The sequence below is a fragment of the Neltuma alba genome, unplaced genomic scaffold, assembly GCF_004799145.2.
Source record: "Neltuma alba isolate B1F8T4 unplaced genomic scaffold, ASM479914v2 tig00010294_pilon, whole genome shotgun sequence".
Lineage (NCBI taxonomy): Eukaryota > Viridiplantae > Streptophyta > Magnoliopsida > Fabales > Fabaceae > Neltuma > Neltuma alba.
In genome coordinates, this window is record NW_021635212.1 from 291,475 (window position 1) to 363,563 (window position 72,089).

General features: G+C 30.7%; 2 protein-coding genes and 2 pseudogenes across 2 annotated transcripts; 3 read left to right on the forward strand and 1 right to left on the reverse strand.

Moving 5' to 3' along the window:
- Positions 1 to 16,218: 16,218 nt before the first annotated feature.
- On the forward strand, positions 16,219 to 19,307 carry LOC114755563 (receptor-like protein 9DC3; annotated as a pseudogene).
- Positions 19,308 to 37,831: 18,524 nt separating this feature from the next.
- Positions 37,832 to 39,160, forward strand: LOC114755564 (receptor-like protein 9DC3). Its single transcript, XM_028944455.1, has one exon. The coding sequence runs from the start codon at positions 37,862 to 37,864 to the stop codon at positions 39,158 to 39,160; it is 1,299 nt and encodes a 432-aa protein (XP_028800288.1). The 5' UTR covers positions 37,832 to 37,861.
- A 3,753-nt stretch (positions 39,161 to 42,913) lies between these two features.
- On the reverse strand, positions 42,914 to 43,496 carry LOC114755565 (putative ripening-related protein 1; annotated as a pseudogene).
- Positions 43,497 to 53,823: 10,327 nt separating this feature from the next.
- LOC114755566 (putative receptor like protein 25) lies at positions 53,824 to 55,990 on the forward strand. The gene is made up of 3 exons (XM_028944456.1): positions 53,824 to 54,184; positions 54,276 to 54,433; positions 55,892 to 55,990. The coding sequence occupies exons 1-3, from the start codon at positions 53,824 to 53,826 to the stop codon at positions 55,988 to 55,990; spliced, it is 618 nt and encodes a 205-aa protein (XP_028800289.1).
- Positions 55,991 to 72,089: the final 16,099 nt, after the last annotated feature.

Consider the following 72,089-nt stretch of genomic DNA (forward strand, 5'->3'; position numbering starts at 1 on the left):
CCCAACTGCGGCGTGCCAGTGTGCCGCACCCTCCATTTGGCTTTAGAAATTTGTCTCCCCACCTCATTTGCGAGAGAGGGGGAGGGGGCGGGGAGAGAGAGAGAGAGAGAACAGAGCGACGGCGAAGAGAGTGAGCTCGCCAAAAGTGGTGATCGGAGGAGCTATACTTGTATGCAATCGTGATTTCCAGCTAAGGTGAGCCTCATGAGTCCCTTTCTGTCTTCGTTTTCTTGGATTGATGCTTGGTTCCGGCGTGTTTGAGGAGAGGGGGAGAGATGGGATAGTGAGAGAAAGTGACAGGAAGAGTAAAATAGGTGATGGAATCGTGTCTTGGCTCACGATGGGAGTGTGTTGTGTTGTTTTTGATCCACGCATGTTGAAGTTCAGCTATGTGCAGAGGTTGGCCAAACAGTGGCCATGATTCTGCAAGTTTGAGCTTCAAATTCTTTGCTCTGTTTTGTTGTTGGCCAAACAGGGGAATGAGTTGCTGGTTTAAGATGAGAATGGGTTGTGTTAATGGAGTGTGTTCAATGGATTGCACGTAGTTCTTCTTACCCTGTTATGATTACCAAAAATGGGGACCATAGTTGCTGTTAGCTGTCAAATTTATGATATCAGAACAAAAGGATCTGGCAAGAGGCTAGAACGATTTGCTCGTGGGAGATACATAATTTAGTTATAGCTTTGTAGTTATATGTTAAGATATGGATATTTATGTACATAGGCACTATGAATTAAAGATAAGGAATGGTCCTAAATGCCGTAAGTTGCTAGGTTATGATCTTGAGTTTTGAAGGTCGGCTTGAAATGTTATGCCCATATATAGAAAGTCAGGTGGAGTTATTTAATTTATAAATTATAATTATAATTAGACCAAGTGTTGATCTATCCTTATAAATATGTCAAGTTTTAATATCTGCTCAAACCCTTCAAAGAAGTAAAAGAAGAAGAAATTTGTAAGATTTGATTTGGAGGGAAGCAAACTAGGTAATAATCCTTTCTCACCTTACACTTATGTATGATGGACGTATGTCTGTTTTTGTCATGTTGTTATTTTAAGGCATGGGAATATATAATCCTTAATTCCTTATATGGATTATTTAACCGCGATCACATATAGCTGATAGGCATGGGCCAGTATCTGCCAGTTATTTACGCATTATTTATTGAGTTTGTCTATCTGTCATTGAGTATAAACACTTAATTGCATTAGCTTGCAAGGTCATGTTCCATCTTAGCTTGGTTTACATGCTTTATATGATCTGCAATTTTGTTTGAGGGAAATTATTACTATCGGGATTCTTTAGAATCTTACCCTTTTTTCTATAATGTACAACGAAGGCAAGTAACTCCAAAGAGAAAAAGGTGTTGAGAGGTGAATGTGGGCTGGACCAAAGAGCAGGAATACCGGTTTAGTATTGTACTTTTATAGTAGAATATTTCGATATTTATTTACCTATATTTCTATATAAATCATGTGAGCAAGTCCTTATTACCTACTCTATATAAATATAATTTTTGTGTCCTTTATGCGTAGGGGAGCTCTGCCAAGCACAGGTAAGAGCCATCAACTAGGATGGCTGATACAATGTAACATAATATAATATTATAGAATTACATGGTTTGGAATCCTTATAGATGAAAAGAATATAGGTCAGGATAGAGTCTGATGTGAATCACTTGTTAGTTATTTTGGAAGTTTAAATTATTTAGACAATGAATTCTAATGTTATTTTCAGGCTCAATTCTTGTATTGGAATTCTGTCTTCAAATGGTTCATGTTTTAAATATAAAAAAATTTTACCCCATTTTGCTTAGATAAGAAACCTGCCGTTAGTTATTCGCAGATATTAAAATGACTTTATTAGTACATAGAAGGTAAGATATTATGCATGATTTCTCAAAACAATAGTACAAATAGGAATTTAAAATAAGCTATATAATTTCATTACAAATTTTAAAGCATTTTGGCCCATCATCAATTTATGTGACACTCTTTTTCTCTAAATAAATAAATAAATTCTTTTTTAAGACTGGTTTTTTCCTTGACAGTTTTATTTGACATCATTAAAATGCCATAAAAATTAAGGGTCAATGAAATATTGCAAATGTGAAGAAGGAAAAAGGGAAAAAAAGTCAAATTAGTACTTCAATCTACCAATTTTTCCAAAAATAAAATAATTTTCAAGTATTTATTTATATCTTAGTTTATTTATATTTGGAAAAATGACACAAAAATGATATTTGAATTTGAAAATATCAAAATAGTCACTTGAATTTGTAAAATCCTAATTTAGTCACAAGTGACCAATTTGTCATTTATAAATTTGCTGAAATGATCATATTGCCTTTTATTTTATTTATTGTTTTTTAAAAACCAAAGCCCCTACTGGCCGACCAGTCATCGGAGCTTCGACACCAGCACTGGCGGCCGTCACCAGAGCTCTAGTGATTGACTGACAATTGGTCGCCGAAGCTTTAGCGGCCAAAAACAATTTTTTTGAAAACTTTTATAATTTCAGTATAATGGTTAACAACTTTTGTAATGCTATTAACAATTTCAGTATAGCAATTAAAACCAGATTTTTCAGAAAATTTTCTGGCGGTTAGAAACCATTTTTTTGAAAATTTTTACAATTTCAGTATAACGGTTAACAACTTTTGTAACGCTATTAACAACTTCAGTATAGTAGTTAACAACAAATTTTTCAGAAAATTCTCCGGCTGTCGGAAACAATGTTTTTGAAAATTTTTATAATTTCAGTATAATAGTTAACAACTTTTGTAACGCTATTAACAAGTTCAGTATAACAGTTAACAAATGATTTTCCGAAAAATTTAAAAAGTAGTATTCTTACAACTTCAGTAATGCCATTAACAAATTCAAAATTATGTTGTTAATTGCTATATTGAAATTGTTAATAACATTACAAAAGTTGTAACTGTTATATTAAAGTTATAAAAATTTTCCAAAAAAAAAGTAGTTGCTAAAGTTGTAAAAATGTCATTTTTTTTTAATTTTTAAGAAAACTTGTTACTAAATGTTATATGGAAGTTGTTAATAGAGTTACAGACTTGTTAACGGTATTACTGAAGTTATAAAAATACTGCTTTTTGAATTTTTTTTTGAAAAACTTGTTATTAACTACTATATTGAAATTGTTATAGCATTATAAAAGTTGTTAACCGTTATACTGAAGTTGTTAATAACATTACAAAAGTTGTTAACCGTTATACTAAAATTGTAAAAATTTTCAAAAAAAAAAGTAGTTCCTAAAGTTGTAAAAATACCATTTTTTTTAATTTTTAAGAAAACCTGTTGTTAATTTTTAAGAAAACCTATTGTTAAATGTTACATTGAAGTTATTAATAGAGTTATAGAATTTATTAACAGCATTACTGAAATTATAAACATGCTACTTTTTGAATTTTCTGGAAAACTTATTGTTAATTGCTATACTGAAATTATTCATATCGTTATAAAAATTGTTAATTGTTATACTGAAGTTATAAAATTTTTCAAAAAAATTGTTTCCGGCCACCGGAGAATTTTTTTAGAAAACCTGTTGTCAACTGCTATAGTGAAGTTATTAATAGCATTACAAAAATTGTTAACTATTATACTGAAGTTGTAAAAATTTTCAAAAATAGTTTCCGGTTGTCTGAGAATTTTATGAAAAATCTGTTGTTAGCTGCTATACTGAAATTGTTAATAGCGTTGCAAAAGTTGTTAACCATTATACTGAAGTTGTAAAAATTTTCAAAAAAATTGTCTCCGGCCGCTAGAAAATTTTCTGAAAAACCTATTGTTAAATACTGTACTGAAATTGTTAATAGTGTTACAAAATTGCTAACTATTATCTGAAGTTATAAAAGTTTTCAAAAAAATTATTTTCAGCTTAAAAACAATAAATAAAATGAAGGACAATATGATCATTTTAACAAATTTATAACTAACAAATTGGTTACTTATAACTAAATTAGAATTTTACAAATCCAAGTAACTATTTTGACATTTTCAAGTTCTAGCGTCATTTTTATGTCATTTTTCTTTCATATTTTTCTCACTTTCCTCCTCGTTGTTGAGTCCTTGAAAAGGGGGTTACCTCGTTATTGATAATAACACATGATGACCCTAATAAACAAGTATCCCAAAGATCCTTAATATCAATGTCAATATTTAATACATATAAATCCATACTCGGTTATACTGCTGACAAGTTGTCAATTAAGCACATATTAGATATAAAACAATTGAAAAATTGAAATAGATATAAAATATGAAAATAGTAAATCTTAAACTATATATTATGAATATTATATGAGCTAATATCCATAACCCCTAAATCTTAGGATTCCTCATTTTTAAGTGTTATAAAGATATAAGCTAAATAACATTTACAATGAATGACTTCAGAGGAGTTTCTTATTATCAATATCATTATGATTTTTTATTTCTTTATACCCTAGTATAGGACTTTAATATTCATAAGCCTATAAATAGAAGTAAGGGAAAATGATACTAAAATACCACTTGAATTCCAAAAAGACAGATAAGGGACCTGAATAAGCAAAATGACAAAGAAGGTATCAGGTACCAATCTGGAATTTTTATTTTTGGCCTAAAGACTGAATTGCCCTTTTTGTGTTCACCTCCTCCCAGCGAAAGCAATTCCCCCCACTCGGCGAAAGAGAAACTGCCCCCACTTGGCGAAACCAATCCATCTACTCGGTGAAAACTAATCCCTCCCTTCAGTGAAACCGAATCCCTCTACTCGATGAAACCAATCCCTCCACTCCACGAAACCGAACCCCCTCCAGTTGACGAAACTAAATCCTTCGCATCACCATTCTGTAGAGATTGTTGATTTGGTGGGTTTTGGTTGTGGGAAAGAGGATTTGTAGTGAGAGAGGGAGTGAACCTGTGGGAAAGACGAAGCGGAAATCAGAAAACAATGGCAAGCAATTACGTAACGTAACTGCTGTCATATGCCTGCTGGTTTTTGGTAAATCCCATTACGTGAATGGTAAATTTTACTATACATGTAGTTAATTATGAATTTTACAAAATACATATTGTGATTTACAACTTTTGTAGTGAAAGTAACTACTTTGTTAATGGGTTTTGCAACCTGTTTTCAGGAGATAAACAACTTGTTTGTAAAAACTAATAAAATTTGACGCTGAATTTTACAAAACACACAGTGATATTTACAACTTTTATAGTGAAAATGACCACTTCTTAAATGAGTTTTGCAACCTCTTTTCAAGGGATTGACAACTTGTTTCTAAAAACCAATAAAATTCCATGCTGAATTTTACAAAACATAGAGTGATATTTACAACTTTTGTAGTGAAAATTACCACTTCTTAAATGAGTTTTGCAACCTCTTTTCAAGGAATTGGCAACTTGTTTCTAAAAACCAATAAAATTCCATGCTGAATTTTACAAAACGTAGAGTGATATTTACAACTTTTATAGTGAAAATTACCACTTCTTAAATGAGTTTTGCAACCTCTTTTAAGGGATTGGCAACTTGTTTCTAAAAATCAATAAAATTCCATGCTGAATTTTACAAAACACACAGTGATATTTACAACTTTTGTAGTGAAAATTACCACTTCTTAAATGAGTTTTGCAACCTCTTTTCAGGGGATAAGCAACTTGTTTCTAAAAATCAATAAAATTTGACGCTGAATTTTACAAAACACACAGTGATATTTACAACTTTTATAGTGAAAATGACCACTTCTTAATGAGTTTTGCAACCTCTTTTCAAGGGATTGACAACTTGTTTCTAAAAACCATAAAATTCCATGCTGAATTTTACAAAACATAGAGTGATATTTACAACTTTTGTAGTGAAAATTACCACTTTTTAAATGAGTTTTGCAACCTCTTTTCAGGAAATGAGCAACTTGTTTCTAAAAATCAATAAAATTTGACGCTGAATTTTATAAAACACACAGTGATATTTACAACTTTTATAGTGAAAATGACCACTTCTTAAATGGCTTTTGCAACTAGTTAATTCAACGTGACTACAAAAGTTGTCACTTTTATTAGTTTTTACAAACAAGTTGTTTATTTCCTGAAAACAGGTTGTAAAACCCATTAACAAAGTAGTCACTTTCACTACAAAAGTTGTAAATCACAATATGTATTTTGTAAAATTCATAATTAACTACATGTATAGTGAAATTTACCATTCACGTAATGGGATTTACCAAAAACCAGCAGGCATATGACAGCAGTTACGTTACGTAATTGCTTGCCAGTTTTCTGATTTCCGCTTCATCTTTCCGCTTCGGTTCACTCCCTCTCTCACTACAAATCCTCTTTCCCACAACCAAAATCAACAATCTCTACAGAATGGTGATGCGAAGGAGTAAGATAATAGCATTTCCAACATTCTTCTTTCCTTCTTCCCGCATTTCATCAGCGTCGGTCTTCCTCTCTCCTTTCTCTCACTGCGTCGGTCTTCCTCTCTCCTTTCTCTCACTTTTAGCTTTCGGTCTTCCCGCATTTCATCAAGGCATTTGGGTCTTTTGGCCGAAAATATAAATTCCAGATTGGTACCTAGTGCCCTATTTGTCATTTTGCTTATTCAGGTTCCTTATCTGTCTTTTTGGAATTCAAGTGGTATTTTATTATCATTTTCCCTAGAAGTAATGTATAAGGTATTTGTATTATGAAATAAAATGAATTAAAAAAAAGACTATTTTCTCTCTCATGTTATAACAATATACTCCTCTGATTCTTAATATAAGACCCATTTAACTAATTTGATTAGATTAATAAAGTTAAATAAGTTAGTTAATTATAATAAATGTGACACGTTTTTTCTAAAATACCATAATCATCTTTCTTAATACCCTTTCTTCCTCTTTTACTTGATTATGGTTGAGATAGTATCTATAAGAGTAATTTAGAGAAAACTGATAAATATGAGAAATGATTTTTATATTTAGAATTAATTCTAACTTGATAATTAGGTTTTATATTAAGAAGCGGAGGAATATAAATTATTAGATTTGAACGGATAAAAGAAAGCATTGTGTGCCCCACTTCACCAAACCTTGGTCTTCTCATGAGCGTAAAAAAGTGATATATAACGCCATCATAATTTTGACTAAAAAAGTGTTTGGCAAGATAAAGAAATATTTTTTAAAAATATTTTTTAAAAACACGTTTTAATAAAACAAAATTTTTTTTTTTACATATTTATTTCATATGCCGTAAAAATATTTTTAAAATCTTAATTTAACACTTTTTTTTTAACTCAAACAAACAATAGTGTCAGCTCAAATGAGTAAACAAGATAATTTAATATTTTTTATTTGTTAACAATTTACTTGGCTAAGCTTTCTCTGATTTATTTTCGTTTCAATCGCGTCACAAAAGCCCAGTCTTCTAGACTTCTGCCCTGTTTCGTACGCTCATGGAAATACAATCCGTCATTGAAAACTCTATGAAAAAATTACACTAAAATCCCATTTTAAAAAATTAAATATGAAAAAATATCTTAAAATCATGTACTTGTTCTCCATTAATTTTAAGATTTTTTTAATATTTAATTCTCTTAGATAAGAACCTTAATGCATGTTCTCAAATTTTTTGGCATACATTTATGATATATACTCCCATAATCATTCTTCCCTATTTTTTATTTTTGAAAATGCCTTTTTCTAGATAGGGGCGTAAACATTGAATTGTAAACAACTATGATCACTAATTTTCAGAAAAAGTTGAATCAACATTCCATCAGGCTTAAATGCGGCGATGTACTAATTTTCAGAAAAAGTTGAATCAACATTCATTTCATTTCTTCAATTAATCACAAGTCAAGTCTTCTGCCCTTTTGTTACGCAAATGGAAAAACAATCTTACAATTGAAAACTTTTGTAGGGCATTAATTATACTGATATAACCATTGTTCCTACGCTCTTATTGTTCAAATGTTTTATATTAAAAATGATGCAAAAAAATTCAATTTTATCAAATAAAATTAATTTTTTCCCCTTTCAACCTCAATTTAAAACGAGTACTCTTATGAACTGTGTAATGTATACAGTTTCATGCATAGGTTTTATATTTGTATGATTTATTGCATATAATACTCATCTAATCCTATTTATAAGGTATAAAAAATGCTTTTTAATTTGATCTTATTTATAAAATGTATTATTAAATTTTTTATACGATGTACAATTTTTTTTATACAGACAATTTTATTTTATTCATCATTTATTATTGTTTAATTTTATTCTCATATGGTATAATGTATATAAAATAGGAAGAAAATAAAAATTTATCAAATTTTAAGATAAAGTTAATACCATTTTAAGATAACTATTTGTGAATATTAAAAAATTAGACAAGTTAGTTATTTGTAATAATATATTGTTGTGTTTAAAATACTCTAGTTAATTATATGTATTGGAATCACTTTATCATGAAACCTTTAACAGCATAAAGGCTACTTTGAGAAAAACAAATAAATATGAAAAACAAAAAAAATTATGGTTTTTATTTATGATCAAATTAATCTATATAATTAGCTTTTATATTAAAAACTGAAGATGGTAACATTTAAGGTTTTTCATAGTCTCAATAAAATATGTTAAATATGACTTATAAATAAAATCTGAGAGAATATATATCAGAATGTACTTCAAAATAAATTTTTTTTTTTCGTCCCAAATTTTGACCTCTTAATAAAAATATTTTGAAATTTTAATATCTCTGCCGTTACATTAACTTTCAATGGTCGGAATTCAAAACTATATAAAAATATTATTATAATATTAAATAAAAAAAAAATTTACAATTGCCAACTATTCACGTCAAATTTTAATACTATAAATTTATCTATCTATTTTATTATTTAATATTTAATATTATAATAATATTTTTGCTGAATAAATCTCACCTGTTGGAAGAAGAGGGAAGATGTTCCGCTTCCAAACCCACATGACATGGGCTCGAGGGCTCGACCCAACATATTAAATAGAAGAATTTGGGTCATTAGGAGTCAACCCAAATGGGTTAAGAAGATAGTTTAATATTTTATTTTCTAAGAATTTATTTGGCTCTAAATTTATTTTCTTTGTTTCGTTTTCATTTCAATCCCAATTAATTGGCAAAGGCAAGTCTTCTGTCCCGTTTGGTACGCTAATGAAAAACTAATCTGTAAATGAGAACTTCATAGGTTTTTTTTTTTTTGGGTGAGACATAGGGGGTTTATTATAGTGACATAATCTTTATTCCCCGTTTCTCATTGTTTCAAATATTTTTTTTAATAAATAGGGGCATAAACATTAAATCTTATCAAGTAAAATTATTATTTTTTAATTTCCCCCTTTCATTTCTAATATCAAATGCATCTATACTTTCTTTGTAAAATTGGGTCAAAGTCTCCCATTGAAAATTTTACTACTGAAAAAGACTTAAATGAAAGTACCAAAACTTCACTTGTATAAAATTTGCAAATTAAAGTATTAGTACCTTCTGTATATAAAAAATTTATTATGTTGTTCACACAAATAAATTTTTTAATGAAAGACGCTTTCCTAATTTTCTCATACTTTTCTGGGTAGCTAGCCATGCGGATTTCATTTTGAGGATTGCTGTCACCACATGGATAACTAACCAATAACAAGAAACTCATAGCGTGTTTGAGGATTTGAGGGGCGTTGAAGTTAGAAACATTCAAAATCAAAATTTTGATGCAAAAATGAATTTGAGCCCCTTTCACAGTGAAGGACCATTTTCAATTTTCTCATTTCCAAACCTTTTAGCGTGCTGTTCAAATAATACCCAAAAAATTTGTCGATAGCAAGGTAATTTCTCATGTATCCCTCCCACAGTCCTTAAATTCAAACAATGTTGAAATGTAATTATTTTTTTCCAAGGAGTATGTCATAAAAGATACCACCTCCAGTTTTTAATATACAAGCTAATTTAATTTTTTATTTAATTCTAAATATAAGATCCTAATCTATTTTTTTTTTTATTTATCTATTTTTTTAAGTATTCTGTGCAATAGTTGTCTATGCTAAAGATTTCATTAAATAGCAGTTTTAGCTAATATACATGATTAGTAAGAATACTTTAGAAAAATTAACATATATTTATTACAAATAACTACTTTAACAAACTCTTTTAATCTACTTAAATTAGTCAACTAGCTCTTGTATTAAAGACTAAAGGTAGTATCTCATATTACTTTATTTTAAGTTCTTAACGGAAATTGTTATTGATTAAGCATAATATAATTGTCAAATTAATCTGCCTCACAAAATTTCATATTTCTTAATTATTTTTGTAATTACTAAATTGTACATGAACACTAATGTTTGGAAATTTTGACGTCAAATTTTCAGAAAATTAGTTGAATCAATGTTCACATCAGGTTTTATCACCGGAAAAAAAAAAAAAAAAAGGTTCCATCCCGTTTTGGATATGGCCTTGTGCCTGTTCTTTACGCCTTTTCCAGTCACGCACGCCCCTTGGTCTTGTCATGACCATTGATTAAGCAATTTCTATGTAGGTCTTCGCATAAAAACTTAAGTGAGTGTTTAAATTAATTATTTTCAATGATTTTGCATTATACTCCTTTGATGCTATTTATAAGGCAGAGAGAAAGGACATTTTTTGGTCCTATTTATAGGGTTGAGATAAATTTTTTGTATGGATGTACGACACCCCTCATTCATTATTATGTTAATTTTGTTTATACGAGGAATAATGTATATTAAATAGAGATAAAGTTGAAAAGTTATTAAATTTTAAATGAGAGTTAATAAAATTTAAAATTTTTCTTGGTTTATGTGAAACATGCTGCAAGTGCCTTATAAATAGGATCAGAAGAGTGTAATAGAAGAATTTTGTTTTTCAAACGGTAAAATAATTTTATTTCAATTGACTTTCTTGTCTTCTAAACCCTTCAGCTCGCCATTCAAACAATACTATAATACCCAAAAAAATTGCTGATAATATGGTAATCTCTTGATATCTCTCCCACACTCCTTATATTCAAATAATATTGAAATTTAATTATTTTTTCTAAAGAGTATGTTATAAAAGATCTCTCATACTTCACCTTGTTTTTAGTTCTTAATTGAAATTTGTATTGATTTAGCATAAAGTAAAATTATCAAATTGATCTGCCTCACAAAATTCCATATTTCTTGACCATATTAGTAATTATGTTAGATTATATATGAACACTAATTTTCACAAATTTTCAGAAAACATTCCATCAAGCTTAAATGTAGCCATATACTTGTTCTTTATGTTGGGAGAATTACAACCAAATCTCATGGAAGGAAAAAAAATTACAAAACAAGTTTTAGAGGTTGTCATTTTTCACTGTAAGACTTGTCATTACAGGCTGCTCAGGTTGTTATTAAAACTTTTTAGTAATTATTTCTTTTTTATGAGACTTGATTGTAATTCTCCCTTCTTCTTTTTTTTTTATTAATTTTCATTTCATCAATCAATCCCAAAGTCAAGTTTTCTCCCCCGTCTGTTGCGCTAATGGAAAAACAATCCTATAATTGAAAACTTTTGTAGGGCATTGTTTATACTGATATAACCACTATTCCTCCGTTGTCATTGTTTCAAATGTTTTATAATAAAAATGAAGGCACAATAATTCAATTTTATCAAATAAAATTATTTTTTCCCCTTTCATCCCTAGTTTAAACGAGTACTCTCATGAACGGTATAATGTATACAGTTCCATGCATAGCTTATATATTTATATGATTTATTGCATATAATACTCCTCTAGTTCTATTTATAAGGTAGAGAGAAAATACTTGTTTGATCTTATTTATAAGATGTATTATTAAATTTTCATATGAATGTACTTTTTTTTTTGTTTCAAACAATTTTATTTTATTAATAATTTATTATTGTGTGTTATTTAATTCTCATATAGTATAATGTATATAAAATAAGAACAAAATTAAAATTTTATTAAATTTTAAGATAAAGTTAATACTACTTCTAGTTTTTAATAGAAGAGGTAGATAACTAATTTATGAATATTAAAAAAATTAGTCAAGTTAGCTATTTGTAGTAATGTATTTCTTGCCTTAAATACCCTAGTTAATTATGTGCATTGGAATTGCTCTATCATGAAACTTTTAATATATGCAGTTAGCATAAAGGCTACTTTGGAAAAAAATAAATAAATATGATAAACAAAAAAAAAGGTTTTATATTTATGATCAAATTAAATCTACAATTAGCTATAAAAAACTGAAAGTGATAACATTTAAGGTTTTCTTTGGCTCAATAAAACATGTGGAATATGACTTATAAATAAGGTCTGAGAGTGTATTTGCCGGAATGAACTTCATGATAAATTGAGTTTTTTTTTTCCCCAAAATTTTGATCTCTTAATAAAAATATTTCGAATTTAAGGTTTAATAGGAAATTAAGTACATGATTCATGTAATGTAACGCGTTTATACTTACACGCGCAAATATCAGTTTATGAATTTTGAGACCATTCCAACCCGGTGATGTTAAAATCAGTTTGATTGTTAAATTTTAGTTTTGGATTTGTGAAGTCTTCAAATTTTGTCGGCTTCGACAGTTTCCAATGGAATCTTAGAAATTCACCACTTGATAAGCATATAATGACATGGACCCGTAAACTTTGGTGGACATAAGTCTTATTTGAAAAAACTTGTTTCTCGATAATTTCTTTAAATTTATGTTTTCGCCTCCCTTTATTTCTCTAAACAGAATTTGGGTCCTTCGTACCACAATACAATACATTGCTATATGTAAATAACTAAAATGTAACAGTATAGTTATTGAAATTTTTTTAGAACTTTAGGGTTAAAATTGATGTGAGGATTTTCAGCCATACATTGATAATAAAGCATTAGCATGGGCGTCCAAATCGGGAGAAGAACGTCTTTACTAGCGTTTCTTTCCATTTTCTTTTCACTTAATATCTTTACCATTATATTAACTTTCAATGGTTGAAATTTAAAACTATATAAAAATATTATTATAATATTAAATATAATAAAAATTTATAATTACAAACTATTCACATCAAATTTTAATACTATAAATTTATCTATCTATTTTATTATTTAATATTATAATAATATTTTTACTGAATAAATCTCACCTGTTGAAATGAAGAGGGAAGTTAGTGGAGATGTTCTGCTTCCAAACCTTGGTGCATCGGCTCAACCCAACATATTGCAGAGAAGAATTTGTGTCATAAGGAGTCAACTCAAATGGGTCAAGAAGATAATTTAATATTTCATTTTCTAAGATTTATTTGGCTCTAAATTTATTTTCTTCGTTTCATTTTCATTTCAATCACAATTAATGGCAAAGAAAGGAAAGTCTTCTGACCTGTTTGGTACGCTAATGAAAAACTAATCTGTAGATGAGAACTTCGTGGGGGGTTTATTATAGTGATATAATCATTATTCTCATTGTTTCAAATATTGTATTTTTACAAATAGGCCATAAACATTAAATCTTATCAAGTAATTTTTTTAAATTTCCCTCCTTTATTTCTAATATCCAATACATCTGTACTTTCTTCGTAAAATTGGGTCAAAGTCTCCAATTGAAAATTTTGTTAGTGAAAAAGACTTAAATGAAAGTACCGATACTTTGTATGTACAGGATTTGCATAGTAAAATATCGGTACTTTTTGTCTATAAAAATTTATTGCATTTTTCATACAAATAAAATTTTTAACGGAGGATTTTCCCCCCTAATTTTCTCATACTGGTATGGGTATTATTTTGTAACGTGTATTGTACGGTATATTCAGAGGGAGGAGAAAGGTCTTACTTTCTCTATCACCATATGGATAGCTAGCCAATAACAAGAAATTTACAGCTTATTTAACGGTTTGAAGTTAGAACCATTCAAATACAATTGATGATAGAGTTAGTGAGGGTTGAGGAAGCAACTGAAATAAGTGAATAAGATAATTTAATGTTGTTTTTTATTTGTTAACAATTTACTCAGCTGTAGGTTTTCTTTGATTATTTTTCATTTCAATCGCATCGCAAAAGGCAAGTCTTCTTTACCCCAAAATAGGCAAGTCTTCTTCTCCGTTTGATATGCTTATGGAAAAATAATCCGTAACTGAAGACTTTTTAGGGCACATATTTATTATATATATTGATATAATCATTATTCCCTATTTTTCTATATAGGCGCATAAGCATTAAATTTTATCAAACAAAATTATTTTTTCATTTTCCCTTTTTAATTTATAATATCAAACATATGGTATGCTATTTGTGTGTGTATACTCAAAATCAAAATTTTGGGACAAAAATGAATTAATGGTAGCTGGACAATGAAGGACCATTTTGAAGTTTCTCACTTCCAAACCTTTTAACACGTCATTCAAATAAAGCCGAAAAAATCTGACAAAAAATAATGCCAATTTTTTTTTTTTGATAATATGGTAATTTCTTATATTTCTACCCCCTCCTTGTATTCTAATACTACATTTTATCCTTAATATAAGATCTAATTAATTTATTTGAGAAGATCAAGAAAGTTAATAAATTACCTTAACATATTTATATTTATCTTGTTACTTTTATAAATTAATATATAATCTAATAATATATATAAGTATTTTAGAGAGATTATATAACATGTAATTATGCAACTAAGTCTTATTTTAAGGATCGGGATGGTATTTTTGAAATTTAATTACTTTTTCAAAGGAGTACTCCTCTTGTCATATTTATAAGGCACTTCTAGCATATTTTACATAGACCAAGGAAAATCTTAAAATGTATTAACTCTCTATTAAAATATAACAAGTTTTCAATTTTATTCATATTTAATATATACACATTTCAAAAGAGATAACTACCTACACTATAATAAATGAAGGACAAAATAGTACATGTACGCTAAAAATTTAATGAAGTGACTTATAAATAGGACAAAAAAAATCCTTCTGTTTCTGTCTTATAAATAGGACCAGAAGAGTATGTTATAAGGCCTCTCATATCTCACTTTGTTCAAGTTCTTAATTGAAACTGTTTTTAATTTTAGCATAAAATATAATTATCAAATTGAAAATTGACCGACCTCACAAAATTTCATATTTCTTGACTATATTAGTAATTATTAAATTATATATGAACACTAATTTTCAAAACTTTTCACCACAAATTTTTAGAAAAGTTTAATCAACGTTCGTTCAGTCAAGCACGTTCGACGTGTTGCCAGGACCATTTGTTTAGTCAAGTGAATATTTGAATTAATTTATTTTAAGTGATTTTATATTTTCAAAATAAGTATATGAGAGGAAGTGGTAAAATGTAAAATAGATGTTTTTTAGTTAATTCTCTTAATAAGTCTTTCATTTTTTTTTTAATGTCCAAGGAAACATAACTTTTTTTTTGGTAGCCTCTACCCCTCTCTCGATATATATGATATAATGAACTTATTTTTATTTTCCTTAATTATAAAAATTTCTATTCCATTTAAAAGATATACGTAATACGTAAGCCTTCTGTAAAATTAAAATTGGGTTGCGCAAATTTTTCTTTTATTTTTAATATTTCATTTTCATCAACCATGACAGTACTATTAATTATTAGTCATTAAATAAAATAGTTTAATTATTTTTTTGCAAAAATAATTTTTTCAATAACTTCCAAGTATACAGGCCCTTACCTTGGGAATATTATTCTATATTAAAGTTATAATACAAAGAAATATTATATTATGAGCAAGGGTTACAGTGATGTTATCAGCAAATCTGTCATGGCCAACATGTCAGTTGAATGTATTACGCATTAAATAATAGAAATAAAAAACTTGACTTATAATTCTGTTATGGTAAAGGAAAAAAAAAGGGCTTATAATTCTATTTACAATTAGGAATTATAAGAATTAAATACACAGTGTACTAAAATTAATTTGTGTTTACAAGCCCATGGTTTATATACTGAAGCCAACCAGTTTTTAATGGCAACAATAATTCATGTTAGTTTTTTTTTATAATCAATTCTGATTATATTTTAGTTCCCATCAAATTCTTCAATCCAACTTGGAAGAAGAAAGTGACTTGAGCCAGTGATTATTATGACAAACCTTTTATCAAGCGTAGCTCTGCCTATAAAAGAAGCCTCATATGTTAGATACCCCACCCTTCACTCCTTCATATTCATAGCCTTTTAACTTCGCTCATGGCATTTCGAATCATCATCTGTTCCTACTTGTTCCTTCTTTCTCCTTCCCTTTCTTCTTCTCTCAACTCCCCATTATGTAATTCTCATGATTCCATTGCGCTTCTTCATTTTAAAAACTCTCTCTCTCTTGTTGATTCTGCTCCAACGGAGTGTGATTACTTTTATGATCATGATGGCGACTACGCCAATCTTATACCATTTAAGAACCCATCTTACCCAAAGACAGCTTCGTGGAGAAATGATTCAAACTGTTGCTTTTGGGATGGGATCACGTGTGACTCCATGTCTGGTCATGTGATTGGCCTTGACCTTAGTTGTAGTTGGCTCCAAGGTCAACTCCATGCAAACAATAGCCTCTTCCAACTTTCTCATCTCCAAACACTTAACTTGGCTCACAACGATTTTAGTGGGTCTTTGATATCATCTCAATTTGGTGATCTTTCCACTCTCATGCATCTCAACTTAAGTTCTTCTAGTTTTGTTGGTGAAATTCCTCCTAAAATTGCAGAATTGTCTAAGTTGGTCTCTCTTGATTTTTCTAGGAATCTATTTTTCTTGCATGGTGAATTTTTGAGGTTAAAACTTAAACTATCCACATGGGAGAAGCTTGTTCTAAACATGACTAATCTAAGAGAACTTGTTTTACGTAGTGTAGATATGTCTTCCGTGGCACCAAGCTCCTTGTCTTTGCTCATGAATTTTTCATCCTCTCTGGTCTATCTTAGCCTTTCTAGCACGTCATTGCTGGGAAATTTATCTAATAACTTTTTCCATTTACAAAATCTTCAAAAGTTAGATTTGTCATGGAATAAAAATCTCATGGGACAACTTCCATATTCCATAGGCCATTTGAAGTCCCTTGATTTTTTGGGACTTTCGGCTTGCCAATTTGATGGGCATATTCTTGTAAGTTTTGAGAACCTCACTTGATCAACTCATTTGGACCTTGAGGGTAACAGTTTTAGTGGTGAGCTCTCATTTCTTTCAAATATACCAAGTCTCACTTCACTAGAACTCAGTCACAATTATTTTAGTGGCTTGCTGTCACATGTGTTTGGAAATCTTTCAAATTTAGAATTTCTTGAGATCTCTAACAACAAGCTACAAGGTAATTTTTCCGAGTCAATTTTTACCCTCATAAATCTTTCTCTTTTAATACTATCATCAAATAACTTGAGTGGCTCTGTTAATTTTTACCAATTTTCCAAGCTTCAACATCTAGAATATCTTGATCTTTCAAGCAACAAGTTTCTCTCACTTGCCTTTGATAATAATCTTAACTACACCATTCCCAATCTTGAGGTCTTACATTTAGATTCTTGTCATGTCACTATATTTCCAAAATTCGTAGGCCTTCCAAATTTGCAGGAGTTACTACTTGATAATAATAAGTTGCAAGGTCTTCCTGAGTCAATTTTTGGTTTCCTAAATCTTTCCCATCTAAGTCTGTCATCAAATAATTTGAGAGGCCCTATTAGTCTTCATCAATTCTCAAAGCTTCAAAATCTAGAATATCTTGATCTTTCAAACAACAAGTTTCTCTCACTTAGCTCTAGTAATGATGTTCACTATACCATTCCCAATCTTACACAGTTAGATCTATCCTCTTCCAACATCAATAACTTTCCTAAACTGTTAGGAAACCTTCAAAATTTGAGGAGTTAAGTCTTTCCAATAACAAAATTCATGGAGATATTCCCCAATGGTTCAATAATGTGGGGAATGGTTCTTTGGATGATTTGGATCTCTTTCATAATAACTTGACATCAGTTGAACATCTTTCAATGAGAAACTTCTGGTATCTTGATCTCAGCTTCAACTTGTTGCTAGGAAATCTCCCAATTCCATCCTTTGATGTTGTTGTATTCTTTTCAGTGTCCAACAACAAATTTAGTGGACACATTTCTTCCTCATTTTGCAATGCAAGCTCACTTCAAATAGTCAACTTATCTCACAACAACTTGTCAGGCCACATCCCAAAGTGCCTTGTTGCTCTCCCACATCTTATGAGTTTAGATCTGCAGATGAATAATTTTGTTGGATCTATACCAGACAATTTTTCTAGGAGCAAGTATGTGGAATCTTTGCATTTGAACAACAATCAATTTGAGGGATGGTTGCCTTTGTCTTTGACCCATTGCAAGCAATTAGAAATTTTAGATGTGGGAGCAAACAAGATCAACGACAAATTTCCTAATTGGCTTGAAGGATTACCGGAGCTAAAGGTACTCATTTTAAGAGATAATAAGTTCTACGGTGCCATTCATAGTTCCAACACCAAACATCCTTTTACCATGTTAAGAATTTTTGATGTTTCCAACAACCGTTTTAGAGGATCCTTGCCAACAACATATATCAAGGAATTTAAAGGAATGATGAATGTTGACTTTGTTTCAGTTGGACAAGATTACTTGGAAAGCCATTTTGGTTCTTATCAAGAATCAGTGATGGTCACATTGAAAGGTGTTGATTTGGAGTTGATAAAGATCTTAGCTACATTCACATCCATTGATTTGTCAAAAAACATGTTTGATGGAGAGATTCCACATGTTATTGGTGAGCTGCATTCACTTAAGGGGCTTAATCTCTCCCACAATAAAATCACTGGTCCTATTCCTCAATCCATCGCAAACTTGACAAACCTAGAATTGTTGGATTTATCGTCAAACTTGCTCACAGGTGGGATTCCTCTTGCACTGGTAGATCTCAACTTTCTTGAATTTTTGAATCTTTCACAAAATCAACTTGTCGGAGAAATACCAAGAGGTAAGCAGTTTGATACATTTTCACAACATTCTTTTGAGGGAAATTTAAGACTGTGTGGATTTCAATTGTCAAAAGCATGTAATCATGATGAAGGGAAATTGCCACAGCCAATTTCATCAAGTAATGACAAATTTGGATTTGGTTGGAAACCAGTGGCTTTGGGATATGGATGTGGGATGGTGTTTGGAATATTCATGGGTCAAGTTGTTTTCTTAATTGGAAAACCTAAAGGGCTTGTCAGAATTTTTCAAGCTAGGCCTAAGAAACAAGCAAAAAGTACAAGGAAAAGAGCCCATCAGGATCAAAGAAGAGTGAATTAGGCACAAAATATGGCTTCATGTGATATATTGCGTCATCTTTTTTTCCCCCATGTTCCACTATGGTTATTATTTCATGTTTCTTAAATATCTTGTCAGTGATTGGAATGTAATGTACTGTATATTTTCATGCAAGTTATTGTCTTTCCCTTTTTTTTTTCCCAATGAATTTCAAGTGGTTTGCCTTCAATTGTATGCTATGTACTATTTGATCATCATGTGAATAAAATTTTCCACATGTCATCACCTTATGTTATTTGAATTAGTTATCAACCATTCAACCTTTCTCGTTTAATTAATGATCTAAAGAAACTTTTAGTTTGTTTGTTTCTTTAATTTAAAGTTCTATTACAGGATTTTAGGCTTTTATAAATATGAAAAAAATACTTTTCTGCTTCGAGACTTTATGATCGATACATGATTGCTCAGGATAATGCTGCAAGTAGGAATTTAAAATAAGCAAAATGATTTTATTTCAAATTTTAATCTCTTAACAAGTTTTTTTTTTGCCAAATTCTTAAAATTGAAAACATGACAATGCAAAACACGAGCCTCAATTATTTTATTACTTAACAGTTAACATTCAACTGGGCTCATCCTCTCATGAAAACCTTGGGCCTAAAAGCTTTTTAACCCATCAACGACATCGTGACCCCTTTTTTCGTAAGTTTATAAATTTTTCTGTTTGTTTTTTTACCCCTTATTGAGGAAAAAAATTAGATTAAAAAAATATGGAGAGAAATTCGTTTTTTTCTTACTTGGATTTGAGAGAAAATATGGGAGGAAGGAACTCCTTACTTGGAGTAAAATAAAATTAGGGAGGAAAGAAAACTAGAGAGAAAAATAAGAGGAATAATGAGTTTTCTGAATATCAATGTAATGAATTATTTCAAAATCGATTCTAATTGAATTGATCCTCATCCTAACGAAATTCATTTAATTGATACATGTATCCCCCAATTCAACATAGGCACAAGATTTTTCAGGATTGGATAGGGAAAAAAATATGGGAGGAAGGAAAAGTGGGGAAAAAATAAGGTAAACTCCATATCTCATTTTCTCTCGAAATATGGAGAGACTTGGGAAGAAAAACAAGATTTTCCTGATTGTCCCTCCTCTCTCTTCCTCTCACATTTATTTTCTTTTATTATATTTAAAAAATTATTCACTTTTTATTTTTTTTATCTTACAAGAATATTTTTATTAAATAATTTGCTTTTAAAATATAACACTATGAAAATATATATAAACCAAATAACTTGATTTGAAATTATTTGATGATGCTAACGTTAGTATAATATTCCGATTGCAATACTTAATTTGATTTAATTTTAAATATGATATATTTTGATAAGAGTATTTTAGTTATTTAGATATTTACTCATTTTCTTTCTTCCCTATTTTTCTCTCATCTATCCAAGCAAGAGGATGATAACATCTTCTCTCCAGTTTTTCCTTCTCTCTATTCCTTTCATCCCATTTTCTTTCCTCCTAACTTTTCTTTCCATTCAAGCAGAGTAGAAAAGTGGGGGAGAAAATAAAATAGGCCAGGTGCCTCATTTGCTTTTCAAATTTTCTCTTTATATATTGAAAGGTTTGAGAAGGAAAATAAGATTTTTGCGACTATCCCTCCTCTCTTTTTCTCTCCATATTTATTTTTTTATTATATGCAAAAGATTATTCACTTTTTATTAAATAATTTGGTTTTACAATGTGATAATATGAATATATATGTAAACTAAATAACTTGATTTTAAATTATTTGATGATGCCAATGTTAGTATCATGTTCCTATTGCAATGTTTAATTTGATTTAATTTTAAATATGATATATTTTAATAAGGATATTTTAGTTATTTAGATATTTTTTCTTTTTTTCTTTCTATTTTCTCTCGTCTATCCAAACAAGAGAGATGACAACATCTTCTTTTTATTTTTTCCTCCTCCCTATTTTACCAGTTTTGTGTTTCACTGTTTCACTTGACATCATCAAAATCCAATAAAAAATAAGGGTCAATGAAATATTGTAAATATGAAGTAGGAAAGATGACCCCCAAAAAAAAAAAATTTATAATAAGTGCTTGAATCCACCAATTTCTCCCAAAAAAACTAATTTTCAAGTATGTGTGTGTATATATATATCTGTATATATAGAAGTTCATTCATATATTTTTTTGCCCTCATTTTCCTCCCAAAAACTTCAACCAAGTTAATTCAAACAATCAAATGGTCATAATTAAAAAGAGGGTCTTAATCTACACCGTTCAACGAGCCTTTATACAAGGGCGTCCCAAATTATGTGGTGAATATATCTTTTAAAAATTCGTATATACTTCAAATATAAGGTGTTAAACTGGAAAACCCCTCAGGTAAAAAAAATGGAAGACCCAAAAAAATACAAGGTGTTGAGTCTCTCTTTCTTTGTCTTTTTGTTTTGTTGGGGGGGGGGGGATGCATGAGTCTTTCTTTATAAGGCTTGTTTTATTTTTAATTTTTGTAAAGTTTGTGTTAGAGGATGCAAAGAATTGTAGAAAAAATAACAGCAAGAGACGTTTTTCAATATTCTTGCCATAGTTGTAAATGTAAGAGTTAACTGTTAAATTGATACCTCAATATCTTTTGTCTCTACAATTTATAAATTTTTTAAAGCTATTGATTGCGTATTAAAGAGAATTTTTATTCCTGAGATAGACTAAAGAGATACTTTTGAAAAATTAAAACATATTTATTACAAATAATTAACTTAATAGATTAGTTTGACATATATAAATCAGTTATTTAGCTTTACCATTTAGGACCAAAAGAAATAGTTCTTAATATAAGAGTTTGTTTAACTTTTATTTTAATCATAAACACAAGACACCAATTTATTTTGTCTTTTATATATATATATATATATATATTTAAGATAGTCCTTATAATAATAGTTGTTCTAACCAATAACACTTGATCAGCAAGAATATCTTAGGAAAGACAATATCTATTTATTATAAATAACTAACTTAATTAGTTTTCTTAATCTACTCAAATTAATCAATTAGCTCTTATATTAAGAATCAAAGGTAGTATTATTCTCCTAAATGGTTATAAACTTTTGAATGTTTTATGATGGGAATATTAGCCCAATGCAAAATAAATTTAATTACATGAAAATTAAATTTCAAATCTTGAATTCAAATTGAAACTTTTTCAATATGAATAACATTGAATGGTGATTAAAACCAACATAAGAAATACTACTTGTTATTTAATGGCAAAAGAAAAAGAAATACAGTACATGTCGTTTAAATGATTACATAATTTGATCAGTAAATTTATTCAGTAACATTTTTTGAAAAAAAGGGCAAATCTTGAAACATAAATATTGTCATGTTAAATCTTAAAACTTAGAGTAAAATACTATAACGGGTCGGATAAAATTCAACGGGTTTAATGACAGGCGAAACGCAACGCGACTATGGGGGTGTTTGGCAAACATGTGAAAAGCTTTTGGAATCCAAACTAAGATTTAATACCAAAAATAGCTAAACATTCCATTTTTTTTTTCAAACTATGGTTTTGTCATAAAACCATGGTTTACCTTATCAAAACCATGGTTTCACCGTAAGCATATTTTTTTTCACTTTTGGAATCTCTGGCTGCTGCTGTAGTGTCAGTGAAATTTTTTGCCCCTCACACCTTTACATTGCTTCTTCTTTCTCTTTCCTCACCTTTTTTTTTTAACCGGTTCTCCTGCCTTATTAGGATAAAATAATTTTTTTTTGGGAAAAAATTCATTTTTTCTAAAAATATATTTAATCTTATATTTTTTAAATATATATACACATACTAATTATTTATTAATTACATTACTTATATATTATTAATTATGTTGGTAAAAAAATATATTATTAACAATTTTATTCCTTCAAATTAAAATATATTATAAAATCTATCTTTTATGTAATTATCATATTAACTTATATCTTTTTTAGTAATTTGTACATATAAAAAGTACTTCGGATAACAACTATCTAAACACTCTCACTTTTTCACAAAATCTATTTTTCACAAAATTTATTTCCAAAAACTATTCTCCAAACTATAGTTTGGTTTTATCCAAACATCCCCATATGAACTCTGACGAATTTCGCTCTGCAGATCTCGTGCGAAAATCTTCATCCTTGCTTCAGAGGAGAAGAAACAGAGTCAGTGGATTTGAGTTTTGAAACCCTAGCTGAAGTCGGCATCTCAAACGAAGATCAGGTGCTCAAATGTCCGTTACTCTTTTTCAGTTTTGACCAACGTTCATGTAATTTCTCCCACTTTCTGTTAATTCCTTGTCACTGTCATAGCATAGCTGGTAATCGCGTAATCTAGTTCGGATCCTTACGATGCGAAGCTAAGTTTTATGAGATGACTTTTGGAACTGTTATTCTCTGCATAATTGGGATCAATTCTGTATGTTAAAGATTTAGCTCCGGGGTGAGATCATGACCATAATGACTTTTGGTGACTTTATGATGTTTTATAGTGTAGAGGCAGACTGGCTATCTGGGTAGTGGAAAATGCACCGTGGTCCGGTGGCAGTGGAGGAACAATTGCTACAGAGAGCTATTAAAGAAGAATGCCCTTGGGAAAACCTTCCAAAACGATTTCAAGTAACTCTTTCTTCTAAAGAAGAATGGTATAGAAGGTGAAATTAACGTCATTAATGTCCTTCTAAATCTATTGCTTTTGTTTTCTTGCCTCTATGAATTGTTTAATTTAGTTACCTGACATAGACATCACTGTCCAAACAGCATCCTTAAATGGGTTTCAAATGCATTTTTAAAGCGCCTTATTTCTTTTTCTGGCCCTGGAAATTTAATACAGGATAATAGAATACTGCATAAGGAAGAAACTCCAATGGAATAACTGTTTTGCTCGCAAAGTTTGTAAAGAAAGTGAATATTATGAAGAGATGGTGCGTTATTTGCGGAAAAACTTGGCTGTATGTGCTCTATAGAAATTCTAGTTGACTCATTTCTGAAAATGTGCATCAAATGCATTGTTAAATTGTGCTATGGTTTTTGTTTAGATGATCAGAAAAGTTTGATGATGGATTTTGTTAGTAGAAAAAGATTGCAATTTTTTTAGTGAACAGAAATATATCATTTTTTATCATCACCATTAAATGTCATATATTAAGTTTCTATGCCTTGAATAATAGTTTCGAATACAGATCTTAGTTTCTTTCCTTTATATTTAGGATAGTTTGCTGTAAATTATATTTAATTGTCCTTTTACCAAAAGGATAATATCTGCTTGTCTATGACTCCGCATATTTTTTTTAAAAAAAATGAAATTAAGTTAGCATATAAGTAGAACTGCTTGGATGTTGTGTGAGGCCCTCAATCTCTTTTGCTTTTGTTGTAGGAATTGTGCATTTAGTTAAGATATTAATATAGGGTATGTATCCATATCTTATCCCAGGATATACATACATAAACATACTAATGAATTAATTAATATTAAACCTACGCTTCTCAACAAAATTAGTATTGTATGATAGAATTGGTTAGCTTAGTCGATAAAAAAAGAATTGTAGAGAATACCTATGTGCAGCCCCAGAAAAAAAAAAAAGGATGCAATTAAGGGGGTTAGATTTATAACAGAAGAAGCTAGTTCTCCACAATGTGGTAAATCAAAGTTTAAATCCTCTCAGGAGAGGTGCCCACATTTAATACTCTATAGTGCCTTAAACAGAATTGTCTCCAAAAAGAAGATATCTGTGTTCAGTGTAAAAAAAAAAAAAAAGGACAAAGATGCATATGTTCATCCTAATAGGAGTCTCGTACAAAACTATATTTTTCCGCAACACTTTTACTCCAAAAATATGAAGATAAGAATGAAGATAATTTAATCAAGGAAAACAATATGCTAATCGAGGAAATTATGTCATGACTTGTTTTACAATTGATTGTTCCCTCGCAAATAATTTACAAAATTTTTTGTGGTGAATTTTGTGAGATTCGCGACGGGTTTATGAAATTTTTCGCTTTACTAGGTTTTGTGACCAAAAAAAAAAAAAGACTACACTGCAAATTTATTTTTTTGGAAGTCATTTACATTTTTATTACTTTTATAAGATGCCCCATATATTATGTAGAATTTAAAAAGCTGAAAAATGATATAATTATGATCTTCCACGGACCATCATTAGGTGCTAATACACCCACCCCACTACATTTTTATTGAATTTATTAGTCCATTATTTTCTTTTTAGTGTAATCGTAACGAATTTTTTTTACTTCAAATATATTGCCTTTTAGGCTATCAAAATAACCATTATGCATTGATTTTTGATTATCTTTGCATGCCCTGCTTAATGGTTCATTATGCGGCCTATTGATGCCTTTTTTTTTTTATTTAACTTTTTTCCTTCTAATGTTCCAATATTTTGACTAAACAAAACAATTAATTATTTTGTCTTGGCCGACAAAAGTAGGGCAATTTATATTATAGTGCGTGCAAGTTAACTTATATCAACTCAACTTAGGTATGCATTTTCTTAAAACATCTCTATAAAAGGAACACTTGACTTAAAAATAATTATACGGAGCAAAAAATTTACTTAAAAGTAATTATATCAGCATTTCATTTCGAAAAGAAAAATTTTTATGTCCCAAAAATTTTTAAATAAAGTTAATAGAATTATATACGACTGAAAAATGAAGCTGCTTTATTAATATATATATATATATATATATATATATATTGCATCTATGACATACTTCTTTTGTACTACTAATTTCACTAATATGTTCTTTATTCAATTTTATCTACTGGGAGACCTTTTATCATATGAACCACTGCCTATAAAAGGAAGCCGCATATGCTAAATGCCATATCCTGCACTCATTCATTGAAGAGAAGAATTTGCGTCACAAGGAGTCAAATCAAATGAGCCAAGAAGATAATATAATGTTTCATTTTCTAAGAATTTATTTGGCTCTAAATTTATTATCATTTCAATCACAATTAATAAACATTAAATTTTATCAAATAAAATTATTTATTATTTTCCCTTTTAATTTATAATATCAAACATATGGTATACTATTTCTGTGGGTGTATATCCTCAGTCAAAATTTTGGGACAAAAATGAATTATGGTAACTGGACAATGAATGACCATTTTGATGTTTCTCACTTCCAAACCTTTTAGGTCGCCATTCAAATAATGCCCAAAAAAATAATGGCAAAAAAATTTGCTCATAGAATGGTAATCTCTTATATTTCTCTCACACTCCTTGTATTCAAATATTACATCTGATGCTTAATATAAAATATAATCAACTTATTTGAGGAGATCAAGAAAGTTAATAAATTATTTCATGGATTTATATTTATTGTTTTTCTTCAAACTAATTTGTTACTTTTATAAATTGATATATAATATAATGGTATACATAAATATTTTAGAGAGGTAATGCAACATCTAATTATATAGCTGGGTCTTACATTAAAAATCGGGATAATAATTTTGAAATTTAATTACTTTTTCTAAAGAATATGGTATAAGGTCTCTCATGTTTCACTTTATTCAGGTTCTTAACTGAAACTGTTTTTGATTTTAGCATAAAATATAATTATCAAATTGAAAATTGACCGCTCTCACAAAATTCCATATTTCTTGACTATATTAGTAATTATTAAATTATCTATGAACATTAATTTTCAAAATATTTTCACCCCAAATTTTCAGAAAAGCTTAATCAACGTTCAGTCAATCACGGTTGGCGCGTTGTCAGGACCATTTTCTTAGTTAATTCTCTTAATAAGTCTTTTATTATTATTATTTTTTAATGTCAAGGGAAACATAACCTTTTTTGTAGCTACTTGAGTATACTCTAAACTCCCCCCCAAGGGGGAGCCACTCGAGCGAGCGGCCATCGTGACAAGCCTTTTTCCACTTATTGCCAACTTTTTTCCTTTTGGTATAGACGTGTCATCAACTTATGTTATTTGGAAATTAGTTATCAATTATTCAACCTTTCTCATTTACGTAAGGATTTTAGTTTTTTATAAATATGTGAAAATCACTTTCTACGTCAAGATTTTATAATTGATACATGAGTGTCCAAAATAATGGTACAAACAGGAATTTAAGAAAAATGATTTTATTTCACATTTTAAACTCTTAACAGTTCTTTTGGCCAAACTCGAAGATTTACTTTATTACTTAACATTCATCTGGGCTCCTCGAGTAATTTATTGGCCTAAATATATCCCCTTTTTTCCCCAAGTTAATAAATTCTTTTTTTTTTTTAAACTAGTTTTATGTTGGCTAAAGTATACCTTTTAACTTTACACAAAAATCTCAGTTTGGATTATCTCTTAACTTTAAAAAAATTTAGTTTTTTAATTCTAAAATCGTTAACAAATAAGATGAAATGTATGCTCCAACCATTCTTTAACAGTTTCAATTTTTTTTTGGGACCGCCAAGTTCGGACACATTGAACGGGTTTAACGACCGGCGAAACGTAACGCGAATGTTAACTCTGAAGAATTTCACTCTGCAAATCTCGTGCTAAAATCTCCATCCTTGCTTCATAGAAGAAGAAACTGAGTCAGTGGATTTGAGTTTTGAAACCATCTAGTTCGGATCCTTACGATCCGAAGCTAAGTTTTATGAAATGATAGGTCTTTAGAACTGTTATTCTCTGCATAATTTGGATCAATTTTGCATGTTAAAGATTTTAAAAATATATAATTGGCATGTGGCCAAATACACACTATCACACTGGAAACCAGCCCCCAGTACATATCTTTGAGCTCGATAAAGGTTGAAAAGGTAGTAGTGATGAATTCGAGTGGAATAGAGGTTGGAAATTTAATAGAACAGCGATTCTTGACCGTTGCAAGAAACAGGGGACGGGTAATGTTCGAGTTAGGGTTCGATAACTGACAGAGGGGTTTCAAAAATTTACCGTTATAAGCTTCAGAATTATCGATCATGTTATCGATCAAATGATGATCGATCACGTGTTTGATAAATATGAAGAACACATATGAACACAGAGTAGAATTATCGATCAAGTTATCGATCAAGCAATTATTGAACATGTTATCGATAAAATTGGTAACAGAAACGCGTACCTGGTTTTGTTTATCGATCATTTGATCGATAATCTATTTATCGATCATCTTATCGATTAACGCTTACCATTCTGAGAGAAATATCTCAACACCTTGAGGCTCCTGATTGATGTTATGATCGATAATGCATTTATCGATCAGCTTATCAATAATCATCGTGCTGGAATACTTTCTTTCTTCCACAAGCTGGATTTATCGATCAGGTGATCGATAAATTGTTTCCTCTTGTCTTCACAATTATTGATCATTTGTTCGATAATTTCACACTCTGTTTACCTCTGTTTTTCTTCGACAAAACAGAGCTTCTTGCAAAACAAATTTCTATCTACTCCGATGCTTAAGTTAGTTATCTAATCATCAAAACATTAAATTTAAATATTGAAATTTAAGAGATAATGTGAGATTTCTTACAACTCATTGGGATTTACCATTCCCAATTCTCTTTGAAAGAAGTTGAACTTCTGTTGATCTAGAGGTTTCGTGAAGATGTCGGCTATTTGATATTCAGTGGGAATGAACTCAACCTTTACATCTTTCTTTTGAACATGGTCTCGAATGAAGTGATGTCGAACGTCGATATGTTTAGTTTGGGAATGATGAACTGGATTCTTGGACAGACTTATTGTGCTTGTGTTATCACATAGGATTGGAATCTCTCATAAGTTGATTCCTAAATCCTGTAGTTGTTGCTTTAACCATAAGATCTGAGCACAACAGCAAGCAGTGGCTACATATTCTGATTCAGTTAAGGAGATTGCCACCGTATTCTGCTTTTTACTTGACCATGAGACAAGACATCCTCCGAAAAATTGACATTGTCCACTGGTGCTTTTTCTGTCCGTCTTATATCCCCCATGATCTGCATCTGAGTATCCCATTAGATATTCTGCTCCCCTTTTTGGATACCAGATTCCTAAATTCTGAGTTCCTACAAGATATCTGAGAATTCTCTTGACAGCTTCTTCACGTGACTCTTTTAGAGCTGATTGATATCTTGCGCACATTCCCACACTAAATTGAATATCTGGTCTACTAGCAGTGAGATATAGTAATGAGCCGATCATTCCTCTATATCTAGTCAAATTTACGTCTTTGCTGTCTTCGTCTGCATCAAGCGAGATGGTTGAGCTCATAGGAGTCTTTACACTTTTGGCATTCTCCAGCCCATATTTCTTTAATAACTCCTTCAAATATTTTGTCTGGGATATAAATATCCCGTCTTTCTTCTGCTTGATTTGTAATCCCAGAAAGAAATTTAGCTCTCCCATCATTGACATTTCGAACTCTCCCATATTAGCTTAGCAAACTCTTGGCAAACATCTTCATTAGTAACACCAAAAATAATGTCATCCACATAAATTTGAACAATCAAAAGATCTTTCCTCTTTCTTTTAATAAAAAATGTGGCATCCACTTTGCCTCGTTCAAATCCTTTTTCTATCAGAAAATTGCTAAGTCGTTTATACCAAGCTCTGGGAGCTTGCTTTAAACCATATAAAGCCTTTTTCAGTTTATAAACGTGATCAGAAAAATTTGAATCTTTAAAACTAGGGTGTTGTTCGATAAAGACTTCTTCTAAAATATAATCGTTCAAAAATGCACTTTTAACATCCATTTGATACAATTTGAAGTCTTTAATGCAAGCAAACGCTAAAAGTACTCGTATGGCTTCTAGTCTGGCTACTGGAGCATATGTTTCTTCATAATCAATACCTTCTTCTTGATTATAACCTTTAGCTACCAATCTAGCTTTGTTTCTGACGATTTGTGCAGACTCATCGAGCTTATTTTTAAATACCCATTTGGTGCCTATGACCGGATGATCATTAGGTCTGGGTACCAATTCCCAAACTTGATTTCTCTCAAATTGGTTAAGCTCTTCCTACATTGCGACTATCCAGAATTCGTCGGATAGTGCCTCGTCAATATTGGTAGGTTCATTGTGAGATATGAATGCAGAGAAATGCACTTCATTGAACACTTGTCTTCAGGTTTTAACCCCTTCATTGACTTTACCAATGACTTGTTCTAGTGGATGATGTCGGTTATGTCTCCAAGCCTTAGGCTGCTCTAAATTTTCTTGAGAAGAAGGTTCATTTAGATCATCCCTGTTTTCTGAAAAGGTTTCTGAGGGTAATTTGTTTGAAGACTTGTTCAAACCCAATTTTTGTAAATTTTGAACAATCTCAGTATCATCATCTAGAGATTTTGAAATTGGTTCGGTTTCAGCAAACACAACATGAATTGATTCCTCAATTATAAAAGTACGTTTGTTGAAAACCCTATATGCTTTACTACGATTAGAGTAACCAAGAAATAGACGTTCATCAGCTTTAGGATCGAATTTACCCAAGTTTTCTTTGTTGTTGTTGTGAATGTAGCACTTACTCCCAAAGATCCTTAAATGAGCCAAGTTAGGCTTTCTCCCTTTGTATAGCTCATATGGCGTCTTCCCGAGTAGAGTTCTGATGTAGGCTCTATTGGAGATGTAGCAAGCCGTGCTCATTACCTCTGCCCAGAATATTTGTGAGACTCCTTTTTCGTTCAGCATTGCCCTTGCCATTTCTGTGAGCACTCTGTTTTTCCGTTTGACTACTCCGTTTTGTTGAGGAGTTCTTGGTGCTGAAAAAATTGTAGTCAATTCCATTCTTATCACAGTAGTCAGCAAATTCGTTGTTTTCAAATTCTCCTCCGTGATCAAACTTGATTGACACAATGGAAATACCTTTCTCATTTTGGACCTTTTTAGCAAAGACAATGAATGCATTAAACGTTTCATCTTTAGAGGAAAGAAACAAAGTCCAAGTAAATCTTGAATAGTCATCAACTATCACAAGAGTGTACAGGTTTCCACCGAAACTTTTCACTCTTGATGGACCAACCAAATCCATATGAAGCATTTGGAGTGGCCTTTCGGTTGAGACTGTCTTCTTTGATTTAAACGAAGACTTTGTTTGTTTACCTTTCTACAGGCATCATAAATAATATCATGTTCATACTGAATTTTCGGTAAACCGACAACTAAATCCCTTTTTGTTAATTTTGAAAGTTGATTCATGTTAACATGAGCAAGACGTTTGTCGCAAATCCAACTTTCCTCCTTTTTACTAATAAAACAGTTTTCAGAGGATTTAGAGTCAATTTGAAGTGTATAACAGTTACCGTCCCTCGGAGCTCTTAGCTTTATATTCAACTGCTCTTTCTTCAAAAGTAGGTCGTCTTTGCTTATTACTATGCATTCTTCAGAATCGAAGATCACCCAGTTGTTTTTATCCGTACTCTGACTAACACCGAGTAGATTGTGACATAGACCTTCCACGTAGTATACATCCTCAACTTTCATGCCTTTGTCACTTCCTACCTCTCCTATTCCAGCAATTCTTCCGGATTGATTGCCTCCAAAACTTACTTTGCCTCCGTCTTTTGATTTGAGAGTCGTGAACTTCTCAGTATCACTCGTCATATGTCTGGAGCATCCACTGTCGACGTACCATTTGTTCGTTCTGGATGCTTTGAGGCATACCTGCAAAAACACAATCATGTTTTAGGTACCTGTATCTTCTTGGGTCCTTTTTGGTTAGTATGAGTTGTCCTATAAATACCTTTGGGTACCCATTTTAATGTCCTGTAAGTTCCTTTGTTCTTGTGATAATAAGAAGAGGTTGAATGACCTTTACGGTTGCAGTAAGAACATAGTGCAAACGGATTAGAAGAACGAATAGTATTTCTAAAGTATGTAAGATACGATCTACCACTACTCTTCTTCTTTCCCTTCGACTTATCCTGAGCAGGATCATATCCTATACCAGTTTTATCCATTGAACACCGTTGAGCTCCTAGGATTACTTTGAGCATTTCACTTCCCTTAGTGAATTTCTCTAGAGTTCTTGTGAGATCCTCAGCCTTCTTTTTATTCTTTTCGCATTCCTTGCATACTGGAGGCAGGTCTACGCTGTCTTCAGGCTTTGTCTGTTGCTCCTCTAGAAACTTTATTCTTTTCTTGGAGCTTACCAACTCCTTCGCAATTCTTACTAATTCTAAATGTAATGTATTGTATTCGGACCGTAATTCATCATAAGAGGGTTAAAAAATGATTACCTCATCTGTCTCTGATTCTACATTTTCTTGGGCCACGAGATAGATGTTAGCGGTTTCTTTATCATCACTTTCTTCTTCTTCCTCTGAAGAGCTATCTCCTCAGATTGATGTGACGAAGGCTTTCTTCTTTCTTAATCTTTGTTTCTTCTTTTCTTTATCCTTCATTCTGGATAGTTGGGGACATTCTGCCTTGATATGTCTTGGCTTTTTGCATTCGAAGCAGATGATTGGTTCCTTTGATTCATTCTGAGATGTTGAGGCTCTGCGTTTTGACTGGAACTTCTTTCCAGCTCTGCTCTTGTAGAATTTCTTGAACCTTCTGACTATAAGACCCATTTCATCATCCTTAATATCATCTTCATTATCATCTTCGCTTTCTTGAGTTCTAAGAGCGATGCTTTTGCGGTTCTTCTCATTCATCTCCTTTTTGTATTTTTGCTTGCTCTCGTATTCAACAAGGCTTCCGAACAGTGCTGCAACAGAGCCAATTGATTCTCCTTTGGTTTCTTCAATTGCTGTCACTTTCGGTTCCCATTCTTTTGTGAGACCGCTCAGTATTTTCCTCACTTGATCTTCCTGACTGTATTTCTTGCCTAGTGCCGTGAGGTGGTTTATGAGATGTGAGAATCTGATCTCCATGTCTCGGATACTCTCTCCATCTTTCATTTTGAATAGCTTGAATTCAGTGGTGAGAGTGTTGATTCTGCTCTGTTTTACACCGGTGGTTCCTTCGTGAGCTATCTCCAAGGCTTCCCACATTTCCTTTGCAGTCTCTAGGCTGGAAACTCTGAAGTATTCTTTTTGGCTCAGCGCACAGGTGAGTATGTTGATGGCTTTATCATTTAGGGTCACCAACTTCTTGTCTTCTTCGTCGAACTCTCTGGGACTCTTGCGTATTTGCTGTTCGTCTACAGTTTTCATAGGGACATAGTTGTCGTGCTCTATCATGTCCCATAATCCATATTCGGTGGCTTTAATGAAGATTTTCATCCTCATTTTCCAAAATGTATAGTTTTCACCATTAAAGCCTGGCGATTTGGACGTTGAACATCCTTCCGGTAACACACTATCTCCGAATCCTGCCATGAGATCTCTCTTCGAACTGTTAAGTCTTTTCTGAAGAGACCTGCTCTGATACCAAATGTTAGTGGTAGTCTCACCCAAGAGGGGGGTGAATTGGGTGAGTTACAAAAAAAATTACGGAATTAAAAATAAATAATATCGAAAACAGAGAGTGTGAGTTTAGGAAGATTTCATCGTAGAGAGACAGACACAAGGTTTATACTGGTTCAGTCTTAACCACTTGACCTACGTCCAGTCCTCAGAACACCTCTGAGTATTTCACTATCTTCTAAGATTGATCGGGCTCTTGGCGCCTCAGTACAGTAATTGATTCACTCAATCACTCCCCCTTACTTCCCGTAAGGTTACAAACTCACTCAAGAGTCCACACTCTTGAGTATCACACAAATGTAATTAATGATGAGTGAGTAATCTCTCTTACAGAGTGTATAGATGATAAACACTGATGCTCAGTAAATTGAAAGAAAAGAGCATTGAATGCAATAGTAAATGATCATAGATGGTAGCTCGGGTATTCAATGTTGTTCATTAATGCTTCTTCACGCCTTTTATAGTTGGAGTCGTTAAGTAATCATTAGACGAAAGAGTTTCTAGCCGTTGTGACTTCGTTTGCGTGTTTTCTCTAGTTACAACGGTTCCGCCATTAATGCTTCTGGGCTTCTGACACAGTAGGTTACAAGCTATGTAATCAACCGTTGAAGAGCCGTTGTGATTTCTCTTCGTAATCTGCAACAACACTTTTACCTTCAATAAGTTAATCTTTGCAATGTAAACCTTAAGGCAGAACTGAACAGATGATAAAATGATTATTCATTGTTTTCAGGTGGAATAAAAAAGTCTGTTAAATATGCAGAATAACAATCTGGACATTCTTGATCGAAGTGCTGATCGATCACTGGTTGATCGATCAGGTTATCGATAATCAAAGTGAAAGCTTTTTGAATCAATTAAATAAGATTATCGATCAAGTGATAGATCATTGATTTATCGATCAAGTGATCAATAAAATGCAGCAGAGACACTTATGCTGATATGTGTATCAGAGAAAGATCAGAGTTACTTTGATTATAAATCACTTAGCAAAATGGTCAAGATGATCATGCATGCTAAAAATAATTTTGGAAGAAAATAGAGAGTTGAGTTTGAGAACCATCATAGCTAATTGAGATAGAACCGGAAAAGTAACGTGATCGAACAATTTATCGAATACTTGTTGATCGATCAGATTATCGATAATTCAAGTGTTACAGAAATGAAACTTCAGTTCATGTTGTTCGAATACATTATTGATAAACTCATGATCGATAATTTTATCGATAATTACCATGTGAAAAACATTCTATGAAGAACAAGGATTAATTGGATTTATCGAATAGGTGATCTAGTGAGTGTTCGATCAGGTTATCGATAAACTGTGAAATAAAGATTTTGTTCTGAAGCTGTTTATCGATCATGTTATATAAAAAAGTACTATGCAGAAAGGTTCAATTATCGATAATGTTATCGATAATTTGGTTATAGAAGAACTAAGTATGAGCAGATAAAATATTGATTATCGATCATATGATCGATAACTTAGTGATCGATAAGGTTATCGATCAACAGCTATGTTGAGTACCTGCATTCAGAGAGTTAGCGAACAATGTTCGATCATATTATCGACAAATGAATGATCGATAATGTGATCGATAAATGGTGATAAAATCAATGTGTAGAACGAGTATAGTGTATTACCATTTATCGAAGTCTTTATGGATAACTGATTTATCGATCATGTGATCGATAAATGCACTCTGGATTTGGTTCTCTTTATCTGTTACTTGTTCGATTATCTTACATTATCGATCAAGTGATCGATAATTAACTGTAAACTTGTATAACTTCTACGTTAGCGATAATCGATCATTTTATCGATCAACGGATTATCGAACAACTTATCGATCAAAATCTCAGTCATATTACTGGTTTGCACTGACAATTTATCTGATAGCTTATCGATAAATACTTGATCAATCAGATGATCAATCAACACACTGAACTACTTAAATCTAACTTTGTTATCATCAAAACCATAATCCTAACATAGTTCCCTCCAAATTCCTCAATCCAAGTCGGAAGAAGAAAGTGACTTGAGCGAGTACCCATCATGACAAACTTTTTATCATCCGTAGCTCTGCCTATAAAAAGAAGCCTCATTTATTAGCTAGATACTATATCCTTCATTCCTTCATATCCATCGCCTTCCAATATTTGTTATGGCATTTTGAATCATCGTCTATTTCTACTTGTTCCTACTTTCTCCTTCCCTTTCTTCTTCTCTCAACCCACCATTATGTAATCCTCACGACTCCTCTGCGCTTCTTCAGTTCAAAAACTCTTTCTCTCTTGATCGGTTTATTTCAAGATGGTGTGATCATGTGTTTTATGGTATGCACTCCCATCCCTTTCAGTTTAAGAACTCATCTTACCCAAAGACAGCTTCATGGGAAAATGATTCAAACTGCTGCTTGTGGGATGGGATCACATTCGACTCTATGTTTGGTCATGTGATTGGCCTTGATCTTAGTTGTGGTTGGCTCCAAGGTCAACTCCATCACAATAATAGCCTCTTTCAGCTTTCTCATCTCCAAACACTCAACCTGGCTTTCAACAGTTTTAATGGATTTTTGATATCATCTCATTTTGGTGGTCTTTCCACTCTGGTGCATCTAAACTTAAGTTTTGCTGGTTTTGTTGGTGAAATTCCTCCTAAAATTACAGAATTGTCTAAGTTGGTCTCTCTTGATTTGTCTTGGAATGATTTTTCTTGTATGATGAGTCGTTGAGTTTAAAACTTGAACCATCCACTTAGAAGAAGCTCGTTCTAAACATGACTAATCTACAAGAACTTATTTTAGATGATGTAAATATGTCTTCCATTGCACCAATATCCTTGTCTTTGCTCATGAATTTGTCATCATCTTTGGTCTATCTTAGCCTTTCAGCTACGTCGTTGCAGGGAAATTTAGCTAATAACTTTTTTTATATGTAAAATCTTTGGAAGTTAAATTTGTCATGGAATGAAAATCTCATGGAACAACTTCAGCATTCCATAGGCCATTTGAAGTCCCTTAATATTTTGAGTCTTGAAGGTTGCAAATTTGATGGGCCTATTCCTACAAGTTTTGGGAACCTTACCCAATTAACTGATCTGAACCTTGCAAAAAACAATTTTAGTGGTAAGCTTTCATTTTTTTTTCAAATCTTCAAAGTCTCACTTCATTGGACCTGAGTGACAATTATTTTAGTGGTCACTTACCAAATTCCATAGGCCATTTGAAGTCCCTTAGTTTTTTGAGACTTGACGATTGCCAATTTGATGGGCCTATTCTTGTAAGAAGTTTTGAGAACCTCAGTCGATTAATTTATTTAGACCTTGCATTTAACAGTTTTAGTGGTGAGCTCTCATTTCTTTCAAATATGCCAAGTCTTACTTCATTGGATCTCCGTGAAAATTATTTTAGTGGTTTGTTGCCAAATGTGTTTGGAAATCTTTCAAATTTGGAATTTCTTGATTTCTCTGACAACAACCTACAAGTTAATTTTCCTGAGTCAATTTTTAGTCTCGTAAATCTTTCACTTTTGAGGCTATCATCAAATAACTTGAGTGGTTCTATTGATTTTCACCAATTTTCCAAGTTTCAAAATCTAGAAGAACTTGATCTTTCAAGCAACAAGTTTCTCTCACTTATCTCGGTAATAATTCAAACTACACCATTCCCAATCTTATGGAGTTACATTTATCTTCTTGTCATATCACTATCTTTCCAAAATTCATAGGCCTTCCAAATTTGCAGCGATTATATCTTGATGATAATATGTTGCAAGGTGTTCCTAATTCGATATTTGGTTGCCTAAATCTTTCCCAACTAAGTTTGTCATCAAATAATTTGAGAGGCCCTGTTAGTCTTCATCAATTCTCAAAGCTTCAAAATCTATGATTTCTTGATCTTTCAAACCATAAGTTTCTCTCACTTAGCTCTAACAATAATGTTCATTATACCCTTCCCAATCTCACAAGCTTAGAGTTATCCTCTTGCAACATCAGTGACTTTCCCGAAGTATTAGGAAACCTTCAAAATTTGAAGTTCTTAAATATTTCCAATAACAAAATTCATGGAGATATTCCCCAGTGGTTCAATAATGCGGGGAATGGTTCTTTGGATACTTTGGATCTCTCTCATAATAACTTGACTTCAGCTAAACATCTTTCAATGAGAAACTTGACTTTTCTTGGTCTCAGCTTCAACTTGTTGCAAGGAAATCTCCCAATTCCATCCTTTGGTGTTGAATACTTTGTAGTGTCCAACAACAAATTCAATGGACACATTTCTTCCTCATTTTGCAATGCAAGCTCACTTGTGATACTCAACTTATCTCACAACAACTTGTCAGGCCACATCCCAAAGTGCCTTGTTGCTCTCCCTTATCTTGAGAGTTTGGATTTGCATACAAATAATTTTGTTGGATCTATACCAAATAATTTTTCTAAGAGCAATTCTTTGCAATCTTTGCATTTGAACAACAATCAATTTGAGGGAGTATTGCCTTTGTCTTTGACCCACTGCAAGCAATTAGAAGTTTTAGATGTGGGGGAAAACACGATCAATGATGAATTTTCCAATTGGCTCGAAGGCTTACTAGAGCTAGAGATACTCATTTTGAGAGGTAACAAGTTCTATGGTGCCATTTATATTTCCAACACCAAACATCCTTTTCCTAAGTTAAGAATTTTTTATGTTTCCAACAACTGTTTTGAGGGATCTTTGCCAACCACATACATCAAGGAATTTAAAGGAATGATGAATGTTGATTATGTTGCAACCAATCCAGATTACATGGAAACTAACCATTCTTATCAAGAATCAGTGATGGTCACGTTGAAAGGTGTTGAGTTAGAGTTGGTAAGGATCATAACTACATTCACATCCATTGACTTGTCAAATAACATATTTGATGGAGAGATTCCACAAGTTATTGGTGAGCTACATTCACTAAAAGGTCTAAACCTCTCTCACAATAAAATCACTGGTCCTATTCCTCAATCCTTTGCAAACTTGACAAACCTAGAATCATTGGATTTATCATCAAACATGCTTAAAGGTAAGATTCCTCTTGCGCTAGCAAATCTCAACTTTCTTGAAGTTCTAAATCTTTCTCAAAATCAACTCGTTGGAAAAATACCAAGAGGTAAGCAATTTGATACATTTTTGAATGATTCCTATGAGCAAAATTTAGGATTATGTGAATTTCCATTGTCAAAAGCATGTAATCATGATGAAGGGAAATTGCCACAGCCAACTTCATCAAGTAATGACAAATTTGGATTTGGTTGGAAACCAGTAGCTATGGGATATGCGTGTGGGATGGTGTTTGGAATACTCATAGGTCAAGTTGTCTTCTTAATTGGGAAACCTAAAGGGCTTGTCAGAATTTTTCAAGCTAGGCCTAAGAAACAAGCCAAAAAAAAAAAAAAAACAAAGAAAGAGCTCGTCCAAATCAAAGGAGAATGAATTAGGCACAAAATATCACTTCCTGCGATATTGTGTGATCTTTTTCTTTTTTTTTTGGGTTATGTTTCTGGTATGGTTCTTATTTCATGTTTCATAAATACGTTGTTGGCGGTTGGAATGTACTGTGCATTTCATTGTAATGTAACTTAATGTTTTTCACTTTTGCATGAATTTCGAGTGATGACTTGCCCTTATTTGTATGCTATGTACCGTTTTATCATGTGAATAAAATTTTCCATGTATCAACAACCTTTTCCCTTTTTTGGTATTGAAATATCATCAACTTATGTTATTTCGAAATTAGTTATCAACTATACAACCTTTTTCGTATAATTAAGGATTTAAAAAAACTTCTTAGTTTGATTCTTTCTTAATTTAAAGTTCTATTATAGGATTTTGAGGTTTTATAAATATGTGAAAATATCATGACTTTATGATCGATATATGATTGTTCAAATAATGTTGCAAACAGTAATTTAAAACAGGCAAAATGATTTTATTTCAAATTTTAAACTCTTAACAATTTTTTTTGGGTGCAAAGTCTTCATATTGAAAATATAACAATACGCAAGTTCAAATTTCAAAAAACATATTCATTAGGAGGACTTTACTATTAACACTCATAATTTAATAGGGAGACTCAGAGTTTATACCAAAAAAAAAACAAATAAAAGAAGAAAGAAAGAAAATATGACAATGCAAAATACAGGCATGAAGTAGTTTATTACTTAACAGTTAACATTCATCTAGGCTCATTAAGTAATAGGGGTGTTCACAGGACAGAACAAGACTGAGATAAGCTCGTCCTGGTCCCATCTTGATGAATAGGAACAGGACAAAAAATATGTTCCATGTTCCGTCCTATCTTGATATTGTCCTGGTCCTGATAGAGACAGGAGAAGACCAAGACGTCCCCTTTTTTCAAAAAAATTTATTTTTTTTTGTGATTGGACATATTGAAATGGACTTTTGTTGTTTTTCTCTTTCTATTTTTAATTCTTTGGGCTTAGCCTTTTTTAAAACATCTTTTTTTGTTCTTTTTTATTTCTTTCAACTTAGCTCTCTTAAAGAAAAGTCCAAATAAATAATAATAATCAATAACATAATAACTTCAAAATTCATTTTTACCATTCCAAAAAATCATAAGCAATTATAAAAATTCTAAATAAATAATAACCATTCAACTACATATATCTTAAAAGCTACAAATATAAACATTTTGTATTACACATGTCTTAAATATTTTGTATTTTTAACATTTAATAATTATAATATGATAAAAAAATAAAAAAAATATTACTGTCAGGATGGGATCAGGACAGGACGTCCCTATCCCAAGTCCCCCTGTCCTGGTCCCATTTTTTGTCCCATCTTGAAAAAATTTCTGAACGGATCTATCCCGTTCTAATATGGCTGAGACCGGGACAGGCCTATTCGAACACCCCTGTTAAGTAATTATGGTCTATAAATAATATCTTCTCACTCAAAACCTTGGGCCTAAAACAGCGGTGAAAGCATATTGGCTCATCAACTATATATGTGACCCCCCTTTTCTTAAGTCCATGAATTCCCTTTTTTTAAAACAAAAAAAACCAGTTTTGTCTTTGACCGTTTCAGATGACATCATTAAAGTACAATAGGAAATAAGGGTCAATGAAATGTTGTAAAGAGAAAATCACAAAAGAAGACATTAAAAGTAGAAAAATTACAAATAGGAAGCCGTTACAATATTAGTATTAGTTTTGATAACAATTGAATGAATTGATAAGCAATTGATAACAATTTTTGTGAAGGGGTCATTGTATGCAATTTTTCAATTCTAAAGGTCTTTTTTTTTTTTTTTTTTGCAATTTTCCCCATTGTAAATATGAAGTAGAACCGGGGGGGGGGGAGAAGGTATAATTAGTGACTTAAATTCATCCATTTATCCCAAATTTTTTTTTCAAGTATGTATTTATATATATATATATATATCCAAGTTCATTCATATATTTCTTTCTCATTTTCCTCCCAATTTTCAAGTCATTCAAAAATTTCCAGCGAATTAATTCAAACAATCAAACGGTCAGACGGTTTTTTATTTATTTATTTACAAATCAAATGGTCATAATTAAACAGAGGATCCGAGTAAAGAAATCATTGAACGAGCCTTTATGCAAATGGCCTGGTGAATATCTTTTAAAAATTCATACTACTTTTCATCCTTAATACAAGACACAATTAACTAATTTAGAAATATTAATAAAGTTCTTAAATTACTTAATTATATCATATGTTGCATGATCTCGCTATAATACTTATGTGTATCATTAGACCATATATTAATTTATAAGTAAGGCAAATTAGTTTGAAAAAAATCGATAAATATAAATATTCTAAAATAATTTAGTAACTTTTTTAATTTTTTTTAAATTAATCAACTGGATTTTATATTAAGAACCATAGGTAATATATACTTAGACTATAAGGTGTTAATACTAACAAGTTATTAGTTGAGATAGTAAGCGGTCTCACCTTGTAAGAATTAAAACACAAATTTAAATCCCGAAAAATGTACTTATTGGGAGGGCATACAATGAGTTTTGTATTGTTTTCTTGTCACATTCATAACGCAATATATCTAGGTGAGAATTAGCACTTTTCTAAAGCGTGATAGGGCTTTCACATCATATTTTCACAATAAGAGCTGAGTCTTTCTTTATAAAGGTTGTTTTATTTTTAATTTTTGTAAAGTTTGTATGAGAGGATGCAAAGAATTGTCGAAAAAACAACAGCAAGAGACTCTTTCAATATTCTTGCCAATGATAAAGGTAAGAGTTAACTGGAAAATTTGTTTTCGTTTTAAATTAATAGCTCAAAACAGTTTGCCTTTGAAATTTGTAAATTTTTCTCAAATTATCCCTATTTTAATTAATTATATACAGTAAAGAGAGCTTTCGTTTCCGATGTAATAATTAAAATGTGAAACAACGTTAATTACAAAAATAATTCATTTTTAAATCTTAATTTAAAATTATAATTGGCATGTGGCCAAATACACAATATGACACTGGAAACCAGCCCCCAATACATAGAGATAGATTACTGTAGAAATACATATCACTTCTCGTGACTATATATATATATATATATATATATATATTTATATAATATATTCTCTAATAGGTGAGAATTAGCACTTTTCTAAAGCGTGATAGGGCTTTCACATCATATTTTCACAATTTATCAATTTTTTTAATGCTTATGAATTTGTTATTTAAGTCCACCATTTATGATAAAAATAAAAAATAAAAAACATCATTCTCTTGCCAAATGATGATAGACTTTTAAATTTTGAGGATATTTTTTGGAACGAAAATGATAAGAGGTGTTTAAAAGGGAGGATAAGAACGATCTCATATTAATTAGCCAAACGTGAAATAACATTAATTATATAAAATAATTAATTTTTATATCTTAAATTCAACGGGTTTAACGACTGGGAAAACGAAACGCGACTATGAACTCTGACAAATTCACTCTGCAGATCTCCTGCAAAAATCTTCATCCTTGCTTCATAGAAGAAGAAACTGAGTCAGTGGATTTGAGTTTTGAAACCATCTGGTTCGGATCCTTACGATTCGAAGCTAAGTTTTATGTAATGATTTTTATAACTGTCATTCTGTGCATAATTGGGATCAGTTTTGTATGTTAAAGTTTTATGAAACTTTATATATATATTCTCTTCTCGTGACTACACACACACACATATATATTCTCTATGCTTCGGACCATTCAATTTCAGGCTCGCCCTCGCTGTTTTCGTCCACACCCAAAGCCTTCCAAACTGCTTCGGAAGCATCGACGACATTATAACGGCATGGAGGCTGGAAATCGTGCTCTTCATCACAGCCTTTTGCGGAGTCACACTCATCCACCACCGTCGCCTTCACCTCGTTTCCGTTGCCGAAGATACTGATGCTTTTGCCGCACCTATTGTTGTCGTCGGACCCGAACCATCCTGTTGAAAGTGCCACAAGTGGTTCGTCGTTGGAGTGATACCTGTTGTCGCACTTTGATGGCCCCCGCCGTCCTCAAAGCTGTTCCAAGTTAGGATGGCCTTCGTCCTCTCAGTCACCGGCGGCGAACACCGGAAGATGGAATAGCTCTCCCCTTCTGCACAGCACTTTGAGTTGTCGTCTTCGTTGCATTTCCCAGGTGGGGGGTTCTTGCCTGGCAACTTGCCAATCTCTTGGCAGTCACCACCACCTTCAGCAGCAATCAAGCAGCAGCCTATTACGACAACGGAGAACAGGATCGGAACAAGGCTTGAAAGCCTCGAAATGCCAAGTTCCATCCTCATCTTCTCCTTCGATCTCCTTCACACTGTTCCCACCTAATCGTATTTGTGATTCCTTCGTTCCATGTGTGTGTATATGTATATCTCTCTACGTATGTATCTATGTATTTATGGATGCATGCATGCGTGGATGTATATATTATACCTCCCATTCTTAATATAAAAATTATATAACCGATACGTGAATATTACAAAAATTAGCTAAGTTAATTATCTATAATAAATAAATACTACTATTTAATAGAAACCTTTTAATATGTACAGTTATAATAGGGTTTACTTTGAGGTGAAAATTATAAATTTTAAAAATAAAGTAAATTAATATTTTATATTTAAAACCAGGAGGCATATTTAAAGGGAGGAGAAAAGTCTTGCATTCACTGTCACCATAGCGTGCTGGACCCACCACCATGAAGGACCGTTTTCTCGTTTCCAAGCCTTTTAGCACGTCATTCAAATAAGGGAGAATTGCAATTAGATTCCACTTAAGGGAATTAAATACAAAAAAATCCTTTAAAATCATGAAATTATTCTGAAGTCTCAAAAAAATTTTTGCAATAAATTCTATTTGTTTAATTACCAAATTGCTCTTTTTTTTAAGTTTGCATTGACAGCTAAAAGAGAAGTCATTGACAACTTAAGGTGTAAGGATTGACAACTATCACGGCTGATATTGATAACACGCTTTTTCAGCACATCACAAAATGTAATGTATGAGTTATCAATACCTACCGCGATAGTTGTCAATCATTGCACCTTAAGTTGTTAACTACTGTCCTTTTAGTTGTCAATGCAAACTTAAAAAAAAAAAAGATAATTTGGTAATTAAATAAATAAAATTTATTACAATAAGGTCTCTTGAGACTTTAGAATAATTTCATGATTTCAAAGGACTTTTTTGTATTTAATTTCCTTGGATATGACCTAATTGCAATTTTCCCTTCCAATAATAGCAAAAATATTGTTTTAATACCCCAATTTAACATCCATATATTTTTTAAGAAAAATTAAACAAATTATGTTGTATAGTGAAAACATTAGCTTTATAACTTGTATTTAGAGATGGCAACACCGAAGAAAAAAGAGCAAAATTTAGAAAGTTTGTGCTTGATGAAGTATGATATTCCAATAGTTGTGAGCTAAGCAAACCGGTTTTCTATCCAAATTTATAAATTTTAATATTCCTTATTGATTTTAAAAAAATTAGATACATTATTTGCGTAAGTTAATATACCTCCACTCCTTAATATAAAAGTTAGTTAGGGGTTAGATTTAGCACTAATATAAGATCTCAATTCTTTTTGTTTCTCAAATTTATAATTTATTCTCCAAAATATCCCATATTGATTACATGTATTAAGGAGGTCTCTATCTAAAGCTAATCATGATTAAAAAGAGAATGTTAAAAAAATTAACTCATATTTATTATAAATAACTAATTTTAAAGTGGAGATAGTAAAAATATATTTACACATGAATATCAATTTATGAACTTCTGAGTCAGTGTTTGTAAAGTCTTCAAATGTTGTCGGCTTCAACAGCTTCTAATGGAATGTTAGAAATTCGCAACTGGATGTACGTGTAAATTGTAATGACATTGGCATGTAAACATTAGTTGATGTACATGTCATTTGAAAATAAATAAATAAATTATTTCTCTAAATTAATTTTTTTGACCTCCCTTTATTTCTTAAAATATAATTTTTCATCTTTCGCATCATGTAGAATACATTGCTATATGTACACAACTAAAATGTAACGGTGTATATAGTTATTGAATAAATTTTATTAGGAGAAATTGTTTAAAAGTGCCTGTTCGAAGATTTTATCAGCAAAATACATCCGATCTGTCATCTATTATGTATAAAATTAGTTAAAATTGATGTGAGGGTTTTCAAAGTTCGAACCTTTGTCACATGGGATGACGTGGCTCAACCCACCATATTGAACAGGAATTTGTGTCTTAGGAGTCAACTCAAACGAGTCAAGAACATAATTTAACATTTCATTTTTTTTAAGAATTTATTTGGCTCTGAATTTTCTTTGATTCATTACATGACAAGGGGCCCGTTGGTTACGCTTATGGAAAAATAATACGTAAATGAAAACTGTGTAGGGTATTTATTATACTGATATAATCTTATTACTCCCCAGTTCTCATTGTTTTAAATGTTTTTCTTATACAAATAGGGCATAGACATTAAATTTCATCTTATAAAGTTACATTTTATTTTCCACTTCATTTCTAATATCAAACATACGCTATACTTTTTGGAAAACCACATTGAAAATTTTATTAGTGAGAATGACCTCAATTAGAGTATCGATATTCTGTGTATACAAAATTTATAGGGTACTGATACTTTTTTGTGTATAAAAATTTATCATTTTTTCTTACTAAAAATTTTCAATAAAATTATTTATCCAATTTTTCCATACTTGTGTATATTATAAGATCTATTCACTATTCAGAGGGAGGGGAAAAATCCTACTGACTATCATACCATAGAGGGGCAATGAGGTTGGAACTATTCAAAACCAAATTTTGGGACAAAAACGGAATTATGCCACTTTCACAATGAAGCATCATTTCGAATTTTCTCGCTTCCAAACCCTTTAGTACGTGAGAAATTCTTGTGTGAACTTGGAGTGTCACACAATTTATGGTCTGACTAATCACAAGCTACCAACTCACAAAGAAACTTTTGTGTGAACCTGGAATGCCACATCATTTGTGGTCTGACCAATCACAAGCAACCAACGCAAGAGCATTTTAATCTGATGAGGCTTTTTCTCAATATTAGCTGGCAAATAAAAGATTAAAAGAAAAAAGTTTTCAAAATGGTAAAAAGCAGAACAAATTCGAAGAAGCGATGCACAGTCGAATCCCCTCCTCCGATTCGGAGGAGGGGATTCGACTGTGCATCGCTTCTTTGAATTTGTTCTGCTTTTTACCTTTTTTTTTTCTTAGTTTAGAAGTTGAAAATTATTTTCTTTTGAGTTTTTATCTGCCAGCTAATATTGAGAAGACGTCTCATCATATAAAAATGCTCCTAAGTTGGTGGCTTGTGATTGGTCAAACCACATATGATGCGGCATTCTAGGTTCACACAAGAATTTCTCTTAGCACGCTATAAAATAATAGCCAAAACAAATTGTTGATAATAATATGGTAATCTCTTATATCCTCCCATGCTCCTTATATTCAAATGATTTTGAAATTTAATTACTTTCTTCAAAGAGCATATGTTACAAGATCTCTCATTTTTCATCACCTCATTTTAAACTCTTAACTGAAATTGTTATTGATTTAGCACAAAATATAACATAATTTGGATTTGGGTTGAAACCAATAGCCGTGGGATATGGATGTGGGATGGTGTTTGGAATATTGATGGGTCAAGTTGTTTTTTTTTTTTTTTTTTTACCTGGAAAATCTGAAGGGCTTGTCAAAATTTTTCAAGTTAGGCCTAAGAAATAAGCAAAAAAGACAAGGAAAAGAGCTCATCCAAATCAAAAAAGGGTGAATTAGGTACAAAATGTGGCCTCATGTGATATATTGTGTCATCTTTTTCTTTCATGTCTCCTGCAGGATGGTTCTTTTTTCATTTTTCTTGTTTCATTTTAATGTAAATTTTTGTTTTTCCTTTTTAATGAATGTGAAGTGATTTGCCTCATTATATGCAATGCAACGTTTTATCATGTGAATAAAATTTTCCGCGTATATCATCAACCTTTTCTCTTTTTGGTATAGAAATACCATCAACTTATGTTATTTAGAAATTAGTTGTCGACCATTCAACCTTTCTCATTTAATTAAGGATTTAAAGAAACTTTTTAGTTTGTCCATTTCTTTAATTTAAAGTTCTATTATAGGGTTTTGGGTTTTTATAAATATGTGAAAATCACTTACTACTTCGTGAGTTTATGATCGATACATTATTGTTTAAAACAATGGCGCAAACAGGAATTTAAAATAAACAAAATGATTTGATTTTAAATTTTAAACTCCTAACAATTTTTTCTTTTCGCCAAACTCTTCACATTGAAAATATAACAATATACAAGTTTGAATTCCAGAAATTATACTTGTTCGAAGAGTTTTAACATTAATGATTTTAATCCAATAGTGATTAGTCTCAAGCTCAAAGCAATTTGGGGAGACTCTAAATTTTACCCAAAAACTAAAGAAGAAGAAAATATAACAATGCAAAACATGGGCCTGAATTGCTTTATTACTTAACAGTTAACATTCATCTAAGCTCATCACGTAATTTATGGATAATATCCTCTCATGAAAACCTTGGGCCTTAAACAGTGGTCAAAGCATTTTGGCCCATCAACTATATATGTGATTCCCTTTTTCCTATGTTAATAAATTCTTCTTGTACTAAGGGTTGAGTCTATCGAAAGAGGCTAATCCCTCATAACGTTGTAAATCAAGATTCGAATTCCTGCTGGGAGAGGTGCTTACATTTAATACCCAATAGTGCCTTGAATAAGATTGCCCCCAATAGGAGGATACCTATGCTTTAACCAAAAAAAAAATTCTTCTTCTTGTTTGTTTTTTTTTAAGATTAGTTTTTGTCTTTCACCGTTTCCTTTGACATCCTTAAAATACAATAAAAAATAACGGTCAATGAATATTGTAAATATGAAGTAGAAAAGAGGATAAAACCAAAAAAAAAAAAAAGGATAATTAGTTCTTACGTCCATCAATTTCTCCCCAAAAAAAAAATTTCAAGTATGTGTATATATAGATATATATATATATATATCTAAGTTCATTGATATATTTCTTTCTCATTTTCCTCCCAATTTTCAAGCCCTTCAAAAATTTCAACCAAATTAATTCAAACAACAAACAGTCAGATCTTCTTCTTTGTTTTTTTTTCTTTAGGTACAAATCAAACGGTCGTAATTAAACAGAGGGTCTTAGTAACTGAGTCATTCAAAGAGCCTTTATGCAATGGCCTCGCAAATTATGTGGTGAATATATCTTTTAAAAATTCATATATGGCTAGAATATAGGGTGTTAATGGAAAGCCCAAAAAATAAAATAAAAGATGTGGTTTCATATGAAATAAAAATATTTAGTTAAATTTAGCACAAGAGTCAAGATTGAGCTTGCCTGGGCACCTATCAGTTTCATAAAAGCATACAAGGAATTTTGTATTGTTTTGTTGTCACATTCATAACACAATATATCTAAGTGAGAATTAGCACTTCGCTAAAGCGTAATCGGGCTTTAGTATTGTAATAGGGATTTTCTAATTTATTTATGATGTTTGTTTTATTTTTAATTCTTGCAAAGTTTGCATGAGAGGATGCAAAGAATTGTAGACAAAAATAATGGCAGGAGATTCTTTCAATATTCTTGCCCATTGTAAATGTAAGAGTCAAGTGGAAAATTTGTTTTCGTTTTAAATTGATATCTCAGTGCATTTTGTCTTTGATAAGTTTTTCACAAATTATCCCTATTTTAATTATATACATTAAAGAGAGCTTTCATTTGCGAGGTAGTAGTTAATAGAAATAATTAACTTTATCAATTTGTTTAATCTCCACCATTTATTTATGGTTAAAGTATATATTTGATCTTTTAACTTTGTACAAGGTTTGGATTTGGTCCTTTAACTTTAAAAAGCACACATTTGGTCTTTTAACCCTAAAATTATTAAGCTTTAATGATGATCTTTTGTAATAATTATGGATGTTTTAAAAATTAAACTTAGTATGTTAGTATTTGAGAATATTTTATCAATATTTAAGATCTTAATGTTATCATTTCTTAAAAAATTTTTAGGGTTGAAGGATTAAAAGTATACTTTTTAAAGTTAAGATACCAAATTAAAACCTTGTGTAAAGTTAAAAGACCAAATGTATACTTTAGCCTTTATTTATTTGTGATAAAAAGGCGTCATTCTCCTACCAAATGATTATAGACTTTTAAATTTTGAGGATATTTTTTCGAACGAAAAAGATAAGAGGCCTTTAAAAGGGTGGATACGAATGATTTCCTATTAGCCAAACGTAAAATAACGTTAATTACATAAAATAATTAATTTTTAAATATTAAATTCAAATTTAAAATTTTTCACTATGATGGAATATTGAATAGTGATTAAAACCAAAAAAAGAAATACTGCCTCCTTAATATAGAGACTAATTAGGGAGTTGATGTTGGTATTATATATAAGATATATTTCATATGTTTATTAATTTTTTTTAAATTAGCCCAATTGATATTTTTCAAATAATAATCAAATAGGAGAGAGAGGGAGAAAGGGAATTAAAAAAAAATGCTCAGGGTATTTTAGAAAAAAACTTATCATATTAACTAATTTAATCAATATTCTTAGTGTTTATGGAGCCAGTCAGAGAAAGCATTGGGCGAGGCTGTTTCTTCACCAGAAATGGGCGATCATCTTCTTCAAGCGCCATGCTCAACAAGAGAAATGGAGGCTGTCATTGCTTATAACGCTGGAAATGGTTCGTGCACCACAATATTTTCCATAATGGTGGACCTTTGGAGAAGCAATTAGTAAGACGTTAATAATAGTATTAAAAGATTAATGAAGGAGTGAACATCTTCGCCGTTGTAGTGTTAACTATTTCCGCCTGTCACGCGGACGGCCTGCGTTCGATGGCGGCCAGCGGCGATTTTTGTCTGCTTTGAACTCCTGGCCCCCCAGGTTCGAAGGTAATATTGTGTCATTTTCAGAATGGGCAAATAAATAATATTTTCAGTTTGGTTCGCTTTGTTTTACTTATTTATACAAGTGTGGTTTATGCGCGGATCAAATTTTATTGAATTACTTTATTTTCTACCAAAAAGTAGTAATACTACTGCCCCATCCTTTTTATAAGATTTTGCATAGAAGTGTTTGAACATTAAATTTATTTTTACTAATTTTGCTTTTGATTAACTTTTTATTTTCTTTCCTCATCTTTTTTTCATACTACATTCTTTTTCATTGTTTATTTTATTATTAGCATTTTTCCTTCTTATTTGTTTTCTTATTAAAAATCGATATACTTGGGGAAAAAAAAAGGGTTCAGCTTTCATATGTTTATTGCTTTTAACTATTTTTCCAAGTAACGTAACTTAGTTAAAATGATGTCATAAATACTGGAGGAAGTAATATTTAAACCAGTTTGGGTTTTTTTTTTTGGCAGATTATTCATAGTAAGATGGAGTAAATACATATGAGACTAAACTTGTTAATGCATATATATAGCGCACAATGCTCATGGAATACATGATTTGATATATGTGAAATGGAAGAACATAAATTAAAGTATACAAGAATATATGTCACATCTTCTCTTGGAGCAACTGAATATCTTTTGTGTGCAATCTATTTTCCTTTTTGTGCAAGTTATTATCCTTATGTGCAAACTAGTCTCTTGTACCCAAATAGTATTTAATTTTGTACAAACCATCTTCCCTATGTATAACTCAACTTCACTTATGTGCAACTTATCTTCCTTTGTGCAACCCATCATCCCCGGAAACATTTGTCAATTAATTTTCTATGATTTATTCCTAATATTTCCTTAATTCAAATGGTTTGATTTTCCTTTTTATAAAAATATCCCTATTTAACAACCGCCATTATGGCCTACCTTTTATCATGTGTGCCTTTACTTATAAAGGATGCCTCATCTGTTAGATACCATAGCCTTCGCCTATTCATAGCACCTTCCAACTTTTGTCATGGCATTTCGAATTGTCATCTGTTTTTGCTTGTTTTTTCTTTATCCTTCCCCTTCTTTTTTCAACCCCCTATTTTGTAATTCTCACGATTCCTTCACCCTTCTCGAATTCAAAAACTCTTTTTTGATCAATATGCTTCAATACTATAACTTTGTTATTGGTGAATCAAATTATTCACAAAACTCATCTTACCCACAGACAACTTCAACGGGGATGATTCAGATTGCTGCTTGTGGGATGGGATCACATGCGACTCCATGTCTGGTCATGTGATTGGTCTCGACCTCAGCTACAGTTGGCTTCAAGGTCAACTTCATCTTAATAGCGCTCTTTTTCAGCTTTCTCATCTTCAAACACTCGATTTGGCTTTCAATGATTTTCGTGGGTCTTTGATATCACCTCAATTTGGAAATTTTCCTACTCTCATTTTGCCGGTGAAATTCCTCCTAAAATTGTAAAACTGTCTAAATTGGTCTCTCTTGATTTGTCTCATAATGGATTTTACTTATTTGAGAAGTGGAGTCCTTTGAGACTTGAAGCATCCACATCGGAGAAACTTGTTCAAAACATGATTGATCTACACGTACTTGTTTTAGATGAAGTATATATGTCTTCCACTACATCAAATTCCTTGTCTTTACCCATGAATTTGTCATCCTCTTTGGTCTCCCTGAGTTGCAAGGAAATTTGGTTAATAACATTTTTCATTTACAAAATTTTCAAGAGTTAGATTTGTCGTGGAATGAGAATCTCATAAGTCAACTTCCAAAGTCCATAGGCCATTTGAAGTCTCCCAGTCTCTTGAGTCTTCGGCACTTCCAATTTAATGGGCCTATTTCTGCAAGTTTTGAGAACATAACTCAGTCAATTGTTTTGGACCGTGCATCAAACAATTTTAGTAGTGAGTTACCTGATATATTTGAAAATCTTTCAAATTTAGAATTGCTTGATTTCTCTGACAACAAGCTACAAGGTAATTGTCCTCAATCAATTTTTAGTCTCATAAATCTTTCTCTTTGAGTTTACCATCAAATTACCTGCTCGGTTAGTCTTGATCAATTTTCAAAGCCTAAAAATCTAGCATACCTTGATATTTCTAACAAGTTTCTCTCACTTGACTTTGACAATATCACTCATTATACCATACCCAATCTTGAAAGTTTATTGTTATCCTCTTGTAACATCCATGACTGTCCAAAACTATTAGGAAACCTTCAAAATTTGAAGTTTTTAAATCTTTCCAATAACAAAATTCGTGGACATATTCCCAACTGGTTCAATAATGTGGGGAATGATTCTTTGTTCTATTTGGATCCTTCCCATAATAACTTGACATCAGTGGAACATCTTTCAATGAGAAACTTGAGCTTTCTTTATCTCAGCTTCAACTTGTTACAAGGAAATCTCCCAATTCCATCTTTGTAGTATCCAACAACAAATTCAGTGGAGACATTTCTTCCTCATTATGCAATGCAAGCTCACTTGAGATTCTCAACTTATCTCACAACTTCTTTTCCGGCCACATCTCGAATTGCCTTGTTGCATTACTAGATCTTGAGACTTTAGATCTGGAAATGAACAATTTTGTTGGAGCTATACCAGACCATTTTTTCTGGGAGCAACTCCTTGCAATCTTTGCATTTGAACAACAATCAATTTGAGGGATGGTTGCCTTTGTCTTTGATCTATTGCAAGAAAGTAAATATTTTAGATGTGGGAGCAAACAATATTGAAGATGAATTTCCTAATGTTACCAAAACTACAAGTACTCAATTTAAGAGATAATTGTTGGCGGGAATGGTTCTCTGAAGAGTATAAGAAGAAGATATGAAGAAAGTGGTGCACTATGTCTTCATGGCGTGGATAGCACTTTCCTTTAGGTTTAATTCGCCCCCACCTATTCCTATCTTTTAGGGTGCAAGTTGGGTTGACCGGTGAATTTCCTTTAGGATACAATGAAGACCCTTGAATATGGATTGCACTTTCAAAATTCAAGCAAAGACAACAATGGTTTTTACAAAGTGATAATTTGACTCTATCTCTGCGTGCACTCAAAAACAAAGGCAATGAGTTTAATCGTAGTGATTGTGTTGTATATCTTTCCAAATGAAGTGATGGTGAAGGGTTTATATAGAGCATGAAATGATGCCTTGAAGAGATACCTTTTAGAATAAAAACTTACTAAATAAAAAGTCACAACCATATGTTGGTTCATGAACCAACATAATTTAAATAAATACAATGAATTTAGTATGTAGGTTCATTTAATGTTTTAACTTCCTACATGACCTTTTGTTAAATACAATGTATTTAGTATGTAGGTTCATTTAATATTGCAACTTCCTACATAACCCTTCATATAAATATATTAATTTATATAAGGACATGACTTTTCTAAAAAAACACATCTCTTCATTTTAAAAATATTCCAACAATAATAAGTTCTATGACACTGTTTGCAGTTCGAACATCAAACATCCATGTCCTATGTTAAGAATTTTTTATGTTTCCAACAACCATTTTGGTGGAGCTTTGCCAATTGCATACACCACGAAATTTAAGGGAATCATGTGAAAAGATCACCTTGCAGTTGGTTTGAATTACATGGAAAATAAGCATAATGGTGTTTCATATAGAGAATCAGTGATGGTCACAATAAAGGGTAATGAGGTTGAGCCTGAAAGGATCTTAACTATATTCACAGCCATTGACTTGTCAAATAACATGTTTGATGGAGAGATTTCACATGTTATTGGTGAGCTACATTTGTTAAAAGGGCTAAACCTGTCCCATAATAAAATTACTGGTCCTATTCCTCAATCCATTGCAAATTTGACATATCTAGAATGGTTAGATTTATCATCAAATAGGCTTACAGGTGGGATTCCTCTTGCACTGACAAATCTCAACTTCTTTGAAGTTCTGAATCTTTCACAGAATCAACTTGTTGGAGAAATACCTAGAGGTAAGCAATTTGATGCATTTTCACAAAATTGCTTTGAAGGAAATTTAGGACTGTGGATTTCAATTGTCAAAAGCATGTAATCATGATGAAGGGAAATTGCCACAAGCAACTTCATCAACTAATGACAAATTTGGATTTCGTTGGAAACCAATGGCTTTGGGATATGGATGTGGAATGATGTTTGGAATACTCATGGGTCAAGTTGTTTTCTCAGCTGGAAAACGAGAAGGGTTTGTCAGAATTTTTCAAGTTAGACCTAAGAAGCAAGCAAAAAGAACAAGGAAAACAACTCATCCAAATCAAAGAAAAGCGACTTCGGCACAAAATGTGACTTCATGCGATATTCTGTCATCTCTTTTTCTTCCATGTTCCCTATATGGTTATAAAAACCTAAAATCTTTTAATAGAACTTTAAATTCTTGAAATGTTAAATGGTTATACTTATTCATGGTCGAAGTTAACTCTCATTTAGTTGGACTTTCAACTTCCTTCTTTCTATGGACATTGAATTCTATCTTGGTTGAGGATCTGTAATTTGTTCAAAAAGAATTATTTTTAACTATTAATTGCCAAATAACAAAAGTTGGTGACATGTCGGCTAACTGGGAAAAAACTTTCTAATATTTGTGGGTATTTTTACTCACATGCTAAAAAAGCAGAGAGCGTGCAGATGATGACAAATCTCATTAAAAAAAGAGTTACATTAAAATTAAAAATACAGCACATTTTAATTATTAACTGGATATTTAAGAGACATGAAACGAATCACTTTCTTCCTAAAAACTTTGTGATCATTATCAATTAACACTCCAAATTTTCTTACCTAGGATAAACAGAAAAGAGGAAATCTATTTAAATTATTTAAAGCCTAAATAGACTGAAAAAATTATGCAATATTAAATTTGAGAACTTAGAAATATTTTGAAAAAATTCATGTCCCAAACATGGCTCAAATAATTTTAAAAGCAAAAATAGGCTATTTTCCTAAAAAATTCATAGTTAGAGGTTTATATTTGAGCTGAAAATCTTAGAATAATTATATGATGTGGAGAAGATGATAAATGAGAGATGAAATTCTTATAATGTGTTAAGGATTAATTTATGAAATTAAGCGCTATTTTCTTGCAAAATTAAAGAAAAATAGTTGGAAATTGATTTTTGACCCAAACTTCTTACGAAAATTATTTTAGGAGTCAAGGAAGCTATTGGATAAGGTAAAACCATATAAAGTATTTTACAATTACAGAAAAATAGAAAAAGGATGAAAGTGAAGACAAAAACTTTTTAAAGGGTAGAATGGTCATTTCGATCCTTCCTAGCAGATTTAAACCAGCAGCGCCTTCTCTCTTATTCATTTTGCGACTGAAATCACACACGGAGAGAGAGAGAGAGAGAGATGAGAGGCACCGAGGAGAAGCGAAGAAGGAGAAGAGAGTGATTGGAGGTCGATTTATTATATGGAAACTGATTAATCAAGCAAGGTGAGCCTCCTAATCCCTCTCCCATGGTTGTTTTCCGGTTTTGGTGGCTAAATAGGAAGTTGATTATGAAAGAAGTTTGGGTTCAGTGAGAGAAATTGAGGGAAACGGATGAAACAAGTTAGGAGGGGCGAAGATTAAAGCTTGTACGATTAAAATGTGGTGTTGCATCTTGATAAATCTGGCTGCATGTGGATTTTCTTGCTCTGTTTTGTTAATGGCCGAACAGGGGTTGATGGTTTCTGCAAGCTTTGGCTTCGGATTTCTTGTCCATTTGGGAGGCAAGAGTTGGCTTTGTGATTGCATGATGTTGGTTCTGGTTTTGTAAATGGGAGAGCGTATTTATGTGTGTGCGTATATGTATATATATATATAAATGATAACTCGTGTTTGAATTTGGATCTGAAACTAGATTAGAGAGAGATGTACATACACATGCTTATGTTTGTGTGTGTATGCCGTGAGGAGTGAGTTTGGAAGCTAAAATCAGATTGGAACTGAAAAGTGATACATACATATATATATATAGAGAGAGAGAGACACACACACACACAGTTAAATGGTTTCGAGTTATGGAAGTAGAGAGGATTTAGTTTGATGGAATTATTTAATTTTAATGCTTGTAGACGCGAGAATTGGGAGAAATATTGAATCTGGAATTTTGGCTAAAAATGAAGAAGAGAAATTGAAATGGGACCTTTGGGCCTGAATGGTTTCGATTTATGATGCTTAAGATAGCATTTTAAAATCTGAAAAATTTCATATTCAAGGGAAGTTGTTAGTCGAAAATTTAATAGAAAGTGAAGTAAATACTGGCCACACATGAGAAACAACAAAGAACGGTGGAATAGGAACTGTGATGTTTGTTTCATGGCTTTCATGTTAGGGATGGTGAAGAAAAAGTATTGGCTGAACCTAAAGCTCCCTGTTTCAATGGGTATAGCGTTGGGTTTTCTGATGAAAATGTTAAAGATAGTATAAATATTTAACAGTGTGTAATATAGATGGATCATGACTGTGTAGATGGCTATCGGATGATTACATGTTGAGTTTTGAATTTTTGGAGAATATTTTCAAATCTGAAAAATTCCAGATTAAATGGACGATGCTGTTCAAACTTTGTGAAGAAGCGAGAGTGCTGGTAGGAGAATGGTATGATGCAAGTGATGTTTAGATATATGAAGATTAGGTGGTGCTGTGTGATATTTTGGAGGATGATTTTGACTCTGTTATACTATCCGAAAATTGTAACTTTCTATTTCAGGGGGATTTCATTTGGCTTTTATTATGGGGATGGTATAACTGTACCTTAAATTTTAGAACCTTCGATTGTTGTTGTCTAGGACATTTTGAAAGATAAAAGCTGAAATTTTGAGTGGAATTGAGGGGAGCTTTAGAGATTGAATGATGAAGGTTAGAATTAAATTTAGTAGATGTTTGGTGGCCAAAGAAGATAAATTAGGAAAATATGATAAGATAAATTGTTGATGTTCCAAAGTGTTGTATTGAAAGTTATTTTAGAACTTACAAGAAGAATAGTTTGAATTAATGTGGATGACTAAGGGTGTGTTTGGATGAAACCAAACCGTGGTTTGAAAAAGTGATTCTGGAGAATAGATTCTGGAAAAAATAGATTCTGTGAAGAATAGATTTTGTAAAAAAGTGATTCTGAGAAGTGAGAGTGTTTGGATAGTTGTTATCAGAAGCACTTTTTATATATACAAATTACTAAAAAAAAGACATAAGTTAATATGATAATTACAGAAAAAATAGATTTTATGATATATTTTAATTTGAAGAAATAAAATTGTTAATAATATGTTTTTTACCAACATAATTGATAATACATAAGATAATATAATTAATAAATAATTAATGTCTATATATATTTATAAAATATAAGATTAAATATATTTATAAAAAAATATGTTTATAAAAAAAATAACAAGATACATATCATATAGGCCCTCACACTCTCCCTTTTTTCTCCAAAAGCAAAAAATTTTGCTTTTTTTCAAAACCATGGTTTTGGAGTCAAAACCATGGTTTTGACCCAAAACCATGGTTTTGGTTTTTGGAGAGGCTGTTTGGGTAGCATTTTCCCCAAACCATGGTTTGGGTCCCCAAACCATGATTTGGGGTGCTATCCAAACAGAGCCTAAAAGTGTGTTTGAGGATTCAAAGGTGAAAGACGGATTAATAGTTATGGAGTTGAAAAATGATAAACATTAAGTTAATTGTGAATAAAAGTTAAGATAGCTCATTGAATTACTACCTCCGGTCTTAATTATAAGAGCTAGTTGACTAATTTAAAGAGATTAAGGAAAAAAGTTAAGTTAGTTATTTGTAATAAATATGTATTGTCTTCCCTAAAATATCCTTACTAATTAAGTATATTGGATAAAACTACTATTATTAGAAAGACTACCTTAGAAAAAAAAACATAAATATGAGAGACAAAATAGATTGAAGTCTTATATTTAGGATCAAAATAAAAGTCCAAACAAGATCTTATATTAAAAACCGAAGGTAGTATTTTGGAAGAAAGATTAAGTTACTTAGGACTCTTAGAAATTGCGCTAGCTTGGAAATGAGATAAAATAAGTTGATGCAATTATATATACAATTGTTTGTATGTCTCAGCCATGTGTGCAAAATTGGTGAAGTTGGATTTTAATTAATTTTATTTCAATGGGATTAGATAATTGAGAAATGAAGGGCATCTTGTTTGTCCTTAAATGTGATATATAAAAATAATATTTTTGATTAACATGACCAGTTATTAAGTAAAGTAACAGTATAGATTAAGATAAGGGAGAAAACCCTCCAAAGAGGATAGTTTGAACTCCAGCATGATTAACTACTAAGTAAAGGTAAAAATTGTAACATCCCAAATTTTTTGACTTAAAGAAAAATAGAAAAAAGAAAATTTATTTAAATTATTTTAGAGCCTAAATAAAATGGGGGAAATTATAGAATATTAACTTTGAGGGCCTAAAAATTTTATGGAAGAGTTTATTTCCCCAAAAATGGCTTAAATAATTTCAAAGTTAATTTTTTCAGCAGAAATGACCCATTTTCCTAGAAATTTTTTTAAAAAAAATACTTAGATGTTTCTAATTAATTTGGAAATTTTAGGAGAATTATTTTAAGTGATAAGAAAGTTATTTGAGGCATAAATCCCTTAAAATGAGTTAAGAATTAATTTCTAGAATTAAGGGCTATTTTCTTAAAAAATTCATATAAAATAGTTAGGAGTTGACTTTTGATCCGAAATTTTTAGAGAAATTATTTTATGGGGCCAAAGAAGCTAATGGATATTATAAATCCATATAAAATATTATGGATTAATTTTTGGGCTTACCTTATGTTTCGGGAAAATAGGAGGAAGGGTGGAAATGGAAGAAAGGAAAGAGCTGAAGAGCAAAATGGTAAATCCATGCTCACATGAGACCCACGTGCGGTGTGCCACACAATCCATTTAGCTTTAGAAATTTTTCTCCCCACCTCATTTGCAACCTGAACGGGAAGAAAGAAGAGAGAGAGAGCGAGAGAAAACAGAGCGACAGCGGAGAAAGTGAGCTCGCCGGGAGTGGTGATCGAAGGAGCTATACTTGTATGCAATCGTGATTTCCAGCTAAGGTGAGCCTCATTTACCTATATTTCTATATAAAATTACTTGCTCTATGTAAATACTATAACTTTTGTATCCTTTATGCGTAGGGGAGCTCTGCGAGGCGCAAGTAAGAGCCATCAACTGGGATGGCTGATACAATATAGCATAATATAATATTATAGAATTACATGGTCTGAAATCCTTATAGATGAAACGAATATAAGTTAGGATAGAGCCTGTTGTGGATCGATCACTTGTCAGTTATTTTGAAAGTTTAAATTATTTAGACAACTAATTCTAATGTTACTTTCAGGTTCAACTCTTGTATTGGAATTATGTCTTCGAATGGTTCATGTTTTAAATAAAAAATTTTTTTACCCCATTTGACTAATGTAAGAAACCTGTCGTTAGTGATTCACAAACATTAAAATAACTTTATTAGTATGTAGAAGGTTAGATATTGCGCATGGTTTCTCAAAATAATGGTGCAAATAGGAATTTAAAAGAAGCGATATAATTTTATTACAAATTTTAAAGCATTTTGGCCCATCAACGATTTATGTGACACTTTTTTTCCTAAATAAATAAATAAATTCTTTTTTAAGACTGGTTTTTTTCTATGACAGTTTTATTGGACATCATTAAAATGCCATAAAAAATAAGGGTCAATGAAATATTGCAAATGTGAAGTAGGAAAAAGAAAAAAAAGTCAAATTAGTACTTCAATCTACCAATTTTTCCAAAAATAAAATAATTTTCAAGTATTTATTTATATCTTAGTTCATTCATATTTTTCTTACTTTCCTCCTAGTTATTGAGTCATTCAAAAAGGAGTTATATCGTTATGGATAATAACACATGATGACCCTAATAAACAAGTATCCCAAAGATCTTTAATGTCATCAATGTCAATATTTAATAAATATAAATCCATACTAAGTTATAATGCTGACAAGTTGTCAATTAAGCACATATTAGATATAAAACAATTGAAAAATTGAAATAGATATAAAATATGAAAATATTAAATCTTAAACTATATATTATGAATATTATATTAGCTAATGTCAATAAACCCTAAATCTGAGGATTAAGACAAGCTATATAACATCTATAATAAATGATTTCGGGGGAGTTTCTCATTATTAATGTCATTATGGTTTTTTTTTTAATTTCTTTATAAGCCCTAATATAGGACTTCAATATTCAGAAGCCTATAAATAGATATCATAGATAAGACATTTGTATCATAAAACAAAATGAATAATAAAAAAAAAAAAAGACCATTGTCTTCTCTACCTTATTTTTTCTTCTACTCCCTAGTTATCTCATTTTCTCTCTCATGTTATAACAATGTACTTCTCCGGTCCTTATTATAAGACCCTATTTGACTTTTTATTTGGTTCTAATTATAAGACCCCAATCCATTTTGTCTCTTATATTTATACATTTTTTTTCAAGATAATCCTTCTAATAATGATAGTTTTAGCCAATATATTTAATTAGCAAGGATATTTTAGGAATGACAACACTTATTTATTATAAATAACCAACTTAACTTACTTCCTTAATCTCCTCAAATAAGTCAATTGGGTCTTATAATTAGGACCAGAGGAGTATAAATTATTAGATTTGAACAGATAAAAAAAAAAAGCATTATGTGCCCCACTTCACCAAACCCTAGTCTTCTCATGAGCGTACCATACGTTTTTGTTGGTCCAAACTTCTTCCGTCACAGCTGGACAAAAAGTGATGAAGATAATTTAATATTTTTCATTTGTTAACAATTTAGGACTTATTTGGAAAGACTTATAAATAGCTTTTCAAACGTAATTTACGAAATACGAAATAAGTATATGAGAAGAGTTTTGTCTTGGTTTATATAAACTTATATAAAAATACTTTTTGAATGGAGCTCCAAGCAAGGCCTTACTTGGCTGAGCCTTCTTTGACTCATTTTCGTTTCAGGGGGTGTTTAGGTAAAAAACCAAATCATAATTTTAAAAGTACTTTTACGGTTTACGAAGTAAATATGTGAAAGAGTTTGTCTCGTGAAAAAGTATTTTTTAAAAACACCTTTGAAAGTTACTAAACACCTCCTCAGTCACATCACAAAAGACAAGTCTTCTAGACTTCTGCCCTATTTGGTATGCTCATGGAAAAACAATCCTTCGTTGAAAACTTTTTTGAAAAAATTACAAATCGTACTTAAAAAGAATTAAATATAAAAAAATCTCTTAAAATCATCAAATTAATCTAAAATTTCAAGAACCTCATTGTAAGATATTTTATTTGTTCAATTACTAAATTATCCTTATTTTTTTGTTTAAGTACACATTGACAACTAAAAGAGCAGTCGTTAATAACTTAAAGTATAACTATTAACATCTATTATTGTAAATATTAACAACATATTTTCTTATCACATCACAAAAATTTAGTGCATGAGTTGTTAATACTTGCCGTGATAGGTATTAATAATTATATTTTAAGTTGTTAACTGCTGCTCTTTCAATCGTCAATGCATACTTAAAAGAACAAGATGCATGCAATTTAATAATTGAACAAGTAGAATCTCTTAGAATGAGATATCTTAAAAGTTCAGATTAATTTGATGATTTCAAGAGATTTTTTTACATTTAATTCTTTTAGGTAGGAACCTTAGTGCAATGTTCTCAAATTTTTTGGGCATACATTTATGATATATACTCACATAATCATTCTTCCCTATTTTTCATTGTTGAAAATGCTTTTTTCTTAACAGGGGCATAAACATTAAATTTTATCAAATAAAATTATTGTTTTTAATTTTCCTTTTTCATCTCTAATATCAAACATATGTTATACTATTTCTCTGTGTGTGTATTATTCTCTATTATTTTGTGTTGTGTATTGTAACGCGCCTAACGGTTTGAGTAATTAGAACCACTCAAAACCAAAATTTCGGGAAAAAATGAATCAACGGCAGCCGAACAAGGAAGGATCACTTTGAATATTGTCACTTCCAAACCTTTTAGTCTGCCATTCAAATAATACCCAAAAAATTTGTTGATAGTATGTTAATCTCTTTGTATCTCACCCACACTCCTTACATTTAAATAAAATTTAAATTTAATTATTTTTTCTTTTTTTTTGGCCTGAAAATTTAATTACTTTTTCTAAAGAGTATGTTATAAAAGATCTCTCATATTTCATGCTAAGTTCCTAATTGAAATTTTTGTTGATTTAGCATAAAGTAAAATTATCAAATTGATCTGCCTCACAAATTTCCATACTTCTTGACTATATTAGTGAGTATAGCAGATTACATATGATCACTGATTTCCAGAAAAAGTTGAATAACATTCCATCAGGCTTTAATGTGGCCATGTACTTGTTCTTTATGCCTTTTCTTGTTCTTTCGATTCATTTTCATTTCATCAATCAATCACAAAGTCAAATCTTCTCCCCCGTTTGTTACGCTAATGGAAAAATACTCCTATAATTGAAAACTTTTGTAGGGCATTGATTATACTGATATAGCCATTATTCCTAGGTTCTTATTGTTTCAAATGTTTTATATTAAAAATGAAGGCAAAAAAATTCAATTTTATCAAATAAAATTTTTTTCCCCTTTCATCTTTAATTTAAACGAGTACTCTTATGAACTGTGTAATGCATACAGTTTTCATGCATAGCTATATATTTGTATGATTTATTGCATATAATACTCCTCTAATCCTATTTATAAGGTATAGAGAAAATGCTTGTTTAATTGATCTTATTTATAAATGTATTATTAAATTTTTCATATAAATATACATTTTTATTTTATTTATCATTTATTATTGTGTTAATTTCATTCTCATAGGGTATAATGTATATAAATAGGAACAAATTAAAAATTTATCAAATTTTAAGATAAAGTTAATACCACTTCTATTTTTTTAATAACTAGCTAGATAACCAATTTGTGAATATTAAAAAAGTAATTAAGTTAGCTATTTGTAGTAGGGAAAAAGACAGAAAAATGCAAACTTTAACTCCATAATCCCCAAAAACATCCGCCCAATTCCACAAATCCCATTTTGGTACCATGAGACCAAATTTGGGATTATTATGTGAAAGGAAAAGACCAAATTGCCCTTCATTTTAAATATTATTTTTAAAATATCACAGCCCCTACTGGCCGACCGGTCACCGGACCTCCGGCGGCGGCAATCATCGGAGCTCCAGAGACCAGCCGACAATTGGTCATTGGAGCTCCGTCGATCGGATTTTTTTTTTTGAAAATTTTTACAACTTCAATATAACGGTTAACAACTTTTGTAATGCTATTAACAACTTCAGTATAATAATTAACAATAGCTTTTCTGGGAAATTCAACAAACTCCGGCGACCGCGAAACAATTATTTTGAAAATTTTTACAACTTCAATATAACGGTTAACAACTTTTGTAATGTCATTCACAACTTCAATATAGCAATTAACAACAGGTTTTCTGGGAAATTCAATAAACTCTGGTGACCGGAAACAATTTTTTGAAAATTTTTGCAACTTCAATATAACGGTTAACAACTTTTGTACTGCTATTAATAACTTCAATAAAGCAATTAACAACAACAAACTCAGGTGACCGGAAACAATTTTTTTAAAAATTTTTACAACTTCAATATAATGGTTAACAACTTTTGTAAGCCTATTAACAACTTCAGTATAGCGGTTAATAACAGGTTTTTGAGTTTGTTAAAGGCATTACTGAAGTTATAAAAAGGCACTTTTTGAATTTTTGAAAAATTTGTTGTTAACTGCTATATCAAAATTGTTAACCGTTATATTGGAGCTGTAAAAATTTTCAAAAAAACGTAATTGTTAACGTTATACTGAAGTTGAAAATTTTTACAACTTCAATATAACGGTTAACAACTTTTATAATGCTATTAACAACTTCAATATAGCAATTAACAACATGTTTTCTAGGAAATTCAACAAACTTCGGCGACCGGAAATAATTTTTTGAAAATTTTTACAACTTCAATATAGCGGTTAACAACTTTGTAACCCTATTAACAACTTCAGTATAGCGGTTAACAACAGGTTTTTGAGTTTGTTAAAGGCATTACTGAAGTTATAAAAATGTCACTTTTTGAATTTAAAAACTTGTTATTAACTGCTATATCAAAGTTGTTAACCGTTATATTGGAATTGTAAAAATTTAAAAAAAAATGTAATTGTTAACGTTATACTAAGTTGAAATTTTTTACAACTTCAATATAACGGTTAACAACTTTTATAATGCTATTAACAACTTCAATATAGCAATTAACAACAAGTTTTCTGGGGAAATTCAACAAACTTCAGCGACCAGAAATAATTTTTTTAAAATTTTTACAAACTTCAATATAGCGGTTAACAACTTTTATAACCTATAACAACTTTAGTATAGCGGTTAACAACAGGTTTTTGAGTTTGTTAAAGGCATTACTCAAGTTATAAAAATGTCACTTTTGAATTTAAAAACTTGTTGTTAACTGCTATATCAAAGTTGTTAACCGTTATATTGGAGTTGTAAAAATTTTCAAAAAAACGTATTGTTAACGTTATACTGAAGTTGAAAATTTTTACAACTTCAATATAACGGTTAACAACTTTTATAATGCTATTAACAACTTAATATAGCAATTAACAACAAGTTTTCTGGGAAATTCAACAAACTCCGACGATCGGAAATAATTTTTTAAAAATTTTTACACCTTCAATATAGCGGTTAACAACTTTTGTAACTCTATTAACACAACTTTAGTATGGCGGTTAACACAGGTTTTTGAGTTTGTAAAGGCATTACTGAAGTTATAAAAATGTCACTTTTTGAATTTAAAAACTTGTTGTTAACTGCTATATCAAAATTGTTAACCGTTATATTGGAGTTGTAAAAATTTTCAAAAAAACGTAATTGTTAACGTTATACTGAAGTTGAAAATTTTTACAACTTCAATATAACAGTTAATAACTTTTATAATGCTATTAACAACTTCAATATAGCAATTAACAACAAGTTTTCTGAGAAATTCAACAAACTCCGACGACCGAAAATAATTTTTTTGAAAATTTTTACAATTTCAATATAGCGATTAACAACTTTTGTAACCCTATTAACAACTTCAGTATAGCGGTTAACAACAGATTTTTTTGAAAAATTATATAACTCAAAAACCTGTTGTTAACCGCTATACTAAAGTTGTTAATAGGCTTACAAAAGTTGTTAATCGTTATACTGAAGTTATAAAAATTTTCAAAAAAATTGTTTTCTGTCGCCGGAGTTTGTTGAATTTCCCAGAAAAGCTGTTGTTAATTGTTATACTGAAGTTGTTAATAGCATTACAAATTTGTTAACCGTTATATTGAAGTTGTAAGAATTTTCAAAAAAATTGTTTCCGGTCGCCGGAGTTTGTTGAATTTCCCAGAAAAGCTGTTGTTATTGTTTATACTGAAGTTGTTAATAGCATTACAAAGTTGTTAACCGTTATATTGAAGTTGTAAGAATTTTCAAAAAAATTGTTTCCGGTCGCCGGAGTTTGTTGAATTTCCCAGAAAAGCTGTTGTTAATTACTATACTGAAGTTGTTAATAGCATTACAAAAGTTGTTGTTAACCGTTATATTGAAGTTGTAAAAATTTTCAAAAAAAAAAATTCCGACCGACGGAGCTCCGGTGACCAATTGTCAGCTAGTCACCGAGCTCCGTGACCGCCGCCGCCGAAGGTCTAGTGACCAGCCGGCCAGTAGAGGCTATGATATTTTAAAAATCATATTTAAAATGAAGGGCAATTTGGTCTTTTCCTTTCACATAGTAATCCCAATTTGGTCTCATGGTACCAAAATGGGATTTGTGGAATTGGGCGGACGTTTTTGGGCTTTTGAAGTTAAAGGTGCATTTTTCTGTCTTTTTCCCTTTGTAGTAATGTATTGTCGTGCTTAAAATACCCTAGTTAATCATATGCATTGAAATCACTCTATCATAAAACATTTAACATGTGCAATTAGCATAAGGGCTACTTTGGAGAAAAACATATAAATGTGAGAAAAAAAGAAGATTTTGGTTTTATATTTATAATCAAATTAATCTATAATTAGTTTTATATTAAAGACCAAAAGTGGTAACGTTTAAGGTTTTTCATAGTCTCAATAAAACATGTTAAATATGACTTATGAATAAGATCTGAGAGTATCTATGTCAGAATGAACTTCAAAATAAATTGATTTTTTTTAATCCCCAAAATTTTGACCTCTTAATAAAAACGTTTCGAAATTTTAATATCTCCACCGTTACATTAACCTTCAATGGTTGGAATTCAAAACTATATAAAAATATTATAAAAATTTACAATTGCCAACTATTCACATCAAATTTTGATACTATAAATTTATCTATCTATATTAAATCTGTCCATTGTATTATTTAATATTTAATAATATAGTAACATTTTTCCTTAATAAATCTCACCTGTTGAAATGAAGAGGGAAGTTAGTGAAGATGTTCCGCTTCCAAACTTATGTGACATGGGCTTGACCCAACATATTGAAGAGAAGAATTTGTGTCATAAGGAGTTAACTCAACTGGGTCAAGAAGATAATTTAATATTTCATTTTCTAAGAATTTATTTGGCTCGAAATTTATTTTCTTTGTTTTATTTTCATTTCAATCACAATTAATTGGCAAAGGAAGGCAAGTCTTCGGCCCGTTTGGTACGCTAATGGAAAATTAATCTGTAAATGAGAACTTTGTAGGGGTTTTATTATAGTGATATAATCATTATTCCCCATTTCTCATTGTTTCAATTTTTTTTTTAACAAATAGGGGCATAAACATTAAATCTTGTCAAGTAAAATTATTATTTTTTAATTCCCCCCCTTCATTTCTAATATCAAATGCATCTATACTTTCTTTGTAAAACTGGGTCAAAGTCTCCCATTGAAAATTTGACTACTAAAAAAGACTTAAATGAAAGTACCAATACTTCATTTGTATAAAATCTGCAAATGAAAGTATTAGTACCTTCTGTGTCTAAAAAGTTATTAAGTTCTTAACACAAATAAAATTTTTAATGAAAGACGCTTTCCTAATTTTCTCATACTTTTATGGGTAGCTAGCCATGCGGATTTCATTTTGAGGATTGCTGTCACCATATGGATAATTAGCCAATAACCAGAAACTCATAGCGTGTTTGAGGATTTGACCCACTTTCACAATGAAGGACCATTTTCAATTTTCTCATTTCCAAACCTTTTAGCGTGCTGTTCAAATAATACCCAAAAAATTTGTCGATAGTAAGGTAATTTCCCATGTATCCCTCCCACACTCCCTATATTCAAACAATGTTGAAATGTAATTATTTTTTCTAAGGAGTATGTCATAAAAGATACTACTTTCAGTTCTTAATATAAGAACTATTTTAACTTTTTATTTGATTCTAAATATAAGATTTTAATATATTTTATCTCTCGTATTTATTTATTTTTTCAACCAGTTCCTGTAATAGTTGCTTATACTAAATGTGTCATCAAATAATAGTTTTAGCTAATACACATGATTAGCAAGGGTATTTTAAGAAAATCAATATATATTTATTACAAATAACTAACTTAACAAACTCTCTTAAGCTAGTTAAATTAGTTAACCAACTCTTATATTAAGAATCAAAGGTAATATCTCATATTACTTTATTTTAAGCTCTTAAGGGCAATTGTTATTGATTTAGCATAAAACATAATTATCCAAATTAATCTGCCTCACAAAATTTCATATTTCTTGATTATTTTGGTAATTACTAAATTGTACATGAACACTAATTTTTGGAAATTTTGGCGTCAAATTAGTTGAATCAATGTTCCATCAAGTTTTATCACCAAAAAAAGAAAAAACCAAGGTTCCGTCAAGTTTTTGGACATGGCCATGTGCTTGTTCTTTGCGCCTTTTCCAGTCAAGCGCGTCCATTGGTCTTGTCAGGACCATTAATTAAGCAATTTCTATGTAGGTCTTCGCATGAAACTTAAGTGAGTGTTTAAATTAATTCATTTTAAATGATTTTGCACTATATAACAGAAAAGGTTTGTTTCAAACCGTAAAATAATTTTATTTCAATTGATTTTCTTGTTTTCCAAACCCTTCAGCACACCATTCAAATAATACCCAAAAAAAATTGTTGATAATATGGTAATCTCTTTATATCTCTCCCACACTCCTTATATCCAAATAATATTGAAATTTAATTACTTTTTCTAAAAAGTATGTTATAAAAGATCTGTCATATTTTACTATATTTTAAGTTCTTAATTGAAATTTGTATTGATTTAGCATAAAATAAAATTATCAAATTGATCTGTAATTATATGAGATTATATATGAACAATAATTTTCACAAATTTTCAGAATACTTGTTCTTTACGCCTTTTATTTTTTCTTTTGACTCATTTTCATTTCATCAATCAATCACAAAGTCAAGTCTTCTTCCCTCGTTTGTTACGCTAATGGAAAAATAGTCCTATAATTGAAAACTTTTGTAGGGCATTGATTATACTGATATAACCACTATTCCTTCGTTCTCATTGTCTCAAATGTTTTTATAATAAAAATGAAGGCACAAAAATTCAGTTTTATCAAATAAAATTATATTTTCCCCTTTCATCTCTAATTTAAAACAAGTACTCTTATGAATGGCGTAACGTAATACAGTTTCATCATGCATAACTTATACATTTGTATGGTTTATTGCATATAATACTCCTCTAGTCTTATTTTAGGTAGAGAGAAAAATGTTCGTTTAATCTTATTTATAAGATGTATTATTAATTTTTCATACGAATGTACACTTTTTTTTTGTTGCAAACAATTTTTTTTATTAATAATTATTATTGTGTTATTTAATTCTCATATGATATAATGTATATAAAATAGGAACAAATTAAAATTTTATTAAATTTTAAGATAAAGTTAATATTACTTACTTCGAGACTTCGAGTTCTTAATATAAGAACTAGATAACCAATTTATGAATATTAAAAAAATTAATTAAGTTAGTTATTTGTAATAATATATTATCTTGTCTAAAAGACCCTAATTAATTATACGCATTGGAATTGCTCTATCATGGAACTTTTAATACGTGCAATCAGCATACGGACTAATTTGGAGAAAAATAAATAAATATATGAGAAATAAAGAAAACTATGATTATATATTTATAATCAAATTAAATCTACAATTAGCTATAAAAAACGAAAGGTAACATTTGAGGTTTTTCTTCGGCGTAATAAAACAAGTAAACTATGACTTATAAATAAGATCCAAGAGTATATATGTCGGAATGAACATCATAATAAATTGAGTTTTTTTTATCCCAAACTTTTGACCTCTTCTAAAAATATTTCGAATTTAAGGTTTAATACGAAATTAAGTACATGATTCATGTAATGTAATGTGTTTATACTTACACACGTAAATATCAATTTATGAATTTTTGAGACAATTCCAACCCGGTGATGTTAAAAACTTAAAATCAGTTTGATTGTTAAATTTTAGTTTTGGGCTCGTGAAGTCTTCAAATTTTGTCGGCTTCAACAGTTCCCAATGGAATCTTGGAAATTCACCACTTGATACGCATAAAATGACATTGACCCGCAAACTTTGGTGAATGTACGTCTTATTTGAAAAAACTTGTTTCTCGATAATTTCTTTAAATTTATGTTTTCACCTCCCTTTATTTCTTCAAACAGAATTAAAAAATTAGTCATTGAAAACTTTTAGAAATTTTAGGGTTAAAATTGATGTGAGGATTTTCAGCCATACATTGATCATAAAGCATTAGTAGGGTATCCAAATCGAAAGAAGAATATTTTCACCAACTTTTTTCATCATTTTCTTTTCACTTAATATCTCTACTATTATATTAACTTTCATGGTTGAAATTCGAAATTATATTAAAACATTATTATAATATTAAATATAATAAAAAATCTAGCATTTCATACTATTCACATCAATTTAATACTATAATTTATCTATCTATTTTGTTGTTTAATATTTAATATCATAATAACATTTTTACTGAATAAAGGCCACATGTTAAGTGAAGAGAGAAATTAAGTGAAGATGCCCCGCTTCCAATCCTTGCGGCATCGGGTCAACCCACATATTGAAGAGTAGAATTTGTGTCATAAGGAGTCAACTCAAATGGGTCAAGAAGATAATTTATATTTCATTTTCTAAGAATTTATTTGGCTCTAAATTTATTTTCTTTGTTTCATTTTCATTTCACATATTAATTGGCAAAGTCAAGTCTTCTGCCCCGTTTGGACGCTAATAGAAAACTAATCTGTAAATGACAACTTTGTAGGGTTTATTATAGTGATACAATCATTATTCCCCATTTCTCATTGTTTCAATTTTTTTTTAAATAAATAGGGGCATAAACATTAAATCTTATCAAGAAAAATTATTATTTTTTAATTTCCCCCCTCATTTTTAATATCAAATACATCGATGCTTGCTTTGTAAAATTGGGTCAAAGTCTCTAATTGAAAATTTTATTAGTAAAAAAGACTTAAATAAAAGTACCGGTATCTTGTATGTACGGAATTTGCAAAGTAAAATATCGGTACATTTTGTGTATAAAAATTTATTATATTTTTCACACAAATAAAATTTTTAATGGAGGATTTTTTTTCACATACTTGTATGGTTATTATTTTGTAACGTGTATTGTAATGTACATTCGAGGGAGAAGAGAAGTCTTGCTTTCTCTGTCACCATATGGATAGCTAGCCAATAACAAAAAATTCACAACTTGTTTAACGGTTTGAGGGACATTGAAATTAGAACCATTCAAGTACAACTGATGATAAAGTGTTAGTGAGGGTTTAGGAAGCACGAATCAGTTTTATTTTAATAAGTATTCTAAACTCATCAAATTTGAACAGTTATATTTAATTTAAACAGTTCAGGTTTAAATCTTTAATTAATTATTTTAAATAGAAAAAATATTTTTTTGAAAAATAATAGTTAAAAGGTTATCTTTATTTAGATTTCATTCATATTAAAATATTATTTTGAACTAAAAAAGTAAAAAGAAATCAAGTTTTGACTATCCAAATAAATATGAATAGTTTAGATCTGATGAGTTTAAATACTTATTAAGATGAGTACCGAAATTGGTTCATGAGAAAGCAACTGAGAGGAGTGAATAAGATAATTTAATATTGTTTTTATTTGTTAACACTTTACTTGGCTGTGGGGTTTCTTGATTATTTTTTTTCATTTCAATCACGTCACGAAAGGGCGAGTCTTCTTTGCCCAAAAAAAAAAGCGCAAGTCTTCTTTCCCGTTTGGCACGCTTATGGAACAAGAATCCATGACTGAAAACTTTTTACTTAGGGCACATATTTATTATATATTGATATAATCATTATTCCCTATTTTTCATTGTTTTAAATGATTTTTTCTAAATAGGCGCCTAAGCATTAAATTTTATCAAACAAAATTATTTTTTCATTTTCCCTTTTAATTTATAATATCAAACATATGGTATACTATTTCTGTGTGCGCGCACGATCAAAATCAAAATTTTGGGACAAAAATAAATTAATGGCAGCTGGACAACGAATCACCATTTTGAAGTTTCTCACTTCCAAACCTTTTAGCACGGCATTCAAATAATACCAAAAATTTTTTTTTTGATACTATGGTAATCTCTTATATTTCTCTCACATTCCTTGTATTCAAATAATACCTTTGATCCTTAATATAAGATCTAATTAATTTATTTGAGGAGATGAAG

What these genes read in the sequence shown, in the direction of transcription:
- LOC114755564 (XM_028944455.1), top strand. Translation starts at nt 37,862, where the DNA reads ATGAGAAACTTGACTTTTCTTGGTCTCAGCTTCAACTTGTTGCAAGGA.
- LOC114755566 (XM_028944456.1), top strand. Translation starts at nt 53,824, where the DNA reads ATGGAAAATAAGCATAATGGTGTTTCATATAGAGAATCAGTGATGGTC. An exon ending in TGTTGGAGAAATACCTAGAG is followed by an intron (nt 54,185 to 54,275) that starts GTAAGCAATTTG and finishes ATCATGATGAAG; the next exon opens with GGAAATTGCCACAAGCAACT. An exon ending in GGTTTGTCAGAATTTTTCAA is followed by an intron (nt 54,434 to 55,891) that starts GTTAGACCTAAG and finishes ATGGCCGAACAG; the next exon opens with GGGTTGATGGTTTCTGCAAG.